At 42.4% G+C, this 71,106-nt stretch overlaps 3 protein-coding genes across 3 annotated transcripts in view; 2 read left to right on the top strand and 1 right to left on the bottom strand.

The window, feature by feature from the left end:
* The window catches only part of LOC137916028 (V-type proton ATPase subunit C 1-A-like), a 7,321-nt gene extending 2,559 nt beyond the window's left edge, over positions 1-4,762 (bottom strand). The window contains exons 1-10 of the mRNA XM_068759148.1: positions 4,632-4,762; positions 4,076-4,236; positions 3,453-3,520; positions 2,456-2,541; positions 1,391-1,485; positions 1,119-1,210; positions 817-915; positions 629-697; positions 433-525; positions 1-37 (exon numbers count right to left, since the gene is read on the bottom strand). The exon at positions 1-37 is cut by the window's left edge and continues 57 nt beyond it. Coding sequence (XP_068615249.1) covers positions 1-37; positions 433-525; positions 629-697; positions 817-915; positions 1,119-1,210; positions 1,391-1,485; positions 2,456-2,541; positions 3,453-3,520; positions 4,076-4,207 — 771 coding nt within the window. The 5' untranslated portion in view covers positions 4,208-4,236; positions 4,632-4,762. The remainder of the gene's footprint in view (positions 38-432; positions 526-628; positions 698-816; positions 916-1,118; positions 1,211-1,390; positions 1,486-2,455; positions 2,542-3,452; positions 3,521-4,075; positions 4,237-4,631) is intronic.
* Positions 4,763-12,951: 8,189 nt separating this feature from the next.
* On the top strand, positions 12,952-20,742 carry LOC137916026 (antizyme inhibitor 1-like). The gene is made up of 10 exons (XM_068759147.1): positions 12,952-13,153; positions 13,297-13,470; positions 13,993-14,165; positions 14,398-14,532; positions 14,673-14,754; positions 14,866-14,940; positions 15,165-15,330; positions 15,595-15,710; positions 16,713-16,933; positions 20,113-20,742. The coding sequence occupies exons 1-10, from the start codon at positions 13,052-13,054 to the stop codon at positions 20,210-20,212; spliced, it is 1,344 nt and encodes a 447-aa protein (XP_068615248.1). The 5' UTR covers positions 12,952-13,051; the 3' UTR covers positions 20,213-20,742.
* A 13,711-nt stretch (positions 20,743-34,453) lies between these two features.
* On the top strand, positions 34,454-70,087 carry LOC137916025 (E3 ubiquitin-protein ligase UBR5). Its single transcript, XM_068759146.1, has 59 exons — positions 34,454-34,515; positions 37,789-37,833; positions 38,587-38,668; positions 39,346-39,422; positions 40,010-40,129; positions 40,458-40,737; positions 40,894-41,053; positions 41,882-42,031; positions 43,184-43,395; positions 43,519-43,635; positions 43,777-43,887; positions 45,497-45,651; positions 45,953-46,070; positions 46,215-46,399; positions 46,536-46,645; positions 47,607-47,719; positions 47,926-48,072; positions 48,184-48,295; positions 48,414-48,568; positions 48,649-48,846; positions 49,365-49,575; positions 50,692-50,818; positions 50,906-51,057; positions 51,776-51,871; positions 52,287-52,410; positions 52,569-52,666; positions 52,934-53,091; positions 53,209-53,300; positions 53,423-53,569; positions 53,729-53,847; positions 53,943-54,069; positions 54,364-54,493; positions 54,823-54,983; positions 56,955-57,194; positions 57,344-57,467; positions 58,122-58,233; positions 58,344-58,475; positions 58,847-58,879; positions 59,447-59,704; positions 59,789-60,057; positions 61,716-61,927; positions 62,135-62,368; positions 62,796-62,869; positions 62,964-63,136; positions 63,803-63,952; positions 64,264-64,481; positions 65,011-65,131; positions 65,337-65,709; positions 65,859-65,946; positions 66,019-66,163; positions 66,392-66,522; positions 66,680-66,740; positions 66,920-67,101; positions 67,268-67,352; positions 67,437-67,592; positions 68,071-68,184; positions 68,260-68,404; positions 68,549-68,634; positions 69,343-70,087. Exons 1-59 carry the CDS (start codon positions 34,454-34,456, stop codon positions 69,553-69,555), a joined length of 8,580 nt encoding a protein of 2,859 aa, XP_068615247.1. The 3' UTR covers positions 69,556-70,087.
* The last annotated feature ends 1,019 nt before the right edge of the window (positions 70,088-71,106 follow it).

Raw genomic sequence — 71,106 nt, 5'->3', positions numbered from 1 at the left:
CTCCTCTTCATTATACAGGAAGTCTCTCACTATGAACCTGAAAAGACGATGAAGAGGGACTGAATCAGCTTCATTTGTTCACTGCAGTTGGTTGAGCTACTTTTATTCCCACTCGCAGCCCAGCTCCTCGAGAATGTGCTCTCATGCAGACAGATCAGAGTAACGTCTACTGGAGTCGTAGGAAAAGCTTGAAGACGTTTCACCTCCCATCAAAGAGGCCTCTTCAGTTCTTTGGTAGTTCAGTTGGAGCGCCTGGAGCCTCAGAACGGAAGAAGCCTCCGAGATGAGAGGCAAAACGTCTTCAAGCTTTTCCTAGAATTCCGGTTGACTTTACTGAACACGGAGATCTACCCTGCCCTGAATGAGAATCTTCACTGCTGTGTGAGTCTGTCCAGTGCAGGGCAGTGTTTGTTACCTCAGTGTTACTCTTACTTGTTCTCTCTGGCTTTGTGTTTGAAGTCGTCCATGGCTTTCAGAAATAGAGTGACACTGAACAGGCCACTATCATTGTCTTCAAAAAGTAGGCTGTAAAAAAAAAAAAAAAAAAAAGACAAGCACTTGCTCTTCTGCTGCAATGATTCGTGATCCATAACCACGGCGATAGCCAGCGTTTTATCGCATCACTTACTGTGAGGATCGGGGGACCACCATTTCAGCCAGTGTCTCGTATGCTTTCTGCCAATCAGCATACGCTGTCCTGAGCAAACAAAGTGTTTGAAGATAACGAGTCATCGTCTCATGCTAAATGTTCCAGATTGCATTATATAGATCCAGACATTTTTTAACTACCTGCCATACTAGACAAGTTATACTCACTTTGGTACGACCACCAGCAGAGTGACGAGGTACTCTGAATTAAGTATGAAGTCTTCCTTCTTGACTATGTCGGCTAGGCTCCTGGTCAGTAGACTCCCCCTGGTGGCAGAAAACAGGAGCGCAATAAAACATCACATTCATATTATTGATAGCGCACCTTAGAATTGCAGTGAATTTTTTAGACTATGTTGCTATGGAAACATGGTCAATGACGAAGATGGGAGTATGCGGCACATAACACGTCATTATAAGGTCAAGATGGCCGATAAACCAGACAGCCCATTTCTACATGGATTACTCACGCATTCTTCCTCTCTAAATTCTGCAGATTACCCTTCAGGCTGTTATATGCAGATGCTCTGGTCTTCAAGTCATTGTCAATCTGGCTTACTTGCTGTAAAAGATCAAAAACATGTTTGAGAGAATGTGCGATTAACATGCGCTTTAACACACACGGCTACATGGAGAAGGGGAAATAGATGGCTAACCACTATCACAAAGAGAAGAAGTACGCACACTTTCATGTATTTAGATATTGACCAATACTAGAAGATTCCCAACATGAGAAACCCACCTTTGAGATGATTTCAGAGATGTTTTTAAGTGACTGTTTGATGGGATATTTTGCCATGTCCCACTGGAATCTTGTGATGTAGGTAACAAGATCAACTGAAAACAGAGCCAAAAAAAAGTCATGCCGTTTATGCTCTCTGCTGATTATTAGATTACACTTAATAAGGTGATGGATAAAGATACACTTGTTATTCAGCAAGGCCAGGAGTACTGTCAGTTGTCCAGAGGACTCTCAGGGACCTCCTGCAGAAGCAGGGGAAGACACAGAAGATCATTGATCACGGAATGCTGCTTCAAAGCGCGTTCACGGAACGTTGACTTGACGGAGGGAAGTGTGGACGGAGAAGGTGAACAAGCAGCAGGGACGACAACAGCCTTGAGGAAACTCCACAAGGACTGAGGCTCAAGTCGGAGCAAAAAGAACCACCACAGGAAATGGACTCAAAGAGTCTCATTCATGGTGTCCTGAAGCAGAGGCAACATCAGAAGAGTCTTTCCTGGGCCAAGGAGAAGAACTGGACCGTTGCTCAGTGGTCCAAAGTCCTTCAGATGAAAGCACATTTTGCATTGAATTTTCAAATCCAGGACTCGGTCTGAATGAAGGGTGGAGAGGAACAGAATCCACGATGCTTGAAGTCCAGTGGAAAGTGTCCGCAGTCAGGGATGGCAGAGTAAACGCAGCCTCTACCAGGAGACTCTAGAGCACTTCATGCTTCCATCGGATGACAAGCTTCATGGAGAAGCTGGTTTCCTTCTCCAGCAGGACTTAGCATCGGCCACAGTTTTAAAACTCCCCTGAACTGAAGCCAGGTTAGGAATCTGCAAAGTATTCTCAAGAGGAAGATGAGACACTCAGACCCCACAATATAGAAGCCACAATCAAAGCAACCCGGGCTTCCAGAACATCTCTGGATAATAAATCAATTTAAAATAAAGTTTTTCATTAAGCTCTAACGCTTTTTTTAGCTGCACTTGTATTTTGAACATCAGTGAGCCTAAATCTTGTTATTATCACCTCTATCCCGTTAAATAATCAGGCCATACTGTCATAGATCCATCACTGTACCTCCATTGGCCAGCAGGTTCTCCTGTACTTTGTCCCGACTGTCCTCCAGCACGTCAGCCATGTACTGAGCAACCTTTTTCACCACACTGTGAACAGCCAGGAGACATCAAAACACACCACACTTAGCACAACGTGAATGGACAAAGCCACTGAGAACCACTCAACCTCTAGCCCTGATTGTTACACAAGCACATCAAACACCTTCACAAATTCTTGTTACGGTAATTTTCTGACAAGTAATATGCCAGACATTTCTTACCGCACTGTTCAGCTGCACATCAAAGCAGAACTGTGTGTACGACCATTAAGTCGGGTCTTATCTTGTGACAAGAAGTTCAGCCACTTCGGTTCATCTTTTTTTTTTTAAATCATTTTATTTAAATTTACTGTTATAATGGAAAATGACAACAAAGTAATTATTAAATAATAATAAAAAATGTGAACAGGACCTTCACTATTACACTTTTATTATGAATTGTTGCTGTTCTTTTAATGGTGTGTAATTCAGAAACGTCAACGACGGAATTCCACTAGAGACGAGCTGCAGACGAACAAGTGAGACCACGTTACAAGGCTGGTCTTTCTCAGACTCTACAGAGGAGGCAAAACAGCGCTCAGAGGTCTGAGTTTACAACATCAATATTTCCAAAGGACTATAAATTATTCTACGTCATACGTTGCTATGAACACAAGTCACAAGTCACCAGGCACAAATATGAATGAAGAGAGAACTGCCCGTGCATCAGCCAACTGTAAATTCCAGGGCTTAGAGCGTGAGGCCCGCTACCCTCAGGCACCAGTGAAACTCCTCATCGTTACAAGATAAGGGATTAGGCAACGCTAAACAGACTACATCAAAGTCCTGTCAGATTTAAGGAGATGTTTTTCTTTAAATAAAGTCTGTTTTCATCATTATAACAGGCCAAAAAAAGTATTACTCCTTTCAGATAGGAAACAGTAATATTCATCCCAGGTCAGAATACAGCAGGGAGCATACCTTTCAACAAAAGTGTCTAATTTGGCCAGTTCATCTGAGAGCCCAACCAAGACATCTAGTGTCCCCACCTATTCAGGAGCACAAAAAACACAGTCAAATATCAGCACGTAACGACATTTGACTCTTCAGGCTTCAGATTTGGAATTTTAAATGGGGTCAGCGGGGCTGTGCTTAAACAGTGACATCCAAGAGGCCGATGTGCTTAGGATGGCGCCTCTTTGTCCGGAGCCATTCGTGTGTTGTTAACAGTTCCAGGAGAACATTTCAGCCAATGGGGCCGTGAGGTCAGAGCGGCTACTTCACCTTCAGCAACAAGAGGAGCCAGAGCAGACGAGCGGAGCAACTCTGTGGATGAAAACTTCACCAAACCAGCGCCTCAACATGCGGGCCACAAATCTGTGTAAAGGCTGCAGCGCATGCACACAATCGGATTATTCTTGACAGTGGATATATAAGGTCGGTCATTTTCGTATTTGCCTATTTTTACACAGAATTCTACAATATTACATTTTAAATAATTGATAGAAGATGATGTGCTGAATTCAACTAGTTTCTCCATCGGTTAAATACAACAAAATGCTCTGTGTGCGTCTTTCTCTGACTCTTTGGGGAGAAACGCTAACCTTGAGGTCAGGGATGCTGAACTTGTGATTGACCGAGAGGTTGTTGGTGCGCGTGGTGGACGCCATCATCTTGTCCCATGTCTGCTGGCAGGTCTTCTCTCCAGGTGCCGAGATCAACCAAAACTCTGTCATGGTTGCAGCTCAGGGAGCGCTAGAGAAAACTGACAAAATATCTTCATTTAGATTGTGTCCATTCTAACAGTTAATGAAACACATAGAGACACAGAGTCTCTTAACAGCACCAATTTGGTGACGACACAGGTAAAGAGCTGCGATCAATATTCAGAAAGAGACAAGCTAGTGTGTTTTCAATGGTGTCTTCACACTGTTTAAAGTAAGCTCATAAAATGAGTAGCAACAGGAGCTAATTTCGCGTTGTTAATCCGGGAGACATTGAGATTATCATTCCTCGAATACAACATTTTAAACATTGTTGTACAGAAACCAAAGCTACGAATCAGAATAATTAAGGTCGGATGATTAGAAAGGATTAGCCACCGTTAGCCATTAGCTGTACACACAACAGAAAAACAACATTCCTTATCGTTTCGCTCACCTCTGAATGCTAAGTGCGTCCGTTAAAATAATAAATATACGTGGAGATTTGGGTTCTAAGGCTTGGTGATGTTCATAGTTGCCATTCAATACAGTTGGTTCGATCTCCTCCTGACAGCATCATCAGTCAGCTGACCTGCAAGCGGAACCGGAAGGCCTCTCACACACTGCGCACTGAGGAAACGCAACAGCGACCACTGCTGTTGAAGAGTGGGTACTGCATGTAATAAAGGACCGCTCCAAATCATTTTTGGCACTTTTTATTCTAAGATCATGTATCGATAAGGTTCGAGAACCTTCCAGCAAGGCTTATGCTTGCTAGCATAGAAGACCATATAATCTAAGTCACCAAGGACCAACAGATTCTTGTTAAATCGATCAAGATTGAATGGATGTTATGTTATTATAGAGCTCACTGATTGGCATTGGAATGATGAGACTGATATTTTCAGTATTTTAAGGCAATGCAACATTATCTCATTATGTATTTAGAGTGAACTACTCCATGAATTACAAGATATATGAACAACCACCCCAAATGCGAGCACCAATGAACTTATAAAGTGTATTATCTACAGTATTGGAGAATGAGACAGGCAATCTTTGATTCAATGTCAGCAGCATTATAGTCTTTCGTGTTTACTAAATTTTGAAAAGCCCCAGTCAGGTTTCCTGACTTTGGGTGTCACCATATCTCGTGCCCACAATCTAAGGAAAACGCCCCCAATGGGACATGTTTATAGTTGAGTTGGTCTGGCGTTCATTGTTTGGGACACAATGCTTGGTCTGCCTGGAGCCAAACCTTGACATCAAACGGCAGGGTAAGCTTGCCCATGACTGGCTAGAGGTCAGCCTGGCTGGACGTTATCAGGACACACACACACACACACACACACACATACATCAATGTGTCTGAAGGATGCAAACTGTTGAGAGTCTGTAGGGCATGCTCTGTGTTCAATGAAAAGAAATGGTTATAGCAATAAAAATTAATGTAATAATAACAGGTTTAATATTATAGTCTGGGGGGAAAGCCACACAAATATACATACAACAGTAGTCCGATCACATTAGGTGTTCTCCAACATGATTTACATGCAGAATATCTAACAAATCACAAAACACATTCTGTTCACAATTAAACATGACAGACAGTCTCTATTTTTAGTTGGAGCTGACTTCCTGCTTGTCGCATAAATAAACCATTTTCAAATAAATCTAATATATTGATCAAAACTACTGACAGCTTTTAACTTACCATAATCACTTCTCCTGCAATCTATCTTGGCAGACAGGAAGCAGGGTGAAATGTGCACCATTTTTTAGGTGGTGTTATTGTTTTACAATCATCTTATATCTTACTTTACTCCTGCACCATTTGGATAGTATTGTTAAAAGTTGACAAGCTCAGGGACAGCCCAAAGATAAAGACACATCGTGAAACCAAAAATGCACATTTTACAATTAATGTCTGTGTGTTAAAAAAAAACCCAACAACTAATAATAATAATAGTTACCACAAACACACTTTTGAACAGACTATTGTTTCAGATGAGATCGCTTTGGTATATTTGTTGTATCCCTGCATCCAGTTTCAGGCTATGCTTACCATTCGGATCAGTGTGAGCAAATGTTTGTTCCTCTTGCTTTGAAACGTTCTTTCGCAAAAAGTGCTGCTGAGTGACCGGACAACGCATTCAACACAACACTCTGTTACGTAAGACCAGTTCATGGAAAGTTTTACCAGTCAGACATAGTAAATAGCAAGTAAACTGATTGATGCTTCTCAAATATCCAGAGACGCTGCAGAATTCTTGATTTCGATCATTTTGGTTTTATAGGAATGTATTGCTTATTCCTCCATGGCTAAAGACTCTAGATCAGGGATCTCAAACTCGCGACCTGCAGGATGATAATTTATGGCTTGTTTAAGGTTTGAAAGTTTAAGGATAATGCGGGCTGCAAGTTTTATATGAATTAAAAATATATATATATTCAATTTATGAATATCTCAAGAATGTCTTTTGAGTTTTCGATTAAAAATGCTGAAAAGAGGGTAATATTTAAAAACATTTCTCAAAGCCACTTTTTTCAGAAAATGAGAAAAGTAAGATTTTTACGGGCGAGAGGTTGAGCCACATTCGACTTTCTTTTTTTGTGGAATACCTGATGTGGCCCGACCTCACCCAGACTTTGCCTCCTGCGGCCCCCCAGGTAATTTGAGTTTGAGACCCCTGCTCTAGATCATTTGGGGTTAAACTATGCTGTTCGTTCCAATCATGTGCGTTGATGTCATCTGTTTGCTATGCTTTCAAACCAGAATTCCTACTGCATGATGCAGCCACTAGCAGTGGGTGCTGTCGCATTCCCAATGTTCGGCACTGACTATTCTGATCCAACAATGGAAATCAAACATTGTGCTTTACTGGAAGCCACTTTAGATGCTATGTGTGATTAGTTTTACATATACATAGCCTCATTGAATATCTGAGAAAACATTTACAAAACACGGAACAACCTTTGTGTTAGAGTCCAAGGAAATGAAATTGCCTATGCAGCCTTCACAATGGACTCGGAGCGACTGTTTTATAGGGGAACAAGCGCTGCTATTGTTTATTTTCCCTAAGGGGTCCTCAAAACCTGTGTAGCTCTCTGAATGATTTCCCAGTAATGTGAATTCACATTTTTGTTCAATAACCTACTTTTCTGGACTTTAGTTCTTTGTTCTTGTCTTACTCCGACCCGATGCTACTGTCAGTTGGTATTGCCGGGCGTATCTGCTCCTCATCATATGTTTGACTTGTTCGACATGCAGCTGCTTATCAGTCTGGAAGTTGAAGAGGATATTGGTGCTGTTGTTTCCATGGTGCATCCCAGTAGGAGTTGAGTTCATACCAGGAGCAGAATATTCCTGTTCACAGTCTCTGTCATTTGGTTGTGCATCTCAGCATATGGATCTCAGCTTACATCTTGCACTCTGTTACTACAGACTGGACTGTCTTATCAACATCTTTGCACAGCCTCTAGTCGTGGATGCTCCTTGGTTCATCCGAGCTTGGGGCTCTGACACTCCACAAATCCTCAGCCTCCCTTCTCATGTTAGAGATTCTGAGTGTTTGGACTTTGGGTGGAACTCTCCATGCATGGAGGTGTTCCCGTGTCTTGACATTATGGACATCTTTCTCCTCCTAAAGACATCTTACTGCTCCAGCTGATGACCAGGAGGCTGCAGGCAGACACACTGGAGAAAAGACTAAAATGGCTTTTCAGCACCAACTTATCCTGAAGGTATTTGACTGTGGGTCACTTCATTGCATCCTCATCATAGTTCTCATTGGTTTGTAGGATGGCTGTCACTTCTTGCTGTCCGCAATCATGAGTTCTGCTGGCTCCACCATTAAGCCACATTTCCCCCCAAGCAAGACATTTATACTGATATCCTTGCTGTAGGAAAATATTAACGCTGCGTTTTTGATGAAGGTATATAAACCTGCTTGTGTCTTTGTGTCTACAGTATGGAAGAGCTCCATAGAAGAACAGAACTCTTGGATTGGATGATATTCATTCATTCATTTTCCAACCGCTTTGTCCGTTATCGGGTCACGGGCCAAGCTGGAGCCTATCTCAGCAGTCAATGGCCGGGGGGCAGGGTACACCCTGGACAAGCCGCCAGTTCATCGCAGGGCAACACAGAGACAGACAATCAGCCACACACACACTCACACCTACGGACAATTCAGTGTCACCAATCAGCCTGGGCTGCATGTTTTTGGTGGTGGGAGGAAGCCGGAGAACCCGGAGAGAACCCACACAGACACGGGGAGAACATGCAAACTCCTCACAGAAAGGCCACAAGTCAGATTCTGACCCGCGGCCTCCTTGCTGTGAGGCAACAGCGCTTACCACTGCGCCACCGGGCCGCTCGGATTGGATGATATAAATGCTATGCTTTATGTAGAAATCATAGTATAGTTGTTCTTGTGGCCGTTAAAATTATACACATGTCACTGTCACTTTGTAAGAATTCTTGAAATCATTAAATATTGAGTAAAAAAACTTCCAGGGAAAACAATTTCCTTCTGTTCTTAAACGGTAGCTGACATTTTCTTGACACACTCCACCTCCAGTGTTGAGGAGTGAGGCACGCTCAACTACACCAGACCAGACCAGAGCACACAACGACGAAGGATGGGACAATCGAGTTCAAACTTCAAATCAAAAATGCACACATTAACTGATTACTCAAGGGAGTGATGCTGCAACTGTTTATTTTGGTATCTGACAAAAGGGAAATTCTGCCATTTTTATTGGACAGCATTATAAACACAATGAAGACATAACACAGGTAAGTCTTGGAAACTTTAAACACTGGGCATATGCATATACATATGCTATACAGGATATTGTTAGGGTTATTATTGTTGTTGTTATTATTAGTAGTAGTAGTAGTAGTAGTACTAGTTGATTTTGTTAGTTGTTGTTGAGGAGCAGACTGATATCAAGATCAATTGATCAGTTTTATCATATCAATGTGATTCTTTCTTTCTTTCCTTCTTTCTTTCTCTCTTCTTTCTTTCTTTCTTTCAACTTTTCTTTCCACCGTCGTTAAAATATATTTTATTTAGCTATTTTAACACGATATTTGACTTTTAATTGACTTTGACGCCTCTGTTTGTCGGTCCTCAAATTTTCTCATCCCACTAAACTTAAAGCGACGCCATAACTCTACTCTGTCTGTGATTGGTCTACCTAATATAGCCTTATCCTATCATCACCCTTAAAATTAAAGGAAATCAACCTAACTTGGCAAAACAACAAGTAGTAGCCAATCAAAAGCAGAAAAGGGTGGATCCTCCACCGAAGGAGAACATGTTGTTTCCGGTCTGTCTCGTCTGACTGTCGTGAATGTCTTATCTTTCGCTTCAATCGATTGCTGATAACAAATGATCTGTACCAGCCAAAACATCGACGGACATAACTCGACATAAACCACCACGTCCATGAAAAGCATAATTTTCTCTTTTAGCGATCCCATCATTCTTTAAAAATTCCGCCTAAAGAGGAAAAGCGTTCCGTCCCCTCTCTCGGGTTTCCCGCAGACGTAAGTACAGCTAGCTAACCGAGTCCTGAGCTAGCTAGCTAGCATGTCATGGTCTCTGTAATGCAGCGACAGATTGCCTGCAACCCGAAATACTCCTTAAACGAGAAGGAAGATCGTCATGTTCTCACTCTGTAACTAACACGTTACCTTTCTAAGTAGCTAAAGCTAATAGCTCATGCTAACTCTTCCAATGAATAACAACCGATGCGATTGCAATCTGGGTAACCAGAAGAGTATTTAATGTTACGTTATGATTTTGAGGCTTATGGTAATATCAATTAGATGTTCCTCGGCTTTTGCTCATGTTGGTCCCGCTTCCCTTCACTGGATCTGGGACGTTTATGTCCAAAACACAGGAAAACAAAACAAAACAAATGCTCCTGCTTCCATTTTCATCTTCAGACCTACATTTTGTTTTAGCAATTGCATACACAGATGTTCTCCTCTTCAACTATACCGATTTGATTGTGCAAACAATGTATACATGTAACAGCGCACCTTAAATTGTTGCCTTTTCTGTCTACCGGTAATCTGATTTTCCTCTGATTGGTCCGCTCATTTCCAGGTGTATAATAACTATCCTGAGGATCTAGGAGCGTCTTTATACCGAGAGCCGTTCGACTTCAACTCCGAGCCACCTTGGGATCCCAGCTGATAGTGGACGGGTCCCCCCCCCCCAGGACTCATCCATGTGAGTGAATTACAGGTTGTCCTCCCTTAAGGACGCACTTGTTTAACGACGACTGGCCTTCCGAAATGGGAAAGTAAAAGTGTAGCGACAAGGAATTGCTGTTACGCCGTCAGAGTAACACAATTCACAGGAAGGGGAGGAGGCGAGGCGTGACGAAGAGTAGTTTTTATTCTTCTCCCCTTTTAGAAGAGATTTCTCTCAGAAGCCGCGTCGCTCCCAAAAAGAAAGTATCAGGAAAGGACGGTGCCGCGAGTTTGACCGTTCATCATTATTATGTCCAGACCTCCGTGCTTCTAGGTGAGGACGCTCCTCCTCGTCGGTCCCAATCCAAGCCGTTCCAGGCGGCGCCTCGCGGGTTCTCCGAGGGTACGGTGGTCGTGCAGCCGGATTGTCCGTCGTTAAGTGAGGACCGGCTGTAAATAGAAGTGTAATCCATCATCTTTGATTTTTATAACTTGGGCTGTTTTTGTAATAGAAACAGGAGCAAATGAAACCATTTTTTGCAAGTTTATGTCTTTGTGCGTTTGTGTTATTCATTGCAGTACTGAGAAGTTTCACCAGTACTCCTTTACGGAGTAAAGTTTAACGTGCCGCATGCATCGGATGAATGATGACGTTTGTTACTATTGATCATGAGCTTTAGATCTATTTTCTGCAGTTCTATATTTACTGAATGTGGACAGCGTTCTCGTCTGCTTGCTTCTCTCTCTGTAGTTCCATTCAACACTGGAAATATTGTACGAGCGGCACAGTTGTCCAGATTCTAAGTGAAGTCTTGTTTTATTTTTAAAGAGATGATTGAGTCAACAATTTACAATTTAGGATCCATCCGGCATGTGATATTATATCAGAAGCCAACACTGAGCGAAAGGTTTTGGCAGGTGTTTAGCAATGCTGTCAATAATCGTCAGAATTATTGGATTTAATTGTTTATCTTTATCAAATCTACAAAATGCAAAGTGAGTGATCAGAAGAAAAGTCTAAATCAATATATTATTATATCAACACGATATATTTGGTGTGACCCCCAAATGCCTTCTCGATAGCAGGAATTATTCTAGATGAACTCGGACAGGAAGGAAATTGGCAGATAGTTTGTTCCAAACATCTTGGAGAACTAACCCCCGAGTTCCCGTGGATCCGTCGGTCTCTTCGTGTCGTCCCAGACTGACTCCATGAGATGGCGATCGGGGCTCTGTGGGGGCCACGACATCACTTCTAGGACTCCTTGATGTTCTTCACAATAAGGATTGGTGCTAATGACATTGGCTGTAGGTTTGGGGGCCATTTCCCTGTGGCAGTCAGACTCCTCCCTGATGATGTTGTATGATGGATAAGACTCTGCCTGTATATCTCATCATTGAGGACACTACTGGTCGATGGGGGGGGGGGGGATCAGAACTGTAGACCCAAACCTGCAAGAGACCTTCAGCATGCTTCACTTCTGACTGCAGACACTCGTTTATTGCACTGGTTTCCAGCCCTTCAGCAGACAAACTGCCTTCTGCCACAGCTGGATGTTTCAGATGGAAATATTTCTGCACCTCACTTCCCACGTTTCTGTGCATATTTGAGTCTCTGAGCCCTGTTTCCACATTGGGCGTACGTGGAGGTTTTCAGTCATCCAGTAGGCTTGCTGAGGGAAATTCCTGGTCTCCATCTTTAACTTCCCAAAGCTACAGCCACATCACACGTGGTCCCGTCTAGACTAGGGTGCCTCTCGGATGTATTGTGTAGTATTACTGTTCACAGTGAACCTTAACGGGTGAACGCTTCAGGGATTTGTCAGGTTTGTGACACTGTAAAAGAGAGAAAATCAGAACCAAGCCCCAAAGATTCAACCCAATAATCATTTACTTGCGGTAAGAAACGAGACTAGTATTCTTTCTTTCAGCAAGGGAAATGGAGCTGCTCTCTAGCCGTGCCATCGACTCTCCCAGCAAGGGAGAGTGGCTGCTGCTAGCTTCGTCCTCGATTCTCCGAGAAACAGCTCCCCTCCAGCTGGTTTTATTAGCAGATAAGAATGTGTAGATGCGTAAATCACCCAGACATGAAGACTCCAACCTTGAGCAGATAGCTCTTCCAGACAACACAAAGTGTTCACTTCTTCAGTCTAGTCAGCATATTAACAGATCTACGATTGTCACATACTTTATGAATATCTTGAGTAAGATTATGAAGGATAAATGGCATTAAAAGAACCATGACATAACTACTGCTACTCATTGGTGAATTAATGATAAACACATTTGCAGATTTATCTAACAGGATTCAAGGTGATTGGTGGGAGTAATTGAGGGTAAAATAAATGAAACATTTTCCCCGGACTCTGTTTTCATAGTATCTGTATCTTCAAAAGGCACAAAGCTATTCTAAACATCAGGCTGTTCTGCATTCTGATTGGATGCTCACTGAAAATGACATTTATCCGGGGAGCTTATCAGACGGGTTTAGGCCGAGCGGAATCATTCTGCATTTTATATCTAAAGAAACCTTTTGTTTGTAACGTTCACATTTCTTTCACAGTTTGGTGCATAAGTGTAGGACCCCGAGGGCTCCAGAAGAAGCGAGCAAGACCACTTAGGACTATTCTTGATGCCTGTCTGATCAGAACGGAAAAGTTGAGAGGATGAAAGGGATCTCCGATGAACCTCCGTTTTCTGTGTGCCTGCTGGAGGGCGTCACGGCCCTCTGTGACGTGATTGACAATCACATCTCTGAGCAAACTCTGGTAAGGGCTCTCGCTTGCAGCACTAGCACGTGCGTAAAATTCTGTATCTGGCGATTTGTGAAGTGAATGAATTCTTGAGCAAATGTTTTTGTGTCTGAATTGAGTTTCTGAGTCATCCCGATTTGTGTTTCCTTCGTTTGCAGTCTGAGAAGAATGCGTTCTTTGTCGCAGACCTGGGAGTTGTGATGAGGCAGCACGTTCGCTGGCGGACTCACATGGCACAAATCCGACCCTACTACGCCGTCAGGTGCAACAGCAGTCCGACAGTCATCAAAGTTCTTGCTGCCCTCGGCACTGGATTCATTTGCACCAACAAGGTTGGTGCTACTGAGACCGCAGCGCCCTGCATAGTGAAAAGAAATGCAAGAGATTTTACAGGCTATTCAATTTGGATTACAGGGAGTAGTCGACTTGGGACCCGTGCGACTTTCTACAGGTCGGCTTTACGACCTTTGCTCCTCTGTTGTTGTTTTTGTCTGTTTACGACATACCGAGCGAGCGAATCGAGTGTGCGACCGATTCTGCGGTCTCACCCACGATGTCCACCGAGAGGAAATCGTCTCTTTCTACTCCTCATTTACAGAATCATGACTCGGCATAATATACTTTTGGTAATTTAACATGGGCCGACATCAACTGTGGCCGTAAGTCGACGACCCCCCCCTGTAGCACACCCTCCCTTTCTCTACTAGAGCAAGTCCTCGTACATTGATATATGTAGCTTTAGGCTTTTGACGAGACTCAGAGGCACCACCAAGTGTTCAATGTGCCACAGTGGCGACCCTTCTAATCTTAAAGTATAGTAATAGAAAAACTACTTCTGTTTTCTCTGCTTTCAGTCAGAGTTTGAGCTGGTACAGACCCACGGCGTTCCCTCCCAAGATATCATCTTCAGCGGCGTTTGCAAACGATTATCTCACATTAAATACGCTGCTAAAAACGGCATTGACCTGCTGGTTTGTGATAATGAAGCTGAGCTACGCAAGATTTCCCGCTGCCACCCCAATGCCAAGTACGTGTTCAATAAGCTTTCAAGCCTTGAAGTCATCGATGATGCAACTTAAAAATCATTATTTCATCCCTGTCAAGCACTTTGTATTTATTGTCTCTCCACTCCTGACTGGTTATTATGCTGCAGCCACTTTACAGGATTGCTGAAGTTTGAACTCATTTGAGTTGCGTTATTGTATTTACCTCACCTGGGTTCTCTTTGATCAATAACTAAGATGCTTTCTTGAACGCAGGTTGCTGCTGCAGGTGTCGACAGAAGCTTCTGGCCCAGACGACGACATGAGCATGACGTTTGGCTGCTCGCTCAAGGACTGCAGGCATCTGCTGGAGATTGCTAAGGAGCTGGGTATGCAGGTCATCGGAGTCAGGTAAGCCCAGCGGAACAGCACTGCCTTGACTGGGATGCAGTTAGAGACGGCGTATAGATTGTGTCCAGGCGGCTCTCTTCACATCTAACCGCTCAAACCTATGTCGAATATGTCATCATTCTTCTTCCTCTTACCCGCAGATGTCCCGTTTCCAGGTCCTGCGAGGATGCCCAGGTGTACATTCACGCCGTGTCCGATGCCCGTTGCGTCTTCGAAATGGGTGTAAGTCATTGTTCAAGTTCACGTCTTGGATGATTGCAACAGCTCCAGAAACCCTCTTTTAGCAGGAACTTGAGTTTTGGTTGCTTATTTAAAAGCTTTTCTCTCCCTCAGGAGGAAATCGGCTTTAACATGAAAGTCCTGGACATCGGAGGCGACTTCACCGGCTCTGAAGCTCACCTGAAATCGGTCGGTACCGTTCTGTGCTTTTTATTTTTTTTTACCTGAAATTACGACGGACACACTAGGAATTAGGAAATCAGCACGATTGAAATAGAAATGCGTTTGCATGCACATTCAACGAATCAAGCCCTAATATTCAACATGTAACGTAAAGGTTTGAAATGCACTGTATTTGTTACTGGTTTTCCTCTTTTGTCGTACAACTTCCGAACCACTGTCGTCGCCTGCAGCTGTGCAGTGCAGTCATAACGACGGTGGACCTATGCTTCCCTCCCTCTACTGGCGTTTCCATCATTGCTGAGCCCGGCAGCTTCTTTGTGTCATCTGCTTTCACTCTGGCTGTGAATATCATCTCCAAGGAGGTGGCGGCGCGTGATCGGCAGGACCGGGCCCGTGGTCAGTGGCGTGATATTCACCTAAGGAATAATGGCCGCTTGTCTAGACTAAGGCTAACTCTGCACAATGCACCGAGATTGGTTCAGAAGATTTATACAGCACTACCTTTGAGCCAAAGTGGCCAAGGAAAGTTACAATTGTATTAAAAAAATAATCCATTACACAAACAATGCATTATGTCGATAAATGTGCAGCTCATATGCCATGGGTCAAATGAAAGAGCTGAGTTTAAAAATGGATGCTTTCTATCGTTGCGCTCTACAGACGGTGCGTCGGCCCCCGACGAGCCAGAGTTCCAGTACTGCATGAACGAGGGAGTGTATGGATCGTTTGCCGGCAAGCTTTCTGAAATGCTGATCGCTGCTCCGTCTGTTCACAAGGTAAATCTTCCAGACTTCAGATGTGACCGCAGGAAGCTTTCCTTCTTCCACGCTGCTCACTATTTATGTACAGTTTACACTCTCGCCTGGCGGCACGCTTCCGTCTGGTACCTCCGCTGAGGCGGGGGTTATGTGATCGCCGGCGTTTGTTTGTCCACCTGTTAGCAAGATAACTCGAAAATGTCTGGACGCATCTGGATGAAATATTTTCAGAAAATATTGGGAATGTTACCAGGAACAAATGGATTATCCTGGATTATGGATCACTTTGAAATATTAGGTAATATTAAACCCAATGGAGCTTCAAAATCCGGATTGCGGATACTGCCATTTACTTATAATAGTGGCTTTATTCTTAAAATATGCATTCAATTCAATCACCAACAATCCCAGTCACAAAGGGGTCCGATATGCGCTATCATGCAAACTGTCTTCTGGGTCTGATTCAGAATGAGGTCAGTTCTATCAGTTCTAGTTCTATCTTTAATACCTCAGGAAACAGAACAGTTGAAATCGGCGTAAAGGTTTTGTTTTTGGACCCTTTCAATAATATCTCTCCACAAAGGAGGTTCTGTTTCCGCTGCCTTTACACTGTGGAATTAGTAGTGGACAACCGGATTAGTTGCGTCTTTAAAAGCTCTGGATCTAGATCCAGAAGAATCCACCGTTACTGAAAGTGAGCTTTTTGTGAATAACTTCTAAACTAATAATGACATCAATGTGAATCTAATTGCTTTAAAGGTTTTTCTTGGTTAAGGAATCTATAAATAAATGTCGGACAATATTTTTGGAGTAAATCACAATGTAGGGAGACTGAGATGCTTGGCGGAGGTCTGCGCTCTCCGAGTGCTTCTCGATTTCACTTGATTTATTGATGACAAACGTTTAACTTGCTTTGATATTTCGGTGAGACGACCCAAACTAAACACATTGTTGTCGCCAGTTGAGCGAAGCTATTCTGAGTTGGATGATGATAATTCTGAATGATTCCTTGTGTGTCAGCAGAGCGCTCCCCTGGAGGCTCCAGTGCTCAGCAGCAGCCTGTGGGGTCCTTCTGGGGATGACCTGGACCAGGTAGTGGAGCGCTGTCTGTTGCCTGAGCTCAACATCGGAGACTGGCTCGTATTCAGCCACGCAGGGGCCTACAGTCCGGGTCAGCCGCTCCGCGCCGCCACCGACTCTCCTCCTCCCCCGGTATTCTACGTCATCTCCTCCAGAGACTGGTAAGGAGGATTTACGTCTCCCAACAAAAAGTTGAGGAGGGGGGGATAAAATTATCCTCCGCCTCACGTTTCTGTTCTGGAGAACAGAAAACAACTTTCTACACATTCTGTCTGTTTCATCTCCATGGTTACAAGTTGAACTCGGGCTCATTCTGTCCGGATTTGCCCCAGATGAGGGTTTCCCGGGCATAACTCGAAAACCGTCATGTTTTTCCCCTTAACTTTGTGTATAAATCTATCATGTACCACTAATAGTTAACAGTAACTAGTGTGTGTGTATTAATCTGTCATGCACCACTGATAGTTAACAGTAACTAGTGTTTGTGTATAAATCTGTCATGTACCACCGATAGTTAACAGTAACTAGTGTTTGTGTATTAATCTGTCATGCACCACTGATAGTTAACAGTAACTAGTGTTTGTGTATTAATATGTCATGTACCACCGATAGTTAACAGTAACTAGTGTTTGTGTATTAATCTGTCATGTACCACCGATAGTTAACAGTAACTAGTGTGTGTGTATTAATCTGTCATGCACCACTGATAGTTAACAGTAACTAGTGTTTGTGTATTAATATGTCATGTACCACTGATAGTTAACAGTAACTAGTGTTTGTGTATTAATCTGTCATGTACCACCAATAGTTAACAGTAACTAGTGTGTGTGTATTAATCTGTCATGCACCACTAATAGTTAACAGTAACTAGTGTTTGTGTATTAATATGTCATGTACCACTGATAGTTAACAGTAACTAGTGTGTGTGTATTAATCTGTCATGCACCACTAATAGTTAACAGTAACTAGTGTTTGTGTATTAATATGTCATGTACCACTGATAGTTAACAGTAACTAGTGTTTGTGTATTAATCTGTCATGTACCACCAATAGTTAACAGTAACTAGTGTTTGTGTATTAATCTGTCATGTACCACTGATAGTTAACAGTAGCTAGTGTTTGTGTATTAATCTGTCATGTACCACCGATAGTTAACAGTAACTAGTGTGTGTGTATTAATCTGTCATGCACCACTGATAGTTAACAGTAACTAGTGTTTGTGTATTAATCTGTCATGTACCACTGATAGTTAACAGTAACTAGTGTTTGTGTATTAATCTGTCATGTACCACTGATAGTTAACAGTAACTAGTGTTTGTGTATTAATCTGTCATGTACCACTGATAGTTAACAGTAACTAGTGTGTGTGTATTAATCTGTCATGTACCACCGATAGTTAACAGTAACTAGTGTTTGTGTATTAATCTGTCATGTACCACTAATAGTTAACAGTAACTAGTGTTTGTGTATTAATCTGTCATGTACCACTGATAGTTAACAGTAACTAGTGTTTGTGTATTAATCTGTCATGTACCACCGATAGTTAACAGTAACTAGTGTTTGTGTATTAATCTGTCATGCACCACTGATAGTTAACAGTAACTAGTGTTTGTGTATTAATCTGTCATGTACCACTGATAGTTAACAGTAACTAGTGTGTGTGTATTAATCTGTCATGTACCACCGATAGTTAACAGTAACTAGTGTTTGTGTATTAATCTGTCATGTACCACCGATAGTTAACAGTAACTAGTGTTTGTGTATTAATCTGTCATGTACCACTAATAGTTAACAGTAACTAGTGTTTGTGTATTAATCTGTCATGTACCACTGATAGTTAACAGTAGCTAGTGTTTGTGTATTAATCTGTCATGTACCACCGATAGTTAACAGTAACTAGTGTGTGTGTATTAATCTGTCATGTACCACTAATAGTTAACAGTAACTAGTGTGTGTGTATTAATCTGTCATGTACCACTGATAGTTAACAGTAACTAGTGTTTGTGTATTAATCTGTCATGTACCACTAATAGTTAACAGTAACTAGTGTGTGTGTATTAATCTGTCATGCACCACTGATAGTTAACAGTAACTAGTGTTTGTGTATTAATCTGTCATGTACCACTGATAGTTAACAGTAACTAGTGTGTGTGTATTAATCTGTCATGTACCACCGATAGTTAACAGTAACTAGTGTTTGTGTATTAATCTGTCATGTACCACCGATAGTTAACAGTAACTAGTGTTTGTGTATTAATCTGTCATGTACCACTAATAGTTAACAGTAACTAGTGTTTGTGTATTAATCTGTCATGTACCACTAATAGTTAACAGTAACTAGTGTGTGTGTATTAATCTGTCATGCACCACTGATAGTTAACAGTAACTAGTGTTTGTGTATTAATCTGTCATGTACCACTGATAGTTAACAGTAACTAGTGTGTGTGTATTAATCTGTCATGTACCACTGATAGTTAACAGTAACTAGTGTGTGTGTATTAATCTGTCATGTACCACTGATAGTTAACAGTAACTAGTGTGTGTGTATTAATCTGTCGTGGACCACTAATAGTTAACAGTAACTAGTGTTTGTGTATTAATCTGTCATGTACCACTGATAGTTAACAGTAACTAGTGTGTGTGTATTAATCTGTCATGTACCACTGATAGTTAACAGTAACTAGTGTTTGTGTATTAATCTGTCATGTACCACTGATAGTTAACAGTAACTAGTGTGTGTGTATTAATCTGTCGTGTACCACTAATAGTTAACAGTAACTAGTGTGTGTGTATTAATCTGTCATGTACCACTGATAGTTAACAGTAACTAGTGTTTCTGTATAAATCTGTCATGTACCACTGATAGTTAACAGTAACTAGTGTGTGTGTATTAATCTGTCGTGTACCACTAATAGTTAACAGTAACTAGTGTTTCTGTATAAATCTGTCATGTACCACTGATAGTTAACAGTAACTAGTGTTTGTGTATTAATCTGTCATGTACCACTGATAGTTAACAGTAACTAGTGTGTGTGTATTAATCTGTCATGTACCACTGATAGTTAACAGTAACTAGTGTTTGTGTATTAATCTGTCATGTACCACTGATAGTTAACAGTAACTAGTGTGTGTGTATTAATCTGTCGTGTACCACTAATAGTTAACAGTAACTAGTGTGTGTGTATTAATCTGTCATGTACCACTGATAGTTAACAGTAACTAGTGGCTGGAGAAGAGACGATTGCGTCGTCTCATGCTCTTCCTCTTCTAATGAATGAATCGTGTCTCTCAAAGAGCAGATTGAAAGGATGCTCAAAACAGTGTGTTTATCCCCCCCCAGGTTTGAGATGCAGGATACTGACCTCACCCACGAGGCTACGCTGAAGAACTTCTCACTGGTCCCATATTTTCTCAACTCCTGCCAAACAGAGGCTGCCTGAGTCCAGTGGGGATCAAAGTGTTGATTGTGAACTGGTACCTGGAGAGGTTGCCCTTGAGCAAGGCGCCAAGCCCCACAAGCTGCTCCTCGGGCGCCGCCCATCACTTGACCATCTCTCCATTATTTGCATGTCTGCATCAAGTATAAGAAAATATTTCCCCCCACTGGGGATTAATAGTTAATTCAATCTTAAATTTCACTTCACAGATTATCTGTATCAATTGCTGTTGTCGTCTGGTGCAGTAAGAAATGTATCGCTGAGTGAAGGCGTATTTAATCAGAAGCTGCTCTGTGACGGGGCCTGCTTTGCTGCAGGGTTTGCTTTTCCCAGCTTGATTGGTTGTAAAGTTCAAATTGTGATTTCTTTTTTCTCAATAAAAAGCTTTTGTCCTTCTGGTTGTTGTAAAATGAGAACTTCTGTTGGCTTGTAGTTAATAAATCCAGTTTAAATTTCTGTGGCGACGTCCAGTCTGGGATAAATGATGGGCGCAGTCTGCCGGGGGCGGATTGGGGAGATGTTTGTTCATTAATACAGTAAAATGTCAATGTCTTTCTGGGGTGCTCTGCTTGCAGCAGCATTGTCAGACAGCATGTGTGCCGCAGGCGGGACAAAAGGGTGGAGGGGTAACCGATGAGCTGATCGAGTAAGGATCTATTCAAGAAGGAATTGTCACCGCTGCATACAAGTATTTAAAAAAGCTATATTTTTTGTTTTGAAGAGTCTGATGCATGCTGGCGTTAAACTGTGCTCGTCAAAATAAGCATTAATAAACGGCTCCCTGACAGGATTGTGACGTGTTTCATTCTGACCAGACTCGTGTTTTAATGAGGCGCCTCGATGACCATCTGGACGATTGCTGCTGGTTTTGGATCATGTGTTCTCGGGTTAGTGGGTTTGGGATGAGGAGTTAAAACCATGGACAGATTATATTAGGAACCCCTTGAACAATCCATGCAAGTGAAAGGACATTCTCAATGACTAACAAAGAACACGTGTGAATGATTATGATTAATTTGTTTTTGTTGCAAGGAAAGATGTTCAAATATTTCAAATAGTTCAAAATGTAATTTCGGTTCGGTTTCTTGAGGTGATCGGTTGGCATGCTTTTTTTTTTAAATGCAAACAATAGCACTTGTATAAATAAATAAAAGCGACCTATTTGGGTGATATTTCAAATAAATTAGATTAGAATTATTGTTGTCAATAAACTTGGAAGACTTGGCAGCAGCAGCCCAAATATGACAAATGTTAGTAGTACTAATACTACTAACGATTCAAGCTAAACGTTTTTGGCTAGAAAGGTAGATTTAGTGCAGAAAGCACAGGGGTGCAGTGGAGAGATGGGAGGGTCTTCCAGCTATGGCTTCATGCTTGCATTTCCATTTGTCACACCTGCAATCTACTGGGTCATTCGCTCCGAAACGGGTGCCATTTCCACTTTGCAATTCGTGACATTTTCATGCAGAGCAAACTCCTTTTTTCAAAACCCACAACATGAAGGACATGTTAATCCTCCAAGAAAACATATTTTCCCACCTCAGGCATAAAATCTTTATTAATAATATCCATTTGATTTACACCTTGTAGCCATTTTTGTACCACCCCGTCACGGACAATATGTACACTATTTGAGTGATGGTACATTAAATAAAAAAAATTATCAAATTTTACTGCTCGTAAAATGTCCTTTTTTGGAAACAATCGATAGACAGTATGTTATTTAATCAGTTTTTCTCATTTTTATGATCATTGTCTGTGAAATATGAATTTCACATGTCAACGGTGTCATTGTTTTTACAAAGAAAATATAGATTGACTTAAAAATTTGAAATAAAAAATAATGCCTTGATTAGTTCACAAAACAAGAACATTATTCAACATTAATTTCTGAACCATTTCATTCTATTTCCATTTCTTTTTTAACAAGATGACTCTGTGACGATCTGTTGGTTTAAGCCTTCATCTGACATGAGGCACTTTTGTTAATTCTGGATATGAATGTAGGCGTGGCTTAAAGGTCCCAAGAACGCAGTTCTCAGGCACTTATATGAACTATCTGTGCCAGTCTTTGGTCAAAATAGCAAACCGATGCTGCAGGACAGCGTCCCCCATTTTTGTATCAAACAGCTCTCCTGCTCCATGAAGTGTCTCGTTCAAAGTGTTTAGCACACTAAAAGTTCTAAAACATTTTTTGCACATTTTTGTCGGAACATTACCACCAAAAATAAACTTGATGCAGGGAAGATGCTGCAGAGCGTGAACGGGCAGAACACAGACACGGGGACGCATGCACACATGTGCATGCACACTTAGTGCACATTTGCCCGCTGTGGCGTAATTTCTTCCAGACAGGAGCTGATTACAGACCTACACAAACTACGAAGGATTGGCTTGATGGTTTATTTACCTGTTTTGGGTTGATAAGGACCCAAAATCACCATAATAGTGTTGAAACATAGAGAAAGTGAGTTTTCCCATAATATTGGACCTTTAAGACTTCAAGACGGACCCAACTGCAATACCCTCGCCGAAGGGGAGGCGAGGGTTTTGCAATTGGGTCTGTCTGTCTGTTTGTCTGTCTGTCAACGCTCATAACTCTAAAACTAGTAACCCAATCGACTGGAAATTTTTACACAAGCATGGTTCTGTCAGTGGCTCGGTCCTCCCTGAGAATGGCGTTGATCCGGATCTGGATCCAGATTCTAGATTTTTTGAAAGGATTCTTTAACATTGTGAGATAGGGCACTTGGCGGTATGGATCTGAAAAAAAATCACACATAAGTACTCCTTAAAGGTCTATGACCATGACTAATTTCGGCCGGATCCGGATCACAATCCGGATCTGAGAGCTGATTTTCATTCTAAAATCAGCATTTTTTAGGAGTCCATTCTGACCTCAATTCTGGAGCTAGAGACTTCAAATTTGGTGTGCACACTCATATTTCATTCTAGTTTCATATATGTTACAGTTGTAGTTGTATCTTTTCCCATTCCGGAGCAGCAAGCTAGCGCAGGTTTGGCCCCTCTGATCCCGAAGCCCTGTTTACTGTCTCACAAGATCGAATGGTCTATTGGAGGCGAGGGTCTGCAATCTCTGATTGTCTCTTGTTACATGTTTTTTGTGAGTGAGCTGAAGAAGAACCACCACGTCACAATAAAATATGTGACGGGTTGGTAAAATTAATCCTAAAATGGCCTTTTTTCTCCATGTATAGTGAGTATACTGAACTTTCAATTGATAATGTAATTTTCTTTACCGGTACATTAATAGTGTACTTTTTTTTTTTTTAAATCTGTTTTCCCTCTCAATATTGCGCGACGGGGTGGTTGGGTTGAGCTTGACGGACCTCATCTAACATGAAAAAACAACAAAAAAGGAATGGAAAGGAATGTCAGAACTTGCCTTCTTTGCTCGGCTGCTCTAGAGGTTCAAATGATGTCACGTAAAGCAACAGTCAGTTATTTATAGACAAAACCGGTCAGTGTGACGGGGTGGTAAGAAAAACTGAGGGACGCGCACAAATAATGTTCTTTTTACCAAAAATAATGTTTTTATTTTGAATAAATATATTTTATGGAATCAGTGACACACTTATACTGGTGGAAATAATAAAGGTTTGATAAAAATCTGAAATGTATTTGGTGATTTGTGGATGCAAATTGACGTTGGTCAATATGGACATGTGAAAATGGCCATGTACTCATGAAAATGATTAAAAATAGTATGTCATGCTCAAAAAATATAGTATTTACTCATATATCATGTTAACAAGAACAATTAAATTAAAAGTTTTAAGCTTTAGAAAGACATTTAGCTAATTTTTTGTGCCTTATCAAACTTTGTGGACTCAAATGGCACTCGTCTCGTAGAATGACTCATATACAGACCTGTACCAGTACGCCTATGGTCTGTGTATTTCGTATGATTTGCAACATAAAATATGACAAATATACATCGGAAAAACATTTTTAAGTCCCTGGATACATTTGTTCCAAACGTTTTTGAGGTTGTTTCTCTGTCGTATTTAAAACTATCGCAGTCATAACAAAATAAGCCTCCTGAAGCTAGTGCATAGGTTGGCCTGGCGATGGTTGCACTTCTGCAAACATGACTCGAGACCATCTCTGAATCATAAATCCCAGGGTGGTTGCCACGCAGACCAGATTCCATTTCAAAGATTATTTTGAAGATCTTTCCCAACCCTTCTGCAATGCGCTGGTGAAGCGTCCAGGGCGCTCCCCGCCCCTCCCATAGTCAGCTGGGATCCGCCCTCACTTTAGGCTCTGGAATGTTGGTGATGATCCAGAAGAGATCATGGATTATGGGAGCAGTTTGAAATATTTGCTAACATTTCAGTCAATGGATATTCAAAATCGCGGTTGACTATTGACGAATGTTTATGGAATGTGACAGTCATGTAGGGTGGGGGGACCGCTATCCCTCACAGCTTAAATGCTGGGATCAGGGACAACTTACTTGCTGCTACCACCGAAAAGTCTCCTGTACCACTTCTTCTTTGCCTTCTTCGCATGCAGCTTGTCCTGGAGCTCCTCTATCTCGGATTTCTGCTCTATACACTCTTGATCCTTCTTTTTCAGGGTCATGTTTACAGCCTCAGCCTCCTTCAGAGCAGCAGTCAGAGAGACCTCCATCTGATCTTTCTGTTTCACCATCTCATCCATTTGGATGTTCAGAGAAGCTTTATACTGCTCAACCACAGCAACATGACCGTCTATGTTTGTTTTCGTCTCACCCATTTGGGTGTTCAGGTCTGCCATCTGCTGCCCAACCAGAGCAACATATTCGTCTGTGTTTGCTTTCATCTCATCCATTTGGGTGCTCAGCTCTGCATTCTGCTGCTCAAGCAGAGCAACATGAATGTCTGTGTTTGTTTTCATCTCATCCATTTGGGTGCTCAGCTCTGCCTTCTGCTGCTCAAGCAGAGCAACATGAATGTCTGTGTTTGTTTTCATCTCATCCATTTGGGACTTGAGCGTTAGAATTGTCATCTCCCTCTGCTTCTCCACCCCCTTCATGTGATTTCTCTGATTATAGTTCTTCTGAGAGAGAGAAAACATTTTCTGTTCCAATGTTGATCGTTGCTGTTCCTCGTTATTTAGCTTCAGCCTCAATGCAGTTATTTCTGATTGAAGGGTGTTGGTTTCAACCGACTGTGAATTGAGAGTGCAGATCTCTCGTTGCATAATTTCTATCTGCTTTCCGTCTTCCTCCGCCTGCAGCTGCTGGATCTCCAGCTGCTGTTGAGCGTCTTTCAGAGAAGCATTAAGACTGCTAAGCTCCGCTTTCTGCTGCTCAAGCTGAGCAACATGAATGTCTGTGTTTGCTTTCATCTCATCTATTTGGGACTTGAGCTTTAGAATTGTCATATCCCTCTGCTTCTCCACCCCCTTCATGTGATTTCTCTGATTCTCATTCTTCTGTGCGAGAGAAAGCATTTTCTGTTCAGCTGTTGATCGTTGCTGTTCCTCATCATTTAGCTTCTGCATTAATTCAATCATTTCTGCTTGAATGTTAGTTAGCTGATCTTTCATTTCAACCAGCATAATTTCTTTCTGCTTTCTGTCTTCCTCCGCCTGCAGCTGCTGGATCTCCAGCTGCTGTTGAGCGTCTTTCAGAGAAGCGTTAAGACTGTTCAGCTCCGCTTTCTGCTGCTCAACCAGAGCAACATGAATGTCTCTGTTTTTCCCCATCTCATCCATTTGGGAGCTGAAACTTAGATCTTTCTCCTCCTGGATCTTCTCCAGCTGATCTATTGTAGCTTTCAGACTCATGTTATTGCTGGAGAGAATCAGCTCATTCTGTTCCAATGTTGATCGTTGCTGTTCCTCAGCATGTAGCTTCAGCCTCAATGCAGTTATTTCTGATTGAAGGGTGTTGGTTTCAACCGACTGTGAATTGAGAGTGCAGGGCTCTAGTTGCAAAGTTTCTTTCTGCTTTCTGTCTTCCTCCAGCTGCAGCTGTTGTTGAGCGTCTTTCAGAGAAGCTTTAACGCTCTTCAGCTCTGCTGTCTGGTCCTTAAGCTGAGCCATATAGTAGCGTCTTTGTTTTTCCATGGTCATGAGCCTCAGGCTTAATACGGTCAGTTTTATCTTTGAGCTATTCACTCGGAGTATCTTGGGTTTTGGTCTCTTTTGCTGCTTGATGCAACAATGCATCTTTGAGTCCATGATCAAATGTTTTGGCAAATTCAGCTGAAAGCTGTATATTTATAGGCAATTATAAAGTTTCTTTGCTCTTTGATGCTTTGATCTTTTGATACTTCATAAATACATTCAACACTCAGTTGATGCAAATAAAACAAAAGTTTATATTGCAGAAGGAAATAATTAACATGTAATCGCAATCGTTTGTCCGACCATCCACCCGTTAGCAAGAAAACTCAAAACGTTCTGGTTGGATCTTGATGGCATTTTCAGGAAATGTTGGGAACCAGCATAATTTCTGGTTGCTCCATAATCCAGGAACAGATGATTAATCCATCTATTCTGGATTATGGAGCAGTTTGAAATCTTCTGTAACATTGGAGTCAATGGCGCTTCAAAGTGTGTTCCTCAATATCTCGGTTGATTATTGACTGATGTTTATGAAATTTGACACAGTCATCTAGGGGGGACCCATCACCAAATTTCATTCGAATCAAATCCATAATGGAGTCACAAAAAAAATATTTAATTTTAACATTGAAAACCACATTTACAGATTCAAAAGAACAAATCTGCAGGTTCTTTGACGAGGGCATCAAAGCCAACTTTACCTGCTATATGCCGTATTTCATGCACCAACTGCTTGTGTCTCCCTCTCAGGTGTATGAGCGGGTCTCCGGAGAGGAGGTGCTCCCGCTGGACAGACGCTTACGGAGGCTGAGGGCCCACTGCGGCCCCGTGGCGGGCTCCATCTTTGCTTTTGTAGCTGTTTTAGATTTCTTCTTCTTGCTTCTGCGGTGGTTGGTTCCAGACCGGATAATGGACGTCGCTTTGGACGCCACTGGTCCTCACGCAATATGGAGGCAGCAACCCAGCAGCAAAGACGGTGGCATAAAACGAGCTGCAGAACGTGATGCTTCAGAGTGACCACTCCACACCTCTGCCTCTCTTCTAACGGCTGGGGGGGGGTCATATGTGGCCCCTGTATGGTGTTGACTGTTGCTTGGAATATGACCTGCTCTAAGCTGAATACTGGAGGATGTTCTTAACCTCAAACATTTTCATTTTCTTGCCAAAAGGGACGTTATGTGAAATCGTGTTATCTCAGATCTGGAACATCTGTTTTCTACGTTTTATCATTTAACCGGATGCATGCTGATGCTTTTTAAAACCATGTCTGATTGGTCATGGACCTGATACAATGCACTAAACAGAGGATGTGAAAGGGCTGCTTACATGTGCGCCTACTGGGGTACGAGAGGAGTAGCTGGTCTTCAGTTGGAATGTAGTGCATACCAGTTTTAAAAGCTGTAAATGAATGCAAATTACTTTATTTGCCAGATTTTGTAATCACAAATGCAACTCCTTTTTAAAGAATTGTAAATATTACATATGGTATTTATATGAAACCAGGTATTTGTTTTTTCTTCCAAATGATTACATGACTCCCAGGAAAAAAGCCTGAAAAATAAACCCTTTCAAATATTTCAAATACAAATTCATTTATTTATACTTGTCATTAGATTATCTGCTGCTTTGCGGCAGTTCCCTTTTTGAGGGAATGGCTACAAGAAACGGCAAAATCCATTACTAAGTGACGAGATGGCTCGACTGGACGAAGAACGCCAGACAAAACAAAGTATCTGTGAAATGGAAGGGGATGGGATGGCAACGGGTTTCAAGAAAAACAATGGAGATTTTCAATCCTGAGGGTGGAGGAGTCTCCAAAAAACCTTGTCATGCACGTTTACGTGGAGAGCTGTACTTTTGCAGGCATCATATATGCTGTAATTCCACAGTCAGATTTTTTAAGGATATACTTTCACTCGCAATTCGGTTGAAACATCATTGTGTCTTTTGCTGAACTCTTATAATAGTCTTTTATACAGATTTTGCAGGATGAAATGCGGAGCTCTGCTCTCGCATCTCCCAGATAGGAAGATGGCTCCCGTTGAATGAGAGTGTGTTTGTCTGCTTTGGTCAAAGTTAAATAGCAGTGCAGGGCCCATCTTAACAACTATTGATATGCATATAGTGTAGAATCTACACTATGTGCTCCCCGTAACATGAAGCACATGTTTTAGGAGGAAATTGGAGAACCCAGAGGAAACCCATGCAGACAATGGGAGAACATACAAACTCTTCACAAATAGGGTTCGAGCCCAAAACCTTCTTTTCTGTGAAGTGACAGTGCTAACCACTACGCCAACATTAGTTTAAGGCTAACTGATTTGGTTTCCCAGATAAGTGGAGATGACACAGTGGAAACTCAGTGTAGACAATGACAAAGTAATATTAATTTAAAAATTTTTTTGCAGCAGGAAGATTTGAAGACCTTGACATTTCTGTGTGTATTTTGTATAATCTACCCCTGTCTGCATGGGTTCCCATGCCGTAGCCATAGCTACCTACATCAAAGCGCACGAACAACCCTACATACATCCTTTGATGTAGGTTGGGTATATAAAGGCTACAACATTAAAGGATTCACCTGAACTGTGGGATATTTGTGTTGGAAAGTGAAACGCCTTTTGAATATAAGTGTTGCTGGAGTTCAACTCAGATCCATCCTCGTCTAGTTGGTGATTTACAAACTTTTTTCCTCACCCATGAAACCGGCCATCTCATCGCTATCGCTTGGAGCCAACATGACCGGTCGTAGAGACAGCAGGGTAAGATGTTCTGTTTGTCACTTTGTTTAAGTGTCCGTCTAAAGCTAAAGTTAGACTGATATATATTAGTTTGACATTTTCAGCTGTTTTCATTCACTGTTTACGTTTGATTTCTACTCAGAATGATGTGTAATGTGAACTATTTCCATTATATTGTATTGCGGTGACACTAGTTGAGCTTCCGGTAGAAAAAGCGGGAGTGTTGTGTTTCGGACCGATTTGAGTCAGTTATTCATTCTTCTGTCAACTGGATTGTGAAGACAGTGGAGTCAAATAAACTCAGCAGAGTAAAGAATATTTGTGTCTGTTTTTCTTCTTCTTATATATTTATACAGGGACAAATCGATATCCTACTTTGTCATATTCAAAACATGTCTCTACTAATTTTTACACAGATTTTTGAAAAGGCCTTGGATGACATCACATGTCTCATGTCGCGTCTCCACTTGGACGACAGGCAGGACAGGCGTGATGACTCTCAGAGGCCTGTCCTCAGGAAGAGGAAACTGTCCTCTCAGGAGGACGGAAGCAGTAGGCTGCAGGCTGAACTCCAGTGCGCTCGGGAGACGATCGGACACAGGAACAATCAGATTTAACGTCTTCAACATCAGCTGAATAAGGCCCAGAGGCAGGAGCTCACTCACCACCAGGAGGACCTCCAACCACAGGTGAGTTCATCCTAACTACTATTTCATTGGACTTCAGATCAGATCTGCAGTTTGAAATGGAAGACTGGAGGTTCTGGAAAAATCAGGAAGCAATATATCCATTATGATATATATATTATCAAAGGTTCTTCTTTCAAACCAGTAGTACTGACCTGAAGACACCTGTTGTGTGTTTTATCTTATGGGATGACAAAAGTTGTCATGTGAGCCCATGACAGTTGCCACTGTAATCAGAGTGGCATGAATCATTTATTTTCTTTATTGTAGAATGAGGCGGCACAATAAATGATGAATTATTATTCTAAAAACATACATTTAAATCCCTGCATGGTTTTATGGCTGCAGTCACTGGGGGGGGGTTCAGTGAACCACTGAGTACATCGGAGTGTTCTGGGAGTAACATCAAACATCCTTCCTTTTTCATTTCAGAAAAAGAAGCGCAAGAGGAGGACCACCCGACCTCCTGTACAGCATCACGCTCCTCCACCTGCTACCTGGGAGCCGACAGTCCACCAATGTACTGATCGCAAGATTGAAATTTGGCGTTTTCAGCCGAGGAAACCCATCATTTTCCTGGGGGATTGCAATCTTGCTCGGGTGCCGACATTTTCAGACCCCAGCATTCAAGTAGACAGCTATCCAGGGGCCCAGTTTTTCCATGTCACCGAAATGCTCAGGAGGCTTCCACCGACCCGCATGGTGGAGACAGTTGTTTTGTCGGCAGGACTCAACAACTGTCTCGGAAGACAGAATATGGAGAACACGATCCAACAGCTGGATGAGCTGCTGAAAGTGGCCCAGGAAACATTTCCTAATGCCAGTATTCACGTTCCGGTGATCCATTTCTGTGTCAGACTAAGAAGGGAGCAGAAGGAGCGGCTGGTGAATCTCAACAATTTCATTATAGCCAACTGCAACGCTTTGTCAGGACTCGATCCTGCCCACTTCAGGACTCAGCCAAGGGACCCTGTCCACTGGACAAAGAGGACGGCTGATTCTATCATCCACCATTGGCTGGATCAAATGTAAATCACAACTCCTGACTCCCTCAATGCAATTAATTTCCACCCCGTGACCCACCAGTCAGACTCTAGAGACCACTTGTCCTCCACCAAGACTGCTCAGAAACCCAAGATCGCAAAGCCAATGAAGATGAACGCACCTCGCGTTGGTGGCAAGCGCTAAGCCTGACTCATTGATTGATTGTGAATAAATGTCTTGGTTAATCATCATTTTTGTGTGATTTGTCATTTGAAAACTAGACGGGAACATTTAGGTGCAAATCATTTTTGTCTTGTGACTATTTATCTGACTTTAAGTCAGACAGCGTTCTTTCTCTCTGTTTTTCTTGCAGAAGTAGGTCAGCATTACGCCTTTTACGCTCTGAAGCGTGTGACTGCATGCAGGGAGCAGAGGACTTGGGCCGAGGGACTGGACTGACCTGGTTTTAACAGACAGACAGAGTTACCCCCTTTGGGCCAATCCTGCCCTGGACCTACGATGATCTACCACTGACAGCACTAAGGAGAGTTATTTTAAAGTGTCACTCTCCAGCCTGTAATCATTCTCCAAGAGCTGCTGCTGGTCCACCAACCTTACGTGACTTTAGCGGCTGGATCAGAATGGTAACTACAGTCGTGGTTTGAATTCTGGCTCTCATTTTGCCCTTCTTAAAGGGGAATTCTGTTTCATAACCACCCTAAAACCCAAACATCAGCTTTTATCCATGCAGCCTCTCCTGAGGCAGTGTTCTTTATTCTTCTCATTTTCTAAAGTTCCAAATAAACCAATCTTGCTTTGATGCCAGTGCAATATCTTGCCTCTGAGTCTTTGTACCCATATTAACAACACTAAAGGTCATTTGATAGCTTAGTGGAAAATATCTAAAAATAGCTCTGGGGTTTTGTTTGATGTGACTCTTGAAATTGATAGAGGTTTTTTTTGCAGGTCATTTGAACAGTTAGGGGTTAGGGTTAGGGTCAATAACCTCTTTCTCAATCTACGCAAACACTGAAAATAAACCTAAATGTTTGTTTCTGCTGACTACAACTCATGTGGTACTGCACTCAAACATTCAGGCCAAATGACCCAATGAAAGTATATAGTTCAGTTCCAAATAATGATATGTGCTGCAATTCAAAATTTACACTTAAATTATTGGACACATCATTGATGTCATCAGATATCCCTGGAACTCTTCTCATAACAAAGATTATTGCAATATATATTACAACAAAAAAAATTGTGTAATTGCATGAATAAATTGTAAATCTTATATACGGTATATTGCTTAGAGCTTATTTTGGTTTATTTAAAATGTTTGGATGGTGGTAACTAACTAAACATGTTCAATTTCAGACCAACAGCAGAAAATGATTCAAATATCTTTTAAAAACATTCTGATTCACTTTTACATTTTTGATAGTTGGCGTATGAAGATACCAAGAACAATTTATAGCCTTTTGGTGATGATCCAGATCACCATGTGGACGGTGTAAATCTAGTTAGGAGGGGAATGAGCTGCTTGGCGGAGGTCTGCGCTCGCTGAGTGCTTTTCTAGTGTTGGAAAGTTGCATATTTAACTACCGACAATGTAGAACTGGATTCTGAAAGAGTGAGGATGGCCCTCATGAATCGTTCGCCTCTTGCCAATGAAACTCTTTACCTGTAGAATGGTCAAATCAGGTGTTTGTGAGTCGGACGTCATTTGAGTGTGGTCATCATGAAAGCTAAAACCTGCCATCTGCTGGTGCAAATCTTTTTTGATGAAGTTTTGATGAACCTCCAAGGAGGTTATGTTTTTGAGGCGTTCGTTTGTTTGTTTGTCTGTTTGGACTATGGAAAAACTTCTGGATTGAGCTCGATGAAAAATAATTATATTTTGAGAGCAATCTGAATACCCGTCTGGATCCAAAAAGTATCCGGATTTTCTCTTCTACTTATAATGGAGGCTTTTTCAAAAAAATCATATTTTGTCAAATATGCATTCAAATTCAGTCACCAAAAATCACAGTCATAAAGGGGTGTGATATGAATTACCATGCAAAATGTCTTCTGGAGCTGATCAAGAATGAGTTCAGGAAAAAATCTGAAATGTTAACATTGAAAACCCATTTATGGATTGAAAAATCAATTAAAAATACACACTATCTCTGATTCACGTTTACTTTTCTTGTTTTTTTGTGTAAAGATACCAAGAACAATTTAGAACCTTTTGATGATGAACTAGATCACCATGTGGATCATGGATAAAAATAAATAAATGTAAATAACATTACCTCTGCCAAGGAAGTGCTGAATAATTGCTGAAATAATGATGTCAATGTGTAATAAATTTCTCAATGTATATTTTATGGTCATTTAATTTAAACATTTTAATAAAATAAAATAAGACTATAATTTTTGGTGGGGAATGAGCTGCTTGGCGGATGGTTGCGCTCTCCGAGTGCTTTAACTGTTGGTTTACATTACAATCTTTAGTTCATAGATGAGTTTTAGATTTTCTTAACATACAGACCTTGATTATGGTAGGTTCATTGTAGTAAAAACGATTCTATGAAATATTTTGCAAGCCAGAAATACAAAAATTACTACTGTGTATCTGTTTATTTGAAGAATTGCTACTCATCCTGTGATCCATGGTATATGAAGTTTCCTGTACTTTTTCTGATTGTCTACCATAAAAGGCCTATTCACATTCTCACATCCAGGAAACTGCCCAAGATTTAAATACTGGTTACTAATGATCAAAGGATGCACTTGTTTTTATAAGATTTGTTAAAGGATATTCCTCATTCCACATCACGATTGTTTCATATTCTCATGTCCAAATTGGGCGAGCATTCTTGCAGTACTTTAACTGGGTTTATTGGGATATTACGCACTCAGAATGTTTTCCATGGGAGGGAGTGCTACATGAACGGATTGATAGTCTTCGTTATAGAGCTCAGATCTGACATATTTCTGTTTTAAATACAATTCTGGTGTAAGAATAGCAACTTCACTTTATGGCTCCCATTTGACTTTTTCCATTACCTGACTAATGTTGACTATATTCTGAATATGATGACTGTGTTCACTTAAAATGTAGTGGCTTAATTTTAAGTCGTTTCTGGGTTACAGACTGGTACTGTATATGTCCTTCTGCAACATTGACTTTTGTCATTTTATAATTTAATGTCACATAATTCCGCTGAACCTGAGTCTTTATTACAAGGCATTCACGCCAGAAAGCACAACAAAGTCGCAGAAACCCTCAGTGATTAATCAGGCCTGGAATTCAACATCCTACTAAATACGATTGTGATACCTAACTCTTTCTTTCGCATTTGATATAAAAATCCTTGAATGCAAATGAAGCTTATATAAAACCCAAATAAGCACAATCACACTAACTGAATGAGAACAAAGACTGGTACGTGAATCAGTGTACATAGTAATATGTGATGACGCGCTTCCTGCCTTTCTTCTTCGGGCCAATCCGGACTCATTTAACACATTTCCTGTTTGTGCTCCCTGTCCAACCAGCACAGCGGTTACATGTGCGCTTATCAACACACAGACGAGAAACCTGGTAGAGTTAAGATGGCGGCGTGTGGGTGAGGAGGCTGGGATCTAAACGCGAGGTTTTTTTTTGGCCATTAAACGGTTCCTATGGTCCCACATATATACAGTAGTCGAACGAGTATCGGTTTCCACATATTCCACACCTCTCTGTGTGGTTTCGGATTGAGCCCATGACATCCATTCACTTCGTGGTTCACCCGCTACCCGGGACCGAAGATCAGCTCAATGACAGGTATTTTACTGAGGCCCGTAGAAAAGATTATTAAATCAGTATTTACTTGTGGGGAAACGACATGGATAATTCAAGGTGGCATTTACAGGCCACGTCGGTATTGTCGTGCGTGTGAATTTGGGTTTAAAGAATATAAATGACCCCCTACGGGGTTGAATCGAGGCCCGGCATCTTGAGCAACCCTGGTTAGCCTGCTGCTACCTAAGCAGGCGGTCCGCTGCTAACATGAATGCTAGCGTGTGAGCTGGCTGTCGTGCGGGAAGCTAACGCTAGCAGGCTTGTTTCCTTGCGTCTCTGGGAGGATTGGCTCATAGTCAAAGTTGAGATAGACAATGCGGGTTGGGGGATGGGGAAAAGAGAGGGAAATAAAGGTCGTGAACCATAAAGTTGGAGCAGATCTACTATGTCTCGTGTTCTTGCTTTAATTTCGACTCGTTTGATATATATTACTGTTTGTTTTGTGGCCGTGTCGGTCATAATCATGATCAATGAAGTAGCTAATGTTAGCTAACTGATAGCTAATGCTATTAGGCGGATACGATACCACGCTCTTGACAATGCTAAATATTTTGATTTTGATGTCTTTTGTGACCGGACGGTTTTGAGAGGTCTTTGGCACACTTTGAAATAGTGTTGTAAATGATAATTTCGTTTGTCTGTGTTTAACAATGAGTGCTGTGATAAATATCTGAGATCTGCAGCGTTGCTTCCACGTTAATCCTGACGTCTCCTCTAATAAGCGTACACGCTTATGCTTCTTGTGTGTTTGAGCGACGCTCGGTTCTTCTCTCCACATCGCGTTGCAGCCTCCTTTTTTGTCCATTGTTAGCGATTTTGCCAGTGCAATTTAATTACTTCATTCTTACACAAAGAAACTGTTTGTAGCGAAGTGATGGTTTAATATGTTTTTATTGTCATTTTTTAAAAGAAATTTATAGTTTTTTGATGAAAAAGAATAAATAATAATAATAATAAACCTATTTATATCATCCATTGAAGATGAACTGATTATTGACAAACTCCATTTATGGACAATGAGCTTGAGTCCTTTCTTCTTCTTCAGAATGACCTTTGAGATCAAAATGTACGATCAGTGTTTATTCCTTTTTCAAATTGGTGCACATTTAAGTTTGGGGGGCATTTTTGTTATGACTGACAGGAAAGCTTAGTTTACTCTGCTGGAAGTGACTCTAAAACACTCGAAATATCTTGTTGGTATGGGCCATCAGTTCCTTAAAGAGCCAAAGCTATTTCTTCCTGAGGCACGCATGCCATTGCATGCTGCAGGCACCATGTGTTACTGGGAGGCCCCCTCTTCTCTTTCCTCATGGAGGAATTTGCAGTTGTCAAAGAAGCCAAGTGCTTGTATCTGAAATAAAGCACCTTGTTCTGGCTTGGATCATTCAAAGTGATTGTCTGGCAGGGATATTTGGGCACATGTGCTCAAACAAATGTGAGTGGGTTTTTTTTTTACCTAAATGAGGACTTCCTCGACACATAAACAGATTGCAAATAGCATTCCTTGCTGTACTTCAGAGACGATTTTTGAATTTGTTCATTGAGGCTAGTAGATTTTGTGTTTCTGCTAGTTTGGTGCTAATTGTTTGAGCTGAATGATTATTGGCTTAACTATATTCTCTTAAGTGTTTGGATGGGATGCATGAGTCAATCATTTGTCCCTGAAGTGTGAAGATGTTTCTCCTTTGACAGTGTATGTGTGAGGCACAGGTCATTTCTGCGTTTTCACCAGACGGGTGACGTCTTTTCTCATCCTGTCCAGCCAAGCTAAACGGGCGCTTGCAATGCAGCAGGGGGGCCGAGCCATCGGCTCGGGCAAGTCGGCGGGGCTGTCAGTGATTCAATGGCAGCGCAGACGGAGACAGCGGCTGACTTTAAGACCTTTGCGGAGGTCGACAAGATCTGTGGATAAAATAGGTTTATATGTAGAAATCACGCAAAATCAAGGAAATCCCTCATCTTTAGACTTTGTAGACATAAAATAGAAGCCACTAACGAGGTAATACCATTGAGGTTTGAGGAGTTAACAGTCAGTGTTTGTATCTTGATACCAGGACACAACAATCATACAACAGCACCGCTCGGAAGGCAATTATCTACAGTGCTCTTTGTTACTCACTAGTGCATGTGTTAGGTAGCATGCAGGTGCGATGTATAACACAGTGGTCTATTGGGATGTTTTTAGTGCTTAACAAAACCGTGTAACAAAATAACATAGCAAGAGGAGTCGAAAGCCAAACCTACCCCATGGCAGGTGATTTTGTGTGATTGGAGGATAAGTGGTTCACAGACCTCTTGCTGCCGCCACAAATCGAAGATTTGTCTGACAGCCTTATCCCTTGACTTAGTTGTTGATGAAAAATATACATAAATTAATTTGTTTCATCAAATGTCTCAATTTGTTGGTTGAAAATGTTTTATAATGTGCAAAAGGATTACATTTTCTTGAATTTAAGGCAAACTGATGCACTTGAATTCTTTTCTGGTTCAGACTAAAAAAGGTTACATTTCATCTTTGCTGTGGATCTATGCCTTTTTTAATTGTTAAATGTTAATAGTGATGCAAAGTTATGCAGATATATACTTGTAACAATTTCATAGACACATTATACTGTCTATTGAGGGGACGGGGAGGTGCAAAATGTTAGCTTTTTTCCCAGGTGGTGGACTTACTAGAAAACAATTAAGAGACTCTTGTAGAGAGAGAGAGAGAGAGAGGCATTATGTAACAAGGGATGGCCGTGTGTGTTTTTAAAGCCACTATGTTGGCACTGTTACCTCTAATTCTGTGTGTTGTCAGCTTTGGTTAACAATTTGTGACAACTATGTTTACATGTTTGTCTTCCGGAGCAAGCGTTTCATCATGTTTGACAGCCGATGCTGCAAGTAAAACGATCTTGACTTTAGGTATGCTGCGCCACCAATGGAGTCCTTAATGCCCCGGTGCAGATTTGCTAATGCTCATCAAGGATGGATCATTGTTATTTACCTCACAATCGGATTATTGTTTTTGTAAGGAAATGTGTGGAAGCAATGTGAACTAAAAGTTCCTCCAATTCTTTTGTTTTATGACTTAAAAAGATGCACGAGTTAAAGCCACTTAAAATGAACTGAAATGGTCTGCTAGAGTCATAAGCATGCAGTGGATCATGCATTATAGTAATTGTGACCTTTCAGCAATGCGCAAGTCAATACCCTCAATTACTCCTGTCCTAAATAACTCTCTCATGCATCTGTTCTCCGTCTTCCTGTCAGGCTCCGTGAAGTCTCAGAGAAACTCAATAAATACAGCTATAACAGGTAAGTTTGTGATTTCTTTTTATTGAATAATTATTTCCCAGCTGAACAGAATCTTTTTATGAAACGTTACTGCACACACTGTAGAAACATGGACATTTCTGGATTAAAGATTACCAGAGGAAGACTGGTATTGTGCAGATTTCCTCCTGCTCAAAAAGTGAAAAACCTGCATCGATGAGGGTGAACTGCGTCAGACCAATAAAGACCTTTGCTGGAGGGTGACTTCTTGCAGATTGGATTGCACTTACTTTAGCCCATTCAATTAGAAATGATACGACCAGTGACTATTAAGAGAAATACTTTTTTTGCAAAAATTTCTTTTTTTGAAGGATACTGATATTTTGCTAAAGAGCAAACAGAAGGGATTCAGTCAAGGATTTTTTATTTTTTCCTCAGCTTTTATGTTTATTCGGCAAGGAACCGAGAAAAGAAGCATCAGTGCCGCACTTACTTCAACTTGCTATCTAAGCTAACAAAATACATGGACACTGTTTTTTGTCAAGCAAGGTAAAAATGAATTGACATTAACTGGCTAGGGAGGGGCAGCTCATGTTTTTAATTTACATCACTTTGGCATTCTTTGGCAGGTGAGCTAGTGCTCGGGGCAGAGGAAATGTAAAGTAATTCAACGTTCCCCACATTGTAATATATCAAAGCTGGTTGAACATCTGTGAAGTTACCCTGCCAAATAAAAAATAAAATATGAGCAGGAACTTGTTTATTCTTATCTGTGCTGTTTCTTTCTCACTGCAGCCATCCTCACCTCAGTCTACTGGAGCAGGCCACCTTAAAGCAGTGCGTCGTTGGTCCGAACCATGCCGGATTTCTTCTTGAGGTAATGTCATGAAACTCTACATTTAAGTAGGAATCAGGCACTTACCTATATATGTATATATGGCTTTAGGTATTTAATCACACACACACTGTTTTTTTTATTTGCTGGCCAGGCCACCACTTCAGTTCTGCAGTTCATTATAATAGGAAGATGTAAATTGGAATTGGGCCACCATCGGCGGATGACCTGAAATGAAATAAGGACATTAGGGAATTTGCCTCTCTTTCGATTTTTAGTAGAAGAGAGAAAAAAGCCATTAACAGACCTTTGTGCAGACTGAGAAGGATGGAAGAGTAGTAATTGACCTCATTTTGCTAATTTGGGCTTTAGCAGAAACTTGAGCAAACTGGCCATGTGGATGGAAACGTGTTCTTCATCTGTGGAGTCAACCGTTTCCTTTTTTTAAACACTGCAGTTGTGCAAGAAACCTTGTGGACAATAGTGTATTTATCAGTGCGATCTAATTGAACTGGCTTGGATGCAGTCATAATGACATCACCTCTGAGAGGAATGGACAGTTAAAATATGTTATAGCATGAGGTGTGCAAAAGGCTATGTAGTGTTTGACTTCATAGTGTGTACAGCGATTTCAGTTTTCTCTTTCGAATTGTATAAACTCCACTTAACAAGCGATGTCACCCTTTTTGTTTGTGAAATGTGAAACGCATCTGTTTCAGGATGGACGCGTGTGTAGAATCAGCTTTGCTGTCCAGCCTGATCGCCTGGAGCTCAGCAAACCGGATGGCAGCGATGGGTGAGAGACCTCTTTATGGTGGGATGTGTCCTGCAGATTGCTTTGGCACCGAGTTGGAAAACCAATTGCTCATGGATATGTCCAGTACAAAACATTCCGCGCATGCTTAGGCGTACTCGTGGTGATTCCTTTGAATTTAGCCCTTGTCGACTGAGAAAGAAGCAATTGGACGTTTTTTTTCTCCTAGAATGATGCTGGTTCCTTACTACAAATAACCGTAAGGATTAAAACAAGCAATTTCTGACATCTGACATATTAAACTGCTGTTGGTCAGGCTGAGGATGCATTCCATTAAAATCAATTCTGAAATGGGAGAAAGCAGTTGCAGACCCAAAACACCAAGAACTTTTTGAAAAGGAAAGTCTTGAAGGAGGAACGAGTTGCAGCCAATTCTGATTCCCAAGGGTGTTGCCATGCTAGTCTCCAAAATTCACAGTATGCTTGTAATGCAATTTGTACAACGAATCCTGAACCAAGAGGTATGACTTTAGATTACCTGGGGCAAGTTTAGCTTCTTTTTACCCGGGTAATAATTATCTTTCGGCCCTCTGTAGGTTTGTACCTGATCTCCCATTTTTTGTTTCCAGTTCAAAGTTGAGCAGCGGTTCAGGGACAGGAAGGAGCTCCAGGCCAGGCAGGACTAGTGATCCGCCCTGGTTCCTGTCTGGCTCTGACACACTTGGCAGACTGGCAGGCAACACCCTTGGGTAAGTTCTGGCAGAGTTGACAGGGACAAACAGTCCTGTGGCAGCTTGGTGTTGAGAGCGCAGCAGCGACGCTGCAGCGGTTCGAGGGTGTTTTCCCCACAGTGTTCGTTATTCTGTAGCGTGAACTTTATGGTGCTGAAATTTGTAATGAATAACTGGCATCAAATAACATGGATGGAAAAAGTAAAAGAGAGTTGACTCTGCTAATGCTGCGTGATGCTAGCTGACGTCTCTACTGTCGCAGAGCCGCAGTCCTTTCATACACAGATGTGGCTGTCGCATGATGTTTGGTACCTGACAACGGCCTGGCACCGTATATACGTAACAGGAGTCGCTGGAGCTCTGGGGTGAACGGTGGCAGTGGAGGAGGTGGAAGTGGAGGAGGAGCCGGGGGCGGTGGAGCAGGAGGTGGCAGCAGTGGAGGTGGAGGGAGCGGCGGTGGAGGTGGAAGCGGAGGAACATCGGGCAGGTCATCGACGCCAGCACGCGACTCCCGTCGGCAGACCAGGGTGATCCGAACCGGGAGGGACCGTGGTTCTGGCCTTTTGGGTAGCCAGCCTCAGCCGGTCATACCAGCTTCTGTCATCCCCGAAGAGCTTATTACTCAGGTACGAAAAACGCTGCATTTTAAGCATGTTTTGTCCTTACAAACGTATCCTTGGTCTTTCCTGGGTGTCTTTCGAACATACAAAAAAACAGCGCTGTTAGGGATCAATAAGAATTAAAAGCTGCTTTCTACCTATATCTCTGTACTTTTCCTCCAGGCCCAGGTAGTCCTTCAGGGAAAGTCACGGAGTGTGATCATCAGAGAACTCCAGAGGACCAACTTGGATGTCAACCTTGCCGTTAACAACCTGCTGAGCAGGGATGATGAGGATGGAGATGATGGCGATGACACAGCCAGCGAGTCCTACCTCCCCGGAGGTTTGTTAGTAAAACTGAAAATGGCAACAACAACAAAAGGGCCAATGAGTCATCAAACGTGATGATAATATTTGCAATTTCATTAGTTGATAGCTACTTTTGAGATGATGTAGCAGTTCAGAACATTCTATTACAAATAGACTTCATTTAATCGCATCAAATTCAGTCTCGGTAGCATTTATCAAATTCATATCGGTGTGTGTACGGTTGAGTCATATTCGCGATAATACCCGTACAGCTATAAAAATAAGAATACCTAAAATGTTTTATATACAGTAGTCCCTCATTTTCCGCCAAAGATCAAAAACTGTTTTCAGAACTAAACATTTGTTTGAGAAATATAAATATATAGTACGTACAGTAAACGTTTTCCTGTTAATAATGTTAAGGCGTGCAGGTTGAGGAAAGAGCCGCTTGGAGTGCAGAAGAACAAATATTCTACTCGTGCTGTCTTTAGCCTCTCATGCTGCTTTATTGGATAGCTTAGCACAGCGGAACGGCAGCGGCTACATATATAAACAGGAAGAAACAAAACCCAAAAGGGACTTGACGTTTATGCTCCTACAAAATAAAAGGCTCTTTTTACACAGAATAAGAGTGCTATAAAACAAACGCTTAACAAATAAACATGATAGCTTTTAGAAATAACGAATTTAATTGTAATGACCGCGCCTCTTGGTCGCTTCAAGGCGCGTTCAAGTGCAAAAGAAAAATCTGAAATCGCATTAAAAAACTCCACGAAGTCGCGGAAGATGAACCGCATTATATCGAGGGACTACTGTATATATCTTCTAACAATAACGCCTGTTGTGTTTCTGTTCTATGCAGAGGATCTGATGTCCCTGTTGGATGCAGACATTCACTCGGCCCATTCCAGCGTGATTATTGACGCGGACGCCATGTTCTCAGAGGACATCAGCTACTTCGGATATCCCTCTTTTAGACGGTCTTCGCTGTCTCGCCTGGGATCCTCTAGAGGTAACTCAACAACTCAGATTTAACAAATAAAGGGAGGGCATGATGTTCTGCAGGCTTCGGTGACGTCTTTGGTGATGGTTACTGGTGGGGATGACTAAAGAATGAAACCGCACGGTAGACGTGTTGGTACAATTTGGCAGTGTTTCGCTTGAGATGGGTTATAAGAGAACGCTTTCCAATGGATTAGAAAAGATTCAAATAAGAAGTTAGTTAAGAAAAGAAAAATAGTTCTTCACAAAAATAACAACTTTACTAATTGTTGTTTCCTCTTTGCTGCATATATATATACTTAGCTGTGTTAGTTTTATAAAAGCAATGCAAGTTTAAAAGCTTTTTGCCAGGAAAGGTTTCTCCCCTTTTGGGATTGATTTGTAATTGACCTTTCTGTAAGACACGCCCACATGATGTAGTAAACCAATCACCTGGTCAACACATACATTTTTGAGGGAAACCACTTCTGCAGACAACATTACCTACTGGCGCTTTGATTAGCGTGTTATACAAAGGCCAAAAAAGTATTTAAAATGGTGAAACATCCTAGTCACTGCTTGTGTAACCATGACGACCGGTACCCCAAACGACTGGAAGGGGGTTTACGGGTTATGGACTTCCCTAAACTGACAAACAACTGGGAAAAGTCTGCGCTGGATCAAACTGTAGAACACACGACCAGTTTAATTAATTAAGAAAGTGGAATGAAGAACATAAACAAATGACAAACCGTCATCTATGCGGAAATGAACAACAACGCTCTGTCTGCGTGGGGGGCGGGGGGGCGGGAGGGGGCGTGTGGTCGATTAGGGTGTTTGGTGTTGGAGGCAATAAGTAATTGGTTTTATGCTGCATGGCTGTAGGACATACGGTCAGCTCTCTGAGAAAGGCCCGCTCGGCCCACCTGTCTTAACCGGAACCCCTCAATGCATTTAATTCTAAAACCCTAACTAGCCCACTCAGCCCTTATGCATGCATTCTCTCGGTCTGTCCACTTTCCCTTCTACTTCGTATTTTAACACATGACTCCGTTTCATTTATACTCCCACTCAGTAGTTTTGCAATCTAGATTTTTCTCTCTATTCTTCAAACTTTGTTGCCGGGTCTTTCCCAGAGAGTGGCTTACTTCTATCCCGCTGGTGTGACCTTATTGCATACCAGTTCTCCTTCTCCCCTTAGAGCGTGACTCAGAGCTGTTGCGTGAGCGTGAGTCTGTACTGAGGTTGCGTGAGCGCCGATGGCTGGATGGGGCCTCGTTCGACACAGAGCGAGGCTCCACCAGCCGTGAAGGCGAGCCCAGCTTGGACAAGAAGAACATCCCTGTTCAGAGCCCTGTCTCCTTGGGAGATGAGCTTCAGTGGTGGCCTGACAAGGTAGGAGGAATATAAACAGCAAAAAACACTTGATTGGTGTCCACTAGTAGTAAACAATGAACATTAAGATCTTAAGTGTTGGTTTGTGTGACAGTGCTGTACAATGTCTAATTAAACTACCAGGACGGTGTGAAGTTTGTGAGCATTGGAGCCATGTTCTCAGAGCTGGTGGCCATCAGCTCCAAAGGAGAGCTTTATCAGTGGAAGTGGAGTGAACCTGAACCCTACCGGAATGCACAGGTGCGATATCTCAGACTGAAACACTGTATGCGTCTGTATATTATTGCAGCACGCTGACTGGTGAAAAATCAACAGCAATTTGTTTTGCATTGGCGAGCTACTCGTCTCTCTAATTCACGTATTTTTGCTGTGTCCAATCAGAATCCTTCCCTTCATCATCCGCGAGTATCCTTCTTGGGTCTGGCCAATGAGAAGATCACCTTATTGTCTTCCAATAGCATCCGAGCTACCGTAGCGACAGAAACCAACAAGGTGGGTTTTGCTTGCTTGTCTTGACATAAGAACTTTGGTGAAGTGTTTATGTTCGCAGTCCATGTATACATGTACTCCTATTTAAAATCTACTGCTTTGGGTTACTAAACAGATGTTTTTTGTTTTTTTGTTCAAGTTAAATGGAACTGAAAATGGTGCAGTTTATAATGTCACATATGTAACGACATATATTTTACCTTCACAAAAGAAATTACATCCAAAAGAGCCATGGAAGCAAAACTTCTGGCAGTGCATCCTGTTTCAGCAATGTTGCAAGACAAAACCCTTTATACCCTTTTTCAAATTTTAATTAAAGTGCAGTATAGAGTTATTTATTTTGTTTTAAGCCAGCGCAACAAGCTTTCAATGTATAACACCTGGAGGGCTAAAAGAAACATGATTAAACATATATACAGACCTGTTTACCAGTACGCCTATGATGTATTTCATATGATTTGCAACATAAAATACGACAAATATGCATCTGAAAAACACAACACCCAAAATGTGTTTGTTTTTACGCCCAGATTTTTTTTTCCCTTGCAAATGGGCTGCATGATGCTTTTCTATCACACCATCGGCAATGTCGAATTATTCTGAATTTAGTTCAGCCATAATCCGTAAACGGTCACGTGTCGACCGAATGTTCTGTAGCAGCGTTCAGAGTAAACCTGCTGGAGGCTCTTAGAGGAAATGCATCACACACTGACGACGGCAACCACAAGCAGGACGAGAAGAGGCATAGATTTTTGCTGCAGTATGAAAACAAGAATAAAGACCGTTGTATGAGAGTTCAAGTGGGTCCGCATGTCTAAACGAAACAATCATAGTATTTATTGCTTCACAAAGATCGATATCAGCTATTCTGGATGAGAAGACATTTCGAAACATTAAAATTTAATCATTACCTCAAAATGAAGTAATCTGCAATTCTTTTTTAGGAATACGCAAACAAATTTTGAAGCATGTTCCAATATATTTTTCGTTATTTATTTCAGCTCTGCGAAGTGGCGGTAATATAGAACATGCTTTTCTATCTCAAAATCCGCTACATTGCCAAAATAATCCACTTTCCCTTGGTTAGATATGAACGGATCTGACTTGTGACACGCTTGTGAAGTTGCTGGCCGTGTGCAACTTCATCTGTCAGTGGGCTACCAGGAAATGTAATTCAAAAGCCAGCTGAATAATCACAAACTATCGGAGCTTGTGTGCATCTTCTTTGCCAATGAAAGACGACAGTGAGCTTGTGAGTGCTGGAAGCGGCCATGTTCCTTGGAAGTGATTGATTTTTAAGTCGCTGGATACATTTGTTCCAAACGTTTTTGAGGTTGCTTCTAGTAGTAGTAGTAGTAGTAGTAATTTTATTTCAGTCAGTATCTTAAATGAGATACACTCTGTCGTATTTAAAACTATCGCAGTCATAACAAAATAAGCCTCCTGAAGCTAGTGCATAGGTTGGCCTGGCGATGGTTGCACTTCTGCTTGAACTAATACTTCGACTGCTATTGATGCTACTTTATAGATAACTATGCAGATGAGAGGATCTAAACACGTGGTGATCCTAACAGACATTACTTTAATGTCTGTCTGTCTGTGTGTTGTATAGGTGGCAACCTGGGTGGACGACACACTGAGCTCAGTGGCCTCTAAGCTGGAGCACAGCGCTCAGGCGTTCCCTGAGCTGCAGGGAGAACGGATGGTATCGCTGCACTGCTGCGCTCTCTACACATGTGCACAGCTGGAGAACAGCCTCTACTGGTGGTGAGAAGAAACAATGGCTGGTCATATTGTGTAGCTTTGATGTTTGTCTTCCAAGGAAAAAAAAAAAAAACTACACTTAAAATGACTCGAGACCATCTCTGAATCATAAGTCCCAGGGAGATGTCTGTGGTTGCCGCGCAGACCAGCCTCCATTTCAAAGATTATTGTGAAGATCTTTCCCAATGCCCCCCCCCCCCCCCCCCGACATTTACTGAGGGTTACACAGTGACTTCATCAATTCAAAATGAGATTGATATCTGTCATCTAATTTTAACACGTAACTGTTTCCTCCTGTTTCCAGGGGCGTTGTGCCTTTTAGTCAACGGAAGAAGATGCTTGAAAAGGCCAGAGCAAAGAACAAAAAGCCAAAATCCAGTACTGGCATCTCCTCGATTCCCAACATCACCGTGGGAACACAAGTAAGGCGGGATTATTGATTTTTCATGTCAATTTTTGAGAAATGGTGATGTAGACTTTCTTCCTGCTTTGTTTTGAGTATTCCGGCAGGCTGGTAGGAGTCGCGTTTGAAATGTAAATTCATGAATTTCCTATTCTCTCTTTAGGTGTGCCTGAGGAATAACCCCCTTTACCATGCGGGTGCAGTGGCCTTTTCTGTCAGTGCTGGGATTCCCAAGGTGGGCGTCCTGTTGGAGTCTGTTTGGAACATGAACGACAGTTGCAGGTTCCAGCTGCGCTCACCGGAGAGCCTTAAGAACATGGAGAAGACAACTAAGACCCAGGAAATCAAGTGAGTATCATTTTTATGGAGAAAAAAAAGTTGTCCATTTTTAAAGCAGATTAGCATTTCATATGTGTTTGTCAGTCAATTCCTGACTGCAGAATAAATTCAGAAGTGAAATTATTTTCACTGTCTTTGGCCATAGGACAGAAAGCAAGCCGGAGCTGGTGAAGACAGAGATGGGTCCTCCCCCCTCCCCAGCATCTACCTGCAGTGATACCTCTTCTATTGCCAGCAGTGCCTCACTGCCCTACAGTATGTCAGCTTTCTATCTGGCTCTTTCTCCCCTCTGATCTTAAAACTCTCAACAATACGTAGCAAAGTTTTCACTTTTGTCTCTACCTCTCAGGCACGGAATCAATTTCCACCTTATTCCTTACTTGTGCTCTCGTTAGACACTCAAACTGTTGCATAATCACCATGGCTTTCCCCTCGTTCGTAAAGGAATTAGTCAGCTTAGTGTAGAACACCACATTAACATATTTGCTTTGGTTTATCATATGAACCGTGTGACAAGTTGCATTAAGACCCAAGGATTACTTGACTATTTGGGAATGTTAAACGATTTTTAATTGATGTAAGTTACTGTAAAGATGCCTGTTTTAATAATTTGAAGTTATTATGGCACTAAAAAGTTAGTATTCCCTGCTGCCTTGGTCTACCTGATATCTCACTAATGGGTTGATTGTAAAACTCAAACGGGCCTATGTTACAGGTATTCCAGTCACATTTGTTAATATGATGTTTGATTTGTCTGTTACTTTGTATTTTTCTTTCCATCTATGCATTTTCTTCCGCTTTTTCTCTTTGTGGGTCACGGCAGTTGCTGGAGTCTAATCCCAGCATGCTGTGCGTGAGAGGCGGGGTACACCGCGAATGTGTCGCCAATGCAGCAACCCCTCACGCACGCACGCACTCACACACACTACGGAAAATTTAGAGTGATTTTTGGAGGCGGGAGGAAACCGGAGAAACCCCACGCAGACATGGGGAGAACATGCAAACACCGCACAGATAGGATTTGAACCTGGTACCTTCTTGCTGTGAGGAGGCGCCACTAACCCCGATGCCGCCGCCCATTTTCCTTGACATTGGTTTTATTTTTTGTTACCAGGAAGACCGAACTAACAAAGCTGATTTTTTTGTGGTCTGACCTTCCATTGCTAAACTGTACCGTATGTTATGTAAAAAAAAAAGTGTTCCTTACTGCTTTCAGAGCGAAGACGTTCCACCCCGGCTCCCAAAGAGGAAGAAAAGGTGAATGAGGAGCAGTGGCCTCTCAGGGAAGTGGTGTTTGTGGAGGATGTTAAAAATGTCCCTGTGGGAAAGGTGGGTGTGTCTGATATATGGCCAAAGGCCTATGCAGTATTTCTGCAATGCAATGCCTAAAAGTACGAGTGTTACACATATTTTGTTTTAGTTTTGTACAATGTTTAAATGCCGATAAATCATCCGTTTTATTCAGGGTAAAACCGTAAAAGGTATACTGTCGACGCCTGAAACTGACGGCTTTCTATCTAAATGTTATTACTTAGGTGCTTAAAGTGGATGGCGCATATGTTGCTGTGAAGTTTCCTGGGACGTCGAGCAGCGTGAGCAACCAGAGCAATGCTGTTCCCACTGACTCGGACCCATCATCACTGTTGCAGGACTGTAGGCTGCTGAGAATAGATGAGCTGCAGGTATGCCATTAGATTGATTCACCTTTGCTTGTCTTAGTGTTCAGGGTATCTGTGCAGGTAAGAGAATCACTCCTCACGGCTTAAATCTATCCTTTGATTTGTTTTTGACAGGTGGTCAAAACTGGTGGGACTCCTAAAGTTCCTGATTGTTTTCAGCGCACACCTAAAAAGCTCTGCATTCCAGAAAAGGCAGAGATTCTGGCAGTGAACGTTGACTCCAAAGGTGAACTTTTGTTGGCCATATTTAAGACTAAATTCTTGTATATTTTTTCTTGACTCTAGTTTTTCTGTACATTTGTATTTCCAACTATTATACATGTCTGTATCTACTTATCTTCCAGGAGTCCATGCAGTTTTAAAAACTGGTAACTGGGTAAGGTACTGTATCTTTGACCTGGCCACAGGCAAAGCGGAGCAGGAGAATAACTTCCCCACTAGCAACGTGGCCTTCCTGGGCCAGAGTGAGCGCAATGTGGCGATCTTCACTGCAGGACAGGTGAGATCATCCTTACGGTCTTCAAAGAGCTCTTTTAGTTTTACTGTATGCAAATTTAAATGTTATTTATATTCTTCTAGGAATCTCCCATAATCCTTCGAGATGGAAATGGCACAATCTACCCTATGGCCAAAGACTGCATGGGTGGAATTAGAGATCCTGATTGGTTGGACCTACCACCTATAAACAGCCTGGGGATGGGGGTGCACTCGCTCGCCAATCTTCCCTCGAACTCCACAATAAAAAAGAAAGCTGCTATTATTATTATGGCCGTAGAGGTAAATGTGACACTGTAATACAACCCTTGGCAAAAACGATGGAATCACTAGTCTTGGAGGACGTCCGTTCAGTTGTTTAATTTTGTAGAAAAAAAAGCAGATCACAGACATGCCACAGAACTGAAGTCATTAAAAATGGCTCTAAGAAACACAAAAATAATTCTGGAAAAAAATGGAGGTAATTCAATAACAATTGCTTTTTTAGATCAAGCGGACGGAACATTTTGTGGAATTCTCATCGAGTTTCGTAGAGCCAGAAAGTTGTCTGAGCTTTTTCTACAAAATTAAACAACTGAATGGAGATCCTCCAAGATGGTTGATTCCATCGTTTTTGCCAGGGGTTGTAGAACCAATGGATGAGCTTGTTTTTAGTTGTTGCGCCTGAAACTTCATTCGCCACATTTAGAGTGGTGGTCTTTGTTACTTTTACCTACCAGTTTGAATCCCCGTTTATTTGACTGAAGGATCAGTGAATCATCGGCGAAACAGTTTCCACGTATACGCTGTGTGTCTTTCAGAAACAGACGCTAATGCAGCACGTCCTTCGTTGTGACTACGAGGCATGCCGGCAGTACCTGGTGAACCTTGAGCAAGCGTTCCTTCTGGATCAGGGCAGCCAGGCCCTCGGAGCACTTCTGGATCATCGCTGCGACGGAAACCGCAACATCCTTCATGCTGCTGTCTCTGTCTGCTTCCCTGTTAGTAACAAGGAGACCAAAGAGGAGGAAGGTGAGCTGGTAGTACTGTACCTTTTGGACTACAAGTCGATCCGGACTATAAGTTAAATCGCATCAGTCAAAGAAGGACTGCAGAACAGAAATAATTCCAATATTCAGCCGAAAAAAAAGAGTTTAGCTTAATCAAAGTAGGCAATATGTCTTTAGTTATTCCTCATTTTGGGATCCAAGGTGAGACTTCAGTCTCTCCTAGAAAGTGCAAAGTCCGGAGATCTGCCGATACAGTTCTCCCTGCTGGCGCAAGACGGTATCCATTTGCTGCCGGTCCTCCCCGGATCGATCCCTGATCTCTCTGCACAGTTCCTCAATTCGAGCCATCACACGGTCCCCCAAGCACCGAAGAGCACTTTTAGATCCATGGTCAATTTATCTAGAACTTTGAAAGCCGCAGTCTTGGAGACTTTACACCAGGGCAACGCCCATCCCAATAAGCAAATGCCCCACCACCAATAAGCCAAATAGCAATATGTCCTCAATATCCTCTAGAGATAGGACAAAGAGACAGACAACCCTCCATTTATCCCAGGCATCCATTGTCAAGCACGAAGAGACCAATTAATCAATTCCATGATTTTAGAAGATCTCAGCAAGCATCAGGCGCAAGAAAGAGTCAGCAGACAGATGAGACGAGACAGTGTGTGCAGCAGATTCTTTTTGGGAGGGTAAGCAGGAGGAGCAGTGAGAAAGTCGAACTCGGAAAGAAACATCAGCGGTCCCCAACCATTTTCCTGCAGGGCAATTGTTTCCACGGAGGGATGGGGAATTCTCCTTGATCATGTCGGTCAGTGTGAATTAACATTTAAGAACGTGGGAAATTATATATTTGAATATATCAGTCAAACCTGAGAAGTCGCAGGGCCAGCCAAATTATGAACAAAAGTGAGGCCTATAGTCTGGAAAATACGGTAATATAATAAATGCATAAAAAAAATAATTGTAAAATGTAAAAGTACAAATCTTTATTTGGTATAGTTTCATTTTCTTGTCTCCCAGTTTTAGACTTTACTATCTGTTTAAAATCAAACAAAACCTTCCTGTCGGCTCACCTTTATCGATACGATTGACTAATTCTACAAGCAACACGATGAATGTCCATGTTTCATTTCAGAAGCTGAACGGTCTGAGAGAAACACATTTGCAGAGCGTCTGTCTGCTGTGGAGGCAATTGCCAACGCCATCTCTGTAGTTTCAAGCAACAGTTCTGGGAATAGGACCGGCTCCTCCAGTAGCAGAGGGTAAATGACAGAAAATAAAATCCCAACGGGATCCCAGCTGATAACAAATCATTTGATCTTAGTTTTTCTTCCTGCCGTTTTCACCAGGCTTCGTCTGAGGGAGATGATGCGCCGGTCTCTAAGAGCAGCAGGTCTCGGCCGTCATGAATCTGGTCCATCGTCCAGCGACAACCAGGACCCGGTGTCACCACCCATTGCCCCACCAAGTTGGGTTCCTGATCCCCCACCCATGGACCCTGGTCAGTGGATTTGTAGAAGAATGTGTAATTGGAGAAATCTTTGTCTGATCTTGAGAGCAATTTTGTAATATTATTTTGGTTCCGTTCAATATGCGTTCAGAAGGATAATTTTGTGTTTCCACTCAATAGTTGTGAATTATAACAGTAGAACCCACTCTATTATGTATACCGTAGTGTCTTTGTCAGCCTTCGCCTACCCAGCAGGGAGGAGATGAAATATTTGCACATATGTGCTGATCTGCAATAATGTAATGTGCAGGTTGTCCTCTGTTAACGGCGTAACCACGGGCTTTCCAAAATGTAAAAGTATGCGTTTAGCAACAAGGAATCGCTGTTAGGACGAGCAGCATTGGCTGCGTAGTTGTGAGTAAGTGCATATTGTTACGTACGCCGGCAGAGTAACGCAATTCAAAGAAAGGGCAGGAGGCAAGATGTAGCGAGGCGAGGCGGAGGTTATATTCCGTCTGTCCATCTGTTAGCGAGATAACTCAAAACGGTCCGGACGCATCTGGATGACAGTTTCAGAAAATGTTGGGAATGTTGCCAGGAAGAGATGTTTTCATTTTGGAGATGATCCAGAAAAGATCCTGGGTTATGGATCACCCTGCAGTCAATGGAGCTTAAAAAGAAAGAGTTTTAAAATGTGTGATCAAGAGTTCTTTATTTTATTTTTGATTGCTTGATTTTACTAACTTTTTAATAATAATGCTTTCAACAGATGGCGACATTGACTTCATCCTAGCTCCAGCTGTGGGATCTCTCACCACTGCTTCCACTGGGACCAGCCAGGGACCCAGCACCTCCACGGTACCAGGTACGTACCACAGCCATGCTGGAGGAATGGGGTGCTAGAGCTGAGTCTCAAACCTGCTGATATTATGGGGTTACTTCTGCTCATTAGGTTCTGCTTGCTGGCGTTGTCATTTGTTTCACCATTTGCTTGTCACTACTGTTTTAAGCCATGATACTAAAGTGATCAACATTAGTAGTCAATGAAAATGAAACCTGGGCTGGCAGTGTAATTCTGACAAAAATCATCTATCCTGGAGCATCTGTTCATTATGCTGCTCTTTCATGAAAATATACTGCAACTAAACATCCACCGATCGATCAGTGCCCTGAAGTCATCCAATAGGATCATGTGTCATCAGATAATCAGCAATATAAGTATCGTCTCAGCTCTAATCTCATGCTTATCAAACATGTGTCTATCCTCGTCCTTTTAGCAGGGCCATCCACGGAGTCGTCTGTGGTCGAATCTAAAGACAGGAAGGCCAATGCCCACCTCATCCTGAAGCTGATGTGTGACAGTGTCGTTCTGAGGCCTCATCTACGGGAGTTGCTGTGTGCCAAGTATGACTCATTACTTATGCATGTTTCGTACCTTAACGCATCCTCGCCTCTCACTCATTAGATTGTTTTAGCGGTACGAGTTTTGAGCGACGTATGATGCACCTGTTTATCTGCTCACCTGTCCCTCTTAAGCACTCATTTATATTGTTCCATGGCAGGGATGCTCGTGGAATGACCCCGTTCATGCTGGCAGTCAGTGGGAGAGCCTACCCAGCAGCCATCACGGTGCTGGAGGCCGCTCAGAAAATAGCCAAGGGTACGTTGACAAGTAAATAATTTCTGTCAGTGCAGTTGTATTCACTCTGCGTGATGCATGTCTTGTAAAGCTGTCATGACATGGTGAGAATATAAAGAACTACTTTTAGTGATGTTAAATGGTTATATAACAGCTAGAATCTTGGAGGCCATCCAATAGTTATGTGAATCCTGACCGGTTTTACGGTCTTGCTTATTTCGATCTACTGTAACTGGCATTCTTTAATTGGCGCATTCGTCTTTTTCTCCTTAAATGTCTTGAACACAGTGGGCGAACCAAGCCTTGCGGAGAAGGAGGATGTGGACTCTTTGTTCATGGAAATGATTTGCCCCTCTGGGACCAACCCTGATGATTCGCCCCTCTATGTGCTCTGCTGCAATGACACCTGCAGTTTCACTTGGACCGGAGCTGAGCATATTAATCAGGTCAGCTGGGATTCCGGAAAGGTTGTCACAGAAAACTCTGTAGTGGCAGCAATCTGGTCTATGATGGGGGTTTTTTAAAGATGGCTGACGTTCATGATTGAATGTCTTTGTGTTCAGGATATCTTTGAGTGCCGTACTTGTGGTCTGCTCGAGTCCTTGTGCTGCTGCACCGAATGTGCAAGAGTTTGTCACAAAGGACACGACTGCAAGTAAGTTCTGGATTTGTTTGTAGTTTTCGTGCGTGTTGGCAAAGATTTCAGTTTTAGTCGTCATTGTTTTTCATCGCCCATACTTCATATTGGATTCTAAAGTTGGTTCTGCCCTTTGCCAGGTTGAAGAGAACCTCCCCGACGGCTTACTGTGACTGCTGGGAGAAGTGCAAGTGCAAAACGTTGATCGCTGGCCAGAAGGCTGCACGCCTGGATCTGCTTTATCGATTACTCACAACCACAAACCTGGTCACAACCCCAAATAGCAGGTCAGATTCAGTTTTGTCTTTCCTGACCTGAACAAGTCCACATAACATGGAGGGATTTTCTTGTGTATTTTTTATTTTAAGTAATGGGAGTCTGTCCTTTCCGGCTAATACATTTATCGTCTGACTTGACACGCGTTTATTATTGGTTTCCCTCTGCAGGGGAGAGCACATATTACTGTTCCTCGTGCAGACCGTTGCTAGACAGAGCGTGGAGCACTGTCAGTACAGACCACCACGCATCAGAGAAGACCGAAACCGCAAGGCGACTAATGCAGAAGGTGGGTTCGGGACCAGTCTCGCGTATTACCCACCACTTCTGCAGTCTTCTTTCAGTGCTATGGTCTCCTGGTTTCACCTGGTGTAATTGTTGCAGACACTGATATGCCAGACCATGACCTGGAGCCTCCCCGTTTTGCTCAGCTGGCTCTAGAGAGGGTCCTACAGGACTGGAATGCCCTCAAGTCCATGATCATGTTCGGTTCTCAGGAGAACAAAGATCCGTGAGTATCACAGCGACGCTAGGATTATAGTTAGCATTTAGCTTTAAAGACTGCAATTACTGCAATTACTACAATGATGCCAATGTGTCTTTGTAGAAATAAGACAAAATGTACGTAACGTATCCATCGAACTGAGTTTTTTCTACTCCGGCGCCATAAAGTGTCTGTATTAATCCTGATCTGACTGGATTGCACCAGATTACACTTAGCGGTAGAGTTCCATTCATCTCTAGTCGCATTCAGACTGGCCTCTACCGCAGCCACTATCTTGACTTCTGCGTTATTGACCCTTAGCCTCAGTGCCAGCAGCAGAATTGCCCACCTCCTGCCCGAGGAGCAGGTGTACCTGAATCAGCAGAGCGGCACCATTCGCCTCGACTGTTTCACCCACTGCCTCATTGTGAAGTGTGCTCCCGACATCACTGTAAGTCCTGATAGCCGGCGGCTGAGGGTGTTCATTACGCAGGACGTTACGCTGTTCACTCTCTGTTGAAGCTGATGGTGGTAAGATTTGTGACACAGATTAAGCGAGTACTCCTTCAAATACAATGCATAAACACCGAGTGACAATGTTTGATTTATCGATTAGTCATTTTCTAATGGGTGCCGTACATCAGAAATACTGTTAAATAGCATCTTCATTACTGTGTAGATTTGCTTAGGAGCCCTGCAATGTTTGCTGCCAATGTGGTCTTGCACTTGAAAGTATTTTGCTTATCACCGGGTGCTTTTTTGTTTGTTTTACTGTACTAGTTCATAGACACCCTGCTGGGTACACTAGTGAAGGAGCTGCAGAACAAGTACACTCCCGGTCGGAGAGAGGAGGCAGTCAATGTGACCCGGAGGTTCCTGCGCTCCGTAGCACGCGTGTTTGTCATCCTCAGCGTGGAAATGGCCTCATCCAAAAAGAAAAAGTAAGAACCCACAGCATGAATGTTTTCAAGGGAAGTCGGCATAGGATTCAGGATTAAGATGCAACTAAAGGAAGTTGGCATAGGATTCAGGATTAAAATGCAACTAAAGGAAGTCGGCATAGGATTCAGGATTAAGATGCAACTAAAGGAAGTCGGCATAGGATTCAGGATTAAAACGCAACTAAAGGAAGTCGGCATAGGATTCAGGATTAAAATGCAACTAAAGGAAGTCGGCATATGATTCAGGATTAAAATGCAACTAAAGGAAGTCGGCATAGGATTCAGGATTAAAACGCAACTAAAGGAAGTCGGCATATGATTCAGGATTAAAATGCAACTAAAGGAAGTCGGCATAGGATTCAGGATTAAAATGCAACTAAAGGAAGTCGGCATAGGATTCAGGATTAAAATGCAACTAAAGGAAGTCGGCATAGGATTCAGGATTAAAATGCAACTAAAGGAAGTCAGTGTAGGATTCGGGATTAAAATGCAACTAAAGGAAGTCGGCATAGGATTCAGGATTAAAATGCAACTAAAGGAAGTCGGCATAGGATTCAGGATTAAAACGCAACTAAAGGAAGTCGGCATAGGATTCAGGATTAAAACGCAACTAAAGGAAGTCGGCATATGATTCAGGATTAAAATGCAACTAAAGGAAGTCGGCATAGGATTCAGGATTAAAATGCAACTAAAGGAAGTCGGCATATGATTCAGGATTAAAATGCAACTAAAGGAAGTCGGCATAGGATTCAGGATTAAAACGCAACTAAAGGAAGTCGGCATATGATTCAGGATTAAAATGCAACTAAAGGAAGTCGGCATAGGATTCAGGATTAAAATGCAACTAAAGGAAGTCGGCATAGGATTCAGGATTAAAATGCAACTAAAGGAAGTCGGCATAGGATTCAGGATTAAAATGCAACTAAAGGAAGTCAGCGTAGGATTCGGGATTAAAATGCAACTAAAGGAAGTCGGCATAGGATTCAGGATTAAAATGCAACTAAAGGAAGTCGGCATAGGATTCAGGATTAAAACGCAACTAAAGGAAGTCGGCATAGGATTCAGGATTAAAACGCAACTAAAGGAAGTCGGCATATGATTCAGGATTAAAATGCAACTAAAGGAAGTCGGCATAGGATTCAGGATTAAAATGCAACTAAAGGAAGTCGGCATATGATTCAGGATTAAAATGCAACTAAAGGAAGTCGGCATAGGATTCAGGATTAAAATGCAACTAAAGGAAGTCGGCATAGGATTCAGGATTAAAAAGCAACTAAAGGAAGTCGGCATATGATTCAGGATTAAAATGCAACTAAAGGAAGTCGGCATAGGATTCAGGATTAAAAAGCAACTAAAGGAAGTCGGCATAGGATTCAGGATTAAAATGCAACTAAAGGAAGTCGGCATATGATTCAGGATTAAAATGCAACTAAAGGAAGTTGGCATAGGATTCAGGATTAAAATGCAACTAAAGGAAGTCGGCATAGGATTCAGGATTAAAACGCAACTAAAGGAAGTCGGCATAGGATTCAGGATTAAAACGCAACTAAAGGAAGTCGGCATAGGATTCAGGATTAAAAAGCAACTAAAGGAAGTTGGCATAGGATTCAGGATTAAAATGCAACTAAAGGAAGTCGGCATAGGATTCAGGATTAAAACGCAACTAAAGGAAGTCGGCATAGGATTCAGGATTAAAAAGCAACTAAAGGAAGTCGGCATAGGATTCAGGATTAAAATGCAACTAAAGGAAGTCGGCATATGATTCAGGATTAAAATGCAACTAAAGGAAGTTGGCATAGGATTCAGGATTAAAATGCAACTAAAGGAAGCTAGCATATGCTTCAGGAATGAAATGCGACTACAGTGCTCTCTGAACCACCCTAATGCCCTCACACATTGGGGCAGCACATTCTGTTGTGACCATTTCAATGCGTGCAGATGCTGATTCTTTTCTTCATTTTCTCCACATAGCAACTTCATTCCCCAGCCTATTGGGAAATGCCGGCGGGTTTTCCAAGCCCTTCTTCCCTATGCTGTGGAGGAACTGTGTAATGTAGCGGAGTCGCTGATTATTCCTGTGCGAATGGGTATAGCAAGACCTACTGCTCCATTCACATTGGCCAGCACCAGTATCGATGCTGTTCAGGGCAGCGAGGAGCTCTTCTCCGTTGAGCCGCTGCCTCCGAGACCCTCACCTGACCAATCCAGCAGGTCAGTTGTCTTTAGCAGTTTTATTTTCTGGCCTTAACGTTTTTCATCCTCTAAGTTTTTATTTGGAGAGAACAAAGTGAAAGGTAAAAACTATGATTTATCATCCTTACTCACTACATCACATGGGTTTGGGTCTTTCTTTTTTCCAGCTCCAGCCAAACAGCTGCCTCTTATATCATCAGGAACCCCCAACCTCGGCGCAGCAGCCAGTCCCAGCCTGTCAGAGGAAGAGACGAGGAGCCAGATGACATTGTATCAGCGGATGTGGAAGAGGTGGGGAGCTTCATCATAAAATCATGAAGGAAAATTATAATGAGGGTGAAGGGAAAGGTCTACCAGGCAGTGGTGAGGACAGCCATGATGGACGGCTTAGAGACAGTGGTGAGGACAGCCATGATGGACGGCTTAGAGACGGGTGAGGACAGCCATGATGGACGGCTTAGAGACAGTGTCTATGAGGAAAAGACAGGAGGCGGAGCTAGAAGCGGAGGAGATGAAGATGCCGAGGTTCTCCTTGGGAGTGACCAGGTTGGATTAGAGATGGGACAGTGAAGGTCAGACATTTTGGAGACAAGATCAGAGAGACCAGACTTTGATGGTTTGGACATGTCCAGAGGAGAGACAGGGACTATATCGGTGGAAGGATGCTGAGGATGGAACTGCCAGGGAACAGGGCTAGAGGACGACCCAGGAGAAGAGACATGGACGTAGTGAGGGAGGACATGAGAGTGGCTGGTGTTGGGAGGACGATGCAAAGGACAGGGTGAAGTGGAGAACGTTGATTTGCTGTGGCGACCCCTCAGGGGACAAGCCGGAAGTACAGTAGTAGTAGCCCAGACCGTTACTACTACAAGTTTTTCCCTTTTTCCATTTTTAATTTGGTTTACTTTTATGACTGTAAAATAATCAGTTGTGTTTTTCTCTCAGGTTGAGGTTGTGGAGGGAGTAGCAGGTGAGGAAGACCATCATGACGACCAAGAGGAGCAGGGAGAGGAGAACGCCGAGGCTGAAGGGCAGCATGACGAGCATGACGAGGATGGTGAGACGCGCCCCCTCTTTGTAGAATGCACTGGTCATTCTTTTCTCTTTTTTTTTTGAAGGGTTACTTGAATCTGAACCATCTGATCAGAGACTTCTGCTTGTTTGCAGGAAGCGACATGGAGCTGGATCTACTGGCTGCAGCTGAAACCGAGAGTGACAGTGAAAGTAACCACAGCAATCAGGATAATGCGAGCGGCCGCAGGAGCGTCGTCACGGCAGCCACCGCAGGCTCAGAAGCTGGTGGGTCAACAGATGCTCTTGAGTTCAGGCTTCATTTTGTTTCCTTTCAAATCGTCTTTCTTCGTAACCACCTTCTGTTTTCCTTTTGTTAAAATGTGGTCGCCTGTCTCATCGACCTGTTTAAACCCAGTGTTTCTAAATGATTTTATAAGACTCCAACTCCCTACTAAATCGAAATGGCTTTTCTCTCTTGCTGCTCTGTCGTATTTCTTTTTTTTTTTTACTTCAATTGCAGAATAATTCAGTCCTTAGAAAGTCTCAAGTAGTTGACAGTCAGCAATTTTGAATGTGGGGATGAATGTTTGAAGAGGAAATGACACAGCAGATAAAATGGTCCCTGGCTGAATACCCAATGTGTATTTCATTTGCAGGCAGTAGGGTGTCCTTGGCATTTCCTATTTTTGGTATGAGCTCCTCTTTACTTCAATGCATATACAGATGTCAGGGCAAGAGTGAATTTGCAAAGTGTTTCCTGCTGAGAGTTCCTTCAATTCTCCCCCTTTCTCACTCCTCACGGTTTTTGTGTCTTTCCTTTGTAACCAAATCTCTTGTCACACGTGTTGAGTTATTGTTCTTTCACGCAAATAACAAACTAATCAACTCGTAGCTCTTCCAAACAGTGTGTAGTGGGTTTTCTCCATAGTCATCAAAAATGTTTTCACACGAATGCTTCATTTTTATAAAGTGCAGTTGAGTCGTTGCTGTTTTTGAATAAAAAAAACAGATAACATAAAAGATGTTCTTTTACACACGGTTGATGGAAAGCTGGTGTACTTTATTTGAAGCTTCAGTGTTTTCACTGTCATATTGGTGTTGTTTGGACTTGTAGTGGTGTGATTCACTAACCTAACCTGCACTCTTCCTTGGGTTAATCCTGTTATGAAACACAGTAGGCCGGTGACGTGGATATGCTTAAATATATCTCCTTTGTCTTTGCTCCCATGTTTTGTCTTCCTCCTCTCTCTCCGAAGGCGCCAGCAGTGTCCCTGCCTTCTTTTCGGAGGACGACTCCCAGTCCAACGACTCCAGTGACTCTGATAGCAGCAGCAGTCAGAGCGACGACGTCGACCAGGAAACCTTCCTGTTGGACGAGCCGTTGGAAAGAACGACTAGTGCTTCCCACGCCAACAGTGCAGCCCAGGCGCCTCGGTCCATGCAGTGGGCTGTTAGGAACAACCCTAGCCAGAGGGCCACGGGCAGTGCCCCGTCCAACACGTCAACACAAGCTGGTCAGTTGAGCTTTCAGATCCCAAATGTGTATCACAAAACCTATATCTAATTTGACTTATTTGGATCTTTGTCTTTTTTCCCAGCGAGCTCCACGGGCTTAATATATATTGACCCTACGAACCTGCGCCGCTCCAGCGCGATCAGCTCCAGCGCCGCCGCCGCTGCGGCAGCTCTGGAGGCCAGCAACTCTAGCAGCTATTTGACATCTGCGAGCAGCCTGGCTCGGGCCTACAGCATCGTCATCAGGCAGATTTCAGACCTTATGAGTCTGATTCCCAAGTACAATCATCTGGTGTACTCGCAGTACCCCGCTGCTGTCAAGCTCACCTACCAGGATGCAGTCAACCTGCAGGTAAGAAGCACTCGTTTGATCAAAATAATAATAATAATAACGAAGCGCTCTCTCCAAACCAAGAAAAGAAAATTGTGTTCTGGAAATTAGGAAGAAAGTTTATTGTTACCTGAGTGTCATATGCTTCAAGATGTGAATACTGATATCTGCCACATCGCTTGACAGGATTATTGAACATTTTCTCTTGAAGTGCTTTATTTTGGATATTTGATTACCTCCCATTCTAATCTGATGTTCGTGCTAGTGTGTGTTTGGCCATAAAACAGTGATTCTCACCTATCTGCTTGAGATGTGTTGTCTTCAGCGCATCCTGACTCTGTGATGGTTTGAGCTGCAGATGTTTGTGTCATTTACTTCTATTAATACGCTTTGATAATCTCACGTTCTGCCTTTGTGCTTTGCTGAACGCGGTCTGCTTTCATGTCAATTCTGATAATGATTAAGAGAATTAAAGTGTGCAGATATATACTGTATATGTGCTTCTATTTCCCGGAAAAAAAATACCGTTGCCTATTCTGTATTTCTTTGTCCCATTGGGCTTCGAGTTCTAAACGTTTTTGCTCCTTTTAGTTTACCATCACTTTAGTAACAGACTAGCGGAGTGAATTAGCAGTGGTTAGTGAGTACCGTATTTTCACGACCATGAGGCGCGGTCTCAGTGACGGCTGCTTTTTCTGTATTTTAAACATACATAAGGCGCGCAATATACAGCAATGCAAAACTGAGTTTGGTACGCACGTTTTTTTAATTGTCATTAATCAAAAATTGCACCGTTTCATGAAACGAAAGCACCAACGTGGATCTCCTTGGAAATGTTCAATTTTCATTTCTTCTGCGAGCGTTGCTGCTTTGAGTCGAATGGTGACCGTCGAAACGCTTCTCACACTCGATCTTTGCTCGTTGATCCACCGCTCGAGTCTTTCCTCCAACTCGGGCCACCTCGCCTTCTGCCCGCTGAAACTCAGCTGCGTCTTCTTGACCTGTCGGAGCTCGTTTTCCAGCTTCCTCCACTTGGGAACCATCGACTCGTTAATCTTTAATTCTCTCGCGGCTGCTCGATTTCCACGTTCCTCCGTGTAGCTGGTGGCCGTCAGTTTAAACTGACGGCCACCGGCTACACCAGCTATGAGGATTCTCAACAAGCTTGTCTCTCTGCCATTTTTAGGGCTGTTAAATCAACGATGTTCTGCATAATGCACGAAGCTGTTCTTTTATATACGGTTCATCCACGCCCACACTTCCCCCTTTAACGTTCTCATGGTGTCCTCTGCTACGTCCGCCTTACAACAACACACGGGGGGCGCCGCACATTTTGAAGAAGGTGTAAGACTTGTAGGTGCGCCTTATGGTCGTGAAAATACGGTAACTATTTATTAGTTCCCCCCAAAGAATATTGACCTGCATGTATAAGCGCATGCCACTTAAGGAAAGTAGGTGACGTAAAATACATTACAGCTGAGGAAATGTTTTAAATTTTATAATTACCATTCATGTTGATGGTGATGTACTAGCGTTGAGCTAAAGGACTAAGCCGTATTTCATCTATCACCAGAAATGATTAAGGGAAAGTGACAATGACACAGGTGTGCTGGACTCTGCAGCAATCCAAAAAGAAAGATATGATACGGGGATTCATAGTTTCTATTTTTTTATACCAGAACTATGTTGAAGAAAAGCTGATCCCCACCTGGAACTGGATGGTGTCCATCATGGATTCCACAGAGGCTCAGTTGCGATACGGCTCAGCTTTGTCTTCTGCTGGAGATCCGGGTCATCCCAGTCATCCCCTTCATGCCTCTCAGCACTCTGCTCGCAGGGAGCGCATGAATGCTCGGGAGGAGGCCAGCCTCCGGACTCTGGAAGGACGCAGGTAAAAAGTAAATTCCATAGAGCCCAGGAAATTCTTAGTTTTTTGTAATTCCTCCCGTATTATATTTGGTATGATCAACTGTTAACTGTTTGGTGATCCGTGAATGTTGCCAAAGTATAACAAATAGGACCTGAGACAGCCCTGAAGCCGTCCAGCTGTCCACTGTATTGAACTAGTTCACCCTTATTTTGGTTCCATGCGTTTCAGGAGAGCAGCTACCCTGTTGACAGCTCGGCAAGGAATGATGTCGGCACGCGGTGACTTCCTGAACTACGCCCTATCACTGATGCGCTCCCACAATGACGAGCACTCTGATGTTCTTCCCGTGCTGGATGTCTGCTCACTTAAACATGTGGCCTACGTTTTCCAGGCCCTTATCTACTGGATTAAGGCCATGAACCAACAGACCACTTTAGACACCCCACAGATGGACCGAAAAAGGTAAATAAAGAACATACTGTCTTTGAAAATGATGGATTACTTCTGCTTGGCCATAATTTCCAGAGGGGGGGGGTTATGTATCGTAATCACCGCCGCTGTTTTGTTTGTCTGTCTGTTAGCAAGATAACTCAAAACGTTAAGGACGGATCTTGATGATATTTTCAAGGAACGTTGGGAATGTTACCCGGAACCTTTGATTACGTTTTGTTGATTATCCAGGAGAGATCCTGGATTATGAATCACTTTGAAATTTACGTTAACATTGCAATCACTGGAGTTTCAAAATGTGTAAATGTGTTCCTCAATATCTTGGTTGATTATTGATGTTTATAGAATTTGACACAGACATGTAGCCATTGTTTTGAATGAAACATGTCCTTGAGTCCATGGAATTACTGTAATATTTCGTATGCACTTTCACTCGCAGGAATCGAGAGATTTTAGAGCTGGGTTTGGACAATGAGGATTCTGAGCATGAGAATGATGAGGACACCAATCAAAGTAAGTCCATGCAAGCAATATTTGAATTCAGCGTGAAAATGGGCTGGATTTTAATATATTTGCTGAATTTGATTGTTTCTGCTTTACCTCTCAGGTTCAACTCTGCAGGACAAGGATGAGGACCCAGTTCCAGCTGAAACGGGTCAGAACCACCCTTTCTTCCGGCGCTCTGACTCCATGACCTTCCTGGGCTGCATCCCACCCAACCCCTTTGATGTTCCCCTCGCTGAGGCCATTCCACTGGCGGATCAGCCCCACCTCCTCCAGGTCAGAATTGCTGCCAAGTCACTTTTGGTGAATGTCAGGAGGACTCACCTGATAGTGAGGACTTTTTTGCCTGAAAATGACACGCCTATGAATTAAATAAAAATTGTATCTTGTTTGATCTTGTTCTGAATCAAACTGTTGTCATAGAGATAGAATCCCAGCATCCTTTAAGTATATATCAGATATATTGGATGTGCCAACTAGACAACTGATCTGATCTGCAGCATTGCTAAAATAATATATCTTAAATCTTATCTGTCAGCATATTTTTAACCACCGACAATATGCAACCAAATCTGACTATCCTTTATAAGAAAGTTTCTAAACAGGCGCATCAAGCAAATACAAGAGGGGGACATATCTCAACAGCCACGTAAACACTGCTCAGCAATGAGTTGATTTAGGCGTCTCTCTTGGAATCTTTTATTTTCTCTTGTCAATGACTTGTTAAATTTCACCAGAGTGGTATTTATGTACAAGGTTCTGAAAGGCCATAGGTACAACCAATGGTCTGACTGCCAGATCATTGGTGCTCTTTATGACTCTTCACATAAACTAACTGCTGACTGATTCGAGTTGAACCCAATCGTTAACTTTAAATCAGAAAGATCATCAATGTAAAATACTGGATCTTTGACGTCACCCTAAATTGTCTTTGTCTAACAGCCTAATGCAAGGAAGGAGGATCTGTTTGGTCGTCCCTCCCAGGGCCTGTACTCTTCCTCTTATATAGCAAACAAAGGCCTAGCTGAGGCAAGCATGGACAGGAACTGCCTGGAGGTAAACTTGGGCTCCTCTCTACCCCCCCCCTCTCAGGTATACCACCCCTCTTCACTGGACAAACACGCTGGAAGCTGTGTTCGAATATCCACGCAAAGCAAGCGCTATTAATATACTGAGATGTCTTCACCAAAAAACCATCCAGGGTTCATAATTTACTTCTTATTTCCAATAAGGTTTAAGAGAGTTGGAAGTCATGGCTATTCTGGATCAACTTTTTGCGTAGACAGACATTGAGTTGTGGATATTGGAACATAGCTTAGTGTTCTGCTGTTCCTTTTCATGTTTCCATCCTTTCATCATCACCATCTCAGTCTAATTAACATCTCTGAACCCCACTAAAGCAGGTCTTGCCTACTAAGATGTCTTACTCGGCCAACCTGAAGAATGTGATGAGCATGGAAACCGGCCAGCGTAGCACTGGGAACCAATCGCTGGCAGAGCAGGAGATGGAGGCCTCGAAGCCAGGCCCTTCACCCCATGACCTCGCCGCACAGCTGAAGAGCAGCCTGCTTGCTGAGATAGGCCTCACTGAGAGTGATGGGCCGCCTCTCCCGTCATTCAGGTCCCCAAACCAAATTGTGCTCTGCTGTGTTGGTTTACTTAAACTGGTGCTTTACGGTTTTCTTCAGATAGGCATTCCTGAAAGTAAATTACAAGTTACTTGTCGGACCTCATGAATCTATTAATCTTGTTTAATAAAAGTACCGTCATGTAAAATCAAACCATTCCGGCTGAACAGTTTTGTATGAAACTGTACTTCTTGTACGATGTGTTTCCGGTTTGCACAATCGTATGAAATGCTCAGGAAACATAATTGTTAAACCGGTCTGTTTATTACATGGCTTTTTAATGAATTTAATGATTTACATTTTTGGATGTGTGGCAGTAAAATATTTACAATCATTTTATGCAGAGGTGGAAAAAATAATTGTATTAGTACCGAGGGGAAATTTGAGCGTTTGATTCCTGAACAAAATAGTAACAGAGTCATGGATGGATATGTTTATTGTGTGTGTGTTTTTTAAATATACTATCCTTTTGTTTAACGTGTTACTGAAATAGTTAGTGTTGCATTTTGATCCTTTTTCCAGACCTCACTGTAGTTTCATGGGAATGATGATCTCACATGATATGCTGCTGGGCCGCTGGCGTCTGTCCCTGGAGCTCTTTGGGCGTGTTTTCATGGAGGATGTTGGAGCTGAGCCTGGATCGGTACTTTCTCATCTCGATATACCTTTCAGAAAAACAATCTGTTTTCCCTATATGGTTCTATCTGTTATTGCATTGTTGCAAAGAGCTTTTGTAAAGTTGAAAAGAAAAGCCCAATCTGACATTTTTCCTTCAGAATGTTAATCACTCCTAAAAAGGTTTCTATTTTAGAAACCGAATTTAATAATTTCCTCTCAATGTTTCACAGATTCTCACTGAATTGGGTGGATTTGAGGTAAAGGAATCAAAGTTCCGACGGGAGATGGAGAAGCTAAGGAACCTGCAGTCCCGCGATCTGGCCCTGGAGGTGGATCGGGATCGAGACCAGCTAATACAGCAGACCATGCGTCAACTAAACACGCACTTTGGGAGGCGCTGCACAACCACACCAATGGCTGTTCACAGGGTGAAGGTCACCTTCAAAGACGAGCCGGGCGAGGGCAGCGGTGTCGCCCGCAGCTTCTACACGGCCATCGCCCTCGCTCTCCTCTCCAATGATAAGCTGCCCAACCTGGACTGTGTTCAGAGTGTCAGCAAGGGCATGCAGGCCAGCAGTACGTGTCATCACGATTACAATTCAAGTATGGCAATACATAGCAACTACACTGTAATAATGACCTGTTGCATTTGTTACATTCATTGGATACGTATGATGCTGAAAGCTTCTACCTCTTTTACATACAAATTTAGACTCGCGGCTGAAAATGCTTTTACCTCATTGTGTTTCTAGATTTAATGCAGCGCTTGAGAAACAGGGATCGGGAAAGGGAGAGGAGGAGTGGAGGGCTTCGAGCAGGATCTCGGAGAGACAGAGACAGGTAGATTCCTTTTACAATTCAAGGGATGTGTGCCGTGAGACTGACGTGAACATGTGTGTCTGCGTTCTACAGAGATTCCAGGAGACAGCTGTCCATTGACACGCGGCCTTTCAGGCCCTCGTCAGAGGGAAACCCCAGCGATGAGCCCGACCCCCTGCCTGCACACAGACAAGCCCTGGGTGAAAGGCTCTATCCACGTGTACATGCAATGCAACCGGTAATAAACCATCTCTATCAAATGTCTGTGACCACAGCAGAAATATGTGCGTTTAACAACAGGTCAACAATATTTTCACCGCTACCATTTGAAAAAGCAAACTGTAAAATTGTAAAAGCCTTTACTTTTCTGACTGGCCGAATCAATTTTGAAAAGAATGATGTACGGTGTAGTCTGTGACTGCCGGGTTTCCTTTAGCTCACTCGGACCGCCCGTATGTCTTCTCAGGCATTTGCCAGTAAAATCACGGGCATGCTGCTGGAGCTGTCCCCGGCCCAGCTGCTGCTGCTGCTGGCGAGTGAGGATTCTCTCCGAGCCAGGGTGGAGGAAGCCATGGAGCTTCTTATTGCACATGGAAGGTATTGTGTCCCAATTAGTCACACAGGCACTCCATTTACCATAGTATAATTCATATGTTCTCAAATGTTAGACAAGTAGAATGTCAAAATGTAATTTTAGCAGCATTTCCTTGAGGTTTTAGCATTTTAAAACCGATAAACTTTCCGTCTTCTTTAGGGAAAATGGCGCTGACAGCATATTGGACTTGGGTCTCCTGGAGGCTCCTGAGAAAGCACAAGTAAACGCAACGTTTCTGTTTCTTCTAAGTACTGTCCTAATGTTTGAAATTCCTTTAATAACTGTGAAACCAGTGTTCTAGAGCTGTAAAGTTCCAACGCTTCTGTATAATGCTTATAGTACTCTCTCTCAACAACCGGTCTTGTCACTCTTAAAAATAAATCTTGCCCTCATTTGTAGCAACAGGAGAACCGTAAGCGTCACGGCACAACCCGCAGCGTGGTCGACATGGAGCTGGACGACCCGGATGAGGGGGACGACAACGCTCCTCTCTTCTACCAGCCTGGAAAACGAGGCTTTTACTCCCCTCGGCCCGGCAAAAACACAGAGGCCCGGTTAAACTGCTTCCGTAACATCGGCAGGTATTGAAATGTCTTGCCGTTTGTTTGTGAAACACACAAAGTTCAAGTAAATATTGCTAATTTGGAAACGTAAGTTTACCCACATGTTCTGAATAGAGCAAAGCAATAATAAGAGTCAAATCTTTTTGGTGGGAAATGCTGAGTTGAGTGTTTTCTTTCTGTACAGAATACTAGGATTGTGTCTCCTCCAGAATGAACTCTGTCCAATTACATTGAATCGGCATGTCATCAAAGTGCTGCTTGGAAGGAAGGTGAGATGGGATGACTCGGACTTTGACGACGCTCCGTGTGGCTTTTCAGATTGAGGTTTCTGAATCTTATCTTTGCTACTACAGGTGAACTGGCACGATTTTGCATTCTTCGACCCGGTAATGTATGAGAGCCTGCGGCAGCTAATCCGCCATTCTCAGGCTGGCGAAGCAGAGGCAGTATTTGCTGCCATGGACCTGGCCTTTGCCATTGACCTCTGCAAGGAGGAAGGGTCTGGACAGGTAAAAGAACTTCTGGTCACTGTTAAGATTGGATTTAACATTAAATGACAGCAAAAGAATGATTCGCTTGTGTCGTTAACAATAATAACACTTATTTTAATGCAAGCTGCAGTGAACTGAGCAACTTAAATTAAAAAAACAAAATTATGAAGCTGCTGTAGATCAGTCTACAACACATTTACTTCAGAAACTTATCTTGATCCGCACAACAAAATCACTCACTGAGCGTTAGACAAGACCAACACCTAACCCCAAAACAATTGCCATTTTTTTTCTGCTCATTTTATTCCATATATAATCGATTAAAATCTCAAGTAGTCCGATTACTCAGATAAAGTATCACGGCCTGAGGATCCGCTGTTGAAAGCATCGTGTGAATACTTTACCACAATGGAATGAAAAGGTATAAGCTCAGCATTTGAAGTGTATTAGTTCCTTAAACAAAGCGTTTGTTGGTGCTCTGTGTTCACTGGTTCAGGTGGAGCTTCTGTCTGGTGGCGTCAACATGCCGGTTACTCCCCTCAACGTGTACGAGTACGTGAGGAAGTATGCCGAGCACAGAATGCTGGTGGTGGCAGAGCAACCGCTCCATGTAAGTACTGCACTGAAAACGCGTCGTTTGCACCTGAAGACATTTAGCAAACCAGTCCTGGTTTACTTCTTTCAGGCAATGAGGAAGGGTTTACTCGATGTACTCCCTAAGAATGCCCTGGAGGACCTGACGGCTGAGGACTTCAGGCTTCTGGTCAACGGCTGTGGAGAAGTCAATGTTCAGATGCTCATTAGCTTCACTTCTTTCAATGATGAATCAGGTATAATAGTTTGTTTGGATCATGCAATTTCTTTTTGTCCCTTTTCCTGTGTCCATTCAGGAATGATTGATTTTTTTTCTTGTACAATTTTTGCGTAACATAAGCAAAGACTTGTTTTTATTCCAATTGTTCTTATTCCAACAGGGGAAAATGCGGACAAGCTACTACAGTTTAAACGCTGGTTTTGGTCTATAGTAGAGAAGATGAGCATGACAGAAAGGCAAGATCTGGTAAGTTGGTTGTGTTCTCAATAGTGCTTACAATATGTCATGATTTCATGGAAACGCAGAAATAAAATGAGCCAAACGGTCTGTAATGTTTTTACCCGTTGGTAGCTCAGGCAGCTTGGTTAGCAGGACCTAGCGTAGCACAGCCAGTGTTCCTCTCAAGCCCGGATAAACGCAGAGGGGCGTAAAACTTTCCCAGAATTAAAAATGCAGTCAACTTTAAATATGAAAATCATACCGGATCGGTCGGGACCCGGGTTAACAACGACCACCATTAATGCTCATTGTTGCACTTAGGGTCTGCGAGAAACGGAGAGGATAACGGAATTTTCCATTTGTTTCTCCATTGCTTTGAGTATTACAGCATGCCTTTAATTTATGAGTGCTAAAGAAAAAGGATGTAATGTCACAGAATTTCTTTCTAAAGTTCCAACCTTGGATGTGGATTTAAATTCTCGTGGTTAAGCTGCAGTATGGACTTAAAGCCATAACACAGGATGAGACGCCACTATGGAAAGATGTGTCATGTACTTTAAACGGGGAGGATGAGCCTTTGGTCTCTGAATTCATTGTGTGTGTGTATAACTAACAAGTGAACGAAGTACTGAATAATGTCATTTATTCAAATCCTCTCTTTTGCCATCTATTTTGTCTTTTGTTTTTTTCCTGATATGTAAAAGGTAGAATGATTAAAATGATCTGTGTTCTCAGGTGTACTTCTGGACCTCCAGCCCATCTTTGCCCGCCAGTGAGGAGGGCTTCCAGCCGATGCCCTCCATCACCATCCGGCCCCCGGATGACCAGCACCTCCCCACAGCCAACACTTGCATCTCACGTCTCTACGTGCCACTCTATTCTTCAAAGCAGATACTCAAGCAGAAACTCTTGCTAGCCATTAAGACCAAGAATTTTGGTTTTGTGTAAAGATTTGATGGCGAAGAGTTAAAAAAAAAATAAGGAAAAAAGAAAAACACGTTTACTGTTGTGTAATATTTACCTAGCTCCATTTTGTAGATTTATTTTTTGTCTATACAATTTTATGAAATTCGACATACCGTCACCATCTCCCCAGGCGGTAATATTTGTGTTGTGAACACAAAGCAGTTTATTTTTATTTCAATTTTTATTGTTTTTCTTTTGTGTTAATGAAGAAGAGGTCTACAGCACAGAACATTCCTGCATTGGCACTGAGACGTGAAGCCCACAGCCCTGCTCTATCGGCTTAAACCATTGCTTCCTAGGAATGTGGTTTGACAGAAGGCTGTCTGCCGTAACCCAGCCAAAGATGACAGCAGTAGAAGTATTTAAAAGAAGATAAGAAGACACTGTGATTAGAAGTTTTTTTTCCTTCCCTAGAAAAGTACCATCACTGACAGGTCACTGCTGCCTTTGTGGAACGTCCTCTTTTTCTTGTACAGGGGGGGGTAGGGAATTTCAGAATAAACTTGGATGCAAACATGTTGTCCGGTCTTTTTTGGTGCTTCGTGTTGAGCGTAGTGATGAATAAATGCTGCGTTAGGATAAGTGGAGGCTGACGTGTTTGACCTGTCGCAGTGATGTTTACTTTCTCAACATTTATTGAGTCTTGATAAAGCTGCTTTTCGTAATTGGTAGTAGCATTTTAGTAATCGTGTTTAAGCGCCCTTTTGCGCAGTACTTGAGTGACGCCACCTTTGTGTGCTTTAGATAAACAACTTAAAGACAGAATGTACCGGAGTGGACTAAAGAGCCACATGAACCAATCAGTGTTCCGGAAGTCGCGCTTTATTGGGGCTATCGCGGCATCAATATGTTGCCTTCAATTGATTTTCATCAGAGAAGGAAAATCGCGTGCTCACTTGAAAGGGTTGGTAAAGCGCGGTTATGACCAGGCAGCGGGATAGAGAACAGAAGAAGAGAGTTTTGATGGGGTACAGGACCCGAGGAAAGAAAGGATACAATGATTGTCTGTGCATCTTAACTATGGTCTCGCTGAAATGATAATTAAAACATCTATACTCCGATTGAATTACAGTAATCGTGGTAATCTACAACTGTGTTTGACTAAATAAACCGGATGCTCGAGTTTACAAGTATCATTGAACGCACCGCTCCTCCGGTCAGGACGGTAGTGATGGGAACTATGATTCTTTTTACTGAATCGGGTTTGAATGAATCACTCACTAAAGTGAATCGATTCATTTGAGTCATTTGAGTCACTGAGTCAGTTACCCAGAAGGTACATGGAAATATACTGCGAATACAAGTTTCACCTGCTACCGATTTATGCTGCTAAAATGGCTGGTTGAAACAGGGAAATAGTAAATGTCATTGAGGGAAAAGAGGGAAAGATCAGGAGTTCTGAAAGGGAAAAAACATATTTCTTTTTTGTTCTCTGCATAAATTAAATATAAATACAAAAGCAAAAAATGTGCTCAAACAGTGCAGCACTAGACTAAAAATACATATAGTATACGATACACTTGTGCAAAAGCA

Source organism: Brachionichthys hirsutus, unplaced genomic scaffold, assembly GCF_040956055.1.
Source record: "Brachionichthys hirsutus isolate HB-005 unplaced genomic scaffold, CSIRO-AGI_Bhir_v1 contig_485, whole genome shotgun sequence".
NCBI lineage: Eukaryota > Metazoa > Chordata > Actinopteri > Lophiiformes > Brachionichthyidae > Brachionichthys > Brachionichthys hirsutus.
Note: the sequence above shows the minus strand (reverse complement) of the source record. Positions and strands in the feature narration are given on the sequence as shown.

What these genes read in the sequence shown, in the direction of transcription:
- LOC137916025 (XM_068759146.1), top strand. Translation starts at nt 34,454, where the DNA reads ATGACATCCATTCACTTCGTGGTTCACCCGCTACCCGGGACCGAAGAT. An exon ending in CGAGTCCTACCTCCCCGGAG is followed by an intron (nt 41,054 to 41,881) that starts GTTTGTTAGTAA and finishes TGTTCTATGCAG; the next exon opens with AGGATCTGATGTCCCTGTTG. An exon ending in TCGCCTGGGATCCTCTAGAG is followed by an intron (nt 42,032 to 43,183) that starts GTAACTCAACAA and finishes ATTGCATACCAG; the next exon opens with TTCTCCTTCTCCCCTTAGAG.
- LOC137916026 (XM_068759147.1), top strand. Translation starts at nt 13,052, where the DNA reads ATGAAAGGGATCTCCGATGAACCTCCGTTTTCTGTGTGCCTGCTGGAG. An exon ending in TCGGCAGGACCGGGCCCGTG is followed by an intron (nt 15,331 to 15,594) that starts GTCAGTGGCGTG and finishes TGCGCTCTACAG; the next exon opens with ACGGTGCGTCGGCCCCCGAC. An exon ending in CTGCTCCGTCTGTTCACAAG is followed by an intron (nt 15,711 to 16,712) that starts GTAAATCTTCCA and finishes CTTGTGTGTCAG; the next exon opens with CAGAGCGCTCCCCTGGAGGC.